General features: G+C 38.1%; 2 protein-coding genes across 2 annotated transcripts; both read left to right on the forward strand.

The window, feature by feature from the left end:
• The first annotated feature begins 22,193 nt into the window (after positions 1–22,193).
• LOC140234830 (LON peptidase N-terminal domain and RING finger protein 1-like) lies at positions 22,194–48,658 on the forward strand. The gene is made up of 13 exons (XM_072314869.1): positions 22,194–22,800; positions 32,962–33,080; positions 33,753–33,875; positions 35,325–35,624; positions 37,010–37,103; positions 38,616–38,744; positions 39,414–39,492; positions 41,927–42,041; positions 42,998–43,119; positions 43,636–43,806; positions 44,599–44,768; positions 46,421–46,563; positions 47,720–48,658. Exons 1-13 carry the CDS (start codon positions 22,194–22,196, stop codon positions 47,873–47,875), a joined length of 2,328 nt encoding a protein of 775 aa, XP_072170970.1. The 3' UTR covers positions 47,876–48,658.
• A 5,552-nt stretch (positions 48,659–54,210) lies between these two features.
• On the forward strand, positions 54,211–54,687 carry LOC140235368 (uncharacterized). Its single transcript, XM_072315397.1, has one exon. It carries the CDS (start codon positions 54,211–54,213, stop codon positions 54,685–54,687), a length of 477 nt encoding a protein of 158 aa, XP_072171498.1.
• The last annotated feature ends 17,402 nt before the right edge of the window (positions 54,688–72,089 follow it).

Here is a 72,089-nt window from a genome sequence, read left to right on the forward strand (position 1 = left end):
CAGTTTTTCAGCATTGCCAACCCATGAAATGACATGTTCAACTCATCAGCTTTCAAAATATGTCAAAAAAATGGGGGGTCACCGTTCATCCTGACGAGTAAAATCGGATTGAAAATTGGCGGTTTTTTGGCATAGTTGCCCTGTATATCGCCATTGACGCGCGCGCGGAATTTCAACTTTGACGGGCCCGTATGACGTCATATTGAGTCGGATTGACTTGAAACTTGGTAGAAATATTCTTTGACATTTCAGACATCCGATACGTGTGAAAAAGCGGGGAATTTCTATTACATATGAGCTGTGCGTGCGTATATGTGCGCGCGCGTACGCGTCCGTCCAATTTTTTCAATTTTTCAAAAAATGCTGCAAATGGTCTGAAACGTGTGCAAAAAAATTTTGAGCTCGATCTGAGCATACAAATATTTCAACGCGCGCGTACGCGCGCGTTTTAAGATAAATATGAATTCTGAGAATATGAGTAAAATGCGCATAAATTGAAATGTATTTGACGTAAATTTCATTGCAAAATTCTATTCCATTAATGAGATATGAATGAAAATGTGTTTTCATATAATGACGTCATAGTGACGTCACGGTCGACTGATCACTATGCTTTTATAAAATTTGTCGTCTTTGGGACATGATACATATATGGTATAAATTTGAAATTGATAGGAAGAGCACTTTCTGAGCTAATCGATACACAACTTTTGAGGAGAAATAAAGAAGAAGAAAAAGAAGAACACCCAAAGAATCCGTACAGATACAGAAGGTGATCCGAGAGGATACTCGGATCACCTAACTAGAACCGGAATTTGTCAACACTGACAAATTAGGTGATCCGATCTCTTCGAAAATCAATGATTTGAGTCCTGATCCAAATATTCATGACCATACAGGTTTCATCTGTGTTGACGGGACATTGGCCGTGTGATGTTTGGATTCTCATTTAGAAAAGGGTGTGAGACCTGCCATCTTTGGTACCGAATTCCGTATACACTAACGGAAATACAGAATGAAGTATATTTGACCTTTGACCTCACTTTGCACACCCAAGATGGTGTCTAAGCAAAAAGTGATTATTTTCTGAAATGATTGTTGTAACATGGTCTTTGCGTGTGCAAAATATGGGAAAGATAGGACATGTATTCACCAAGATACAGGATGAAACATTTATGACCTTTGACCCTAATTTACATACCCAAGATGGTGTCCAATCAAGTAGTTGTTATTTTACGAAATAATGTACGTGACATGTACCAAACATGTGCAAAATATGGGATTGATAGCCATTGTTGTTGTTCATCTATTGCACAGAAAGTAGAAAGAAAGAAAAATAAAGAAAAAATTATGTTATTTTATAGAAATTTGAAGGAGAAGCATAAAAAAATCAGAAAAAGATAAAGTAAGGAAAGGGAGATTAAGATTAACTAAGGAAAAAGAAGAAAAAAGTGTTTAAAAAAATTTAAAAAAATATTGGCAGGGGTGAGCCTCGAACCAGGGACCTTAGGATTACGAGTCGGATGCGCTACGCAATGACCTATTTCATTCTCCATAGGCCCTGTGTATTAAGCAAAATGACGCTGCATCGAAGCCTCGTGCCGTTTTCAACCAAGTTTTTCGACGTGATGCCGACATCGTATGAAAAAATGGAGGGCACACTTACGATAGGCCAACGTCTCAGCTACAACATACTAAAATCTGGGAAAAATTCACCGAAGCATAAGTGAGGTAGTGCTCGAAAAAGAGAGTCATGTCAATTTTCACTGCCAGAAAAACTGCTCTCCCATAGAGATAACACGTAAACTGGTCAAATTTGACAATATTACTTTCAATCCATTTTTACGAGGTGATGCCGTCATCCAATCAAAATGTTGTAATTATATTAATGAAAGATCATATAATAAACTACAACATACTGAAATCTGGGTGTAAATTGGCTAAGGATAAGTGAGATACGCTTGAGTGAACTTGAAATTTGATGACGTCATTTTGAAAATTTACTTTTTTTACTTTATTAAGATATTTGATATCTTTTAATCATTTTGCCAGCATCGCCAACCTCTGAAATAACATGTCCAACTCATCAGCTTTTAGAATACGTAAAGAAAATGGGGGGTTACCGTCCATCCTGACGATTAAAATCGGATTTAAAATTGGCGTTTTTTTGGCATCGTTGCACTGTATATCGCCATTGACGCGCGCGCGGAATTTTAACTTTAACGGGCCCGTATGACGTCATATTGAGTCGGATTGACTTGAAACTTGGTAGAAATATTCCTTGACATTTTAGGCATCCGATAAATGTAAAAAAACGGGAAATTTCCATTGCATATGAGCTGTGCGTGCGAATATGTGCGCGCGCGTACGCGTCCGTCCAATTTTTTCAATTTTTCAAAAAATGCTCCAAATGGTCTGAAACGTGTGCAAAAAAAATTTGAGCTCGATTTGAGTATACAAATATTTCAACGCGCGCGTACGCGCACGTCTTAAGGTATAGATGAATTTTGAGAATATGAGTAGAATGCGCTTGACTTGAAATATATGTGACGTAAATTTCATTGAAAAATTCCATTCCATTAATGAGATATGATTGAGAATGTGTTTTCATATAATGACGTCATAGTGACGTCACGGTCGACTGATCACTTTGATTTTAGTTCGATTGCCGTCTTTGGGAGACGATACATGTATGGTATAAGTTTGAAATTGATAGGAAGAAGACTTTAGGAGCTAATCGATGCACAACTTTTGGGGAGAAATAAAAAGAAGAAGAAAGAATCCGTACAGAAACAGAAGGTGATCCGAGAGGATGCTCGGATCACCTAAATATACTTCATTCTGTATCTTCGTTAGTGTATACGGAATTGTGTACCATAGATGTCAGGTCTGACTCCCTTTTCTAAAAGAGAATCCAAACATCACACGGCCAATGTCCACTAAACACAGATGAAACCGGTGTGGTCATACCTATTGGGATCAGGAGACTCAAATCGTTGATTTACGAACAGATCGGATCACCTAATTTGTCAGTCTTGACAAATTCCGAGTCTAGTTAGGTGATCCGAGTATCCTCTCGGATCACCTTCTGTATCTGTACGGATTCTTTGTTAGGTGATCCGAGTATCCTCTCGGATCACCTTCTGTATCTGTACGGATTCTTTGTTTTTCTTCTTCTTTATTTCTCCTCAAAAGTTGTGTATCGATTAGCTCAGAAAGTGCTCCTCCTATCAATTTCAAAATTATACCATATATATATCGTCTCCCAAAGACGGCAATCGAACTAAAATCAAAGTGATTAGTCGACCGTGACGTCACTATGACGTCATTATATGAAAACACATTCTCAATCATATCTCATTAATGGAATGGAATTTTTAAATGAAATTTACGTCACATATATTTCAAGTTATGCGCATTCTACTCATATTCTCAAAATTCATATTTTCTCTTAAAACGTGCGCGTACGCGCGCGTTGAAATATTTGTATGCTCAAATCGAGCTCAAATTTTTTTTGCACACGTTTCAGACCATTTGGAGCATTTTTTGAAAAATTGATAAAATTGGACGGACGCGTACGCGCGCGCACATATTCGCACACACAGCTCATATGCAATGGAAATTTTCCGTTTTTTTACACTTATCGGATGCCTAAAATGTCAAGGAATATTTCTACCAAGTTTCAAGTCAATCCGACTCAATATGACGTCATATGGGCCCGTCAAAGTTGAAATTCCGCGCGCGCGTCAATGGCGATATACAGTGCAACGATGCCAAAAAAACGCCAATTTTAAATCCGATTTTACTCGTCAGGATGGACGGTAACCCCCCATTTTCTTTACATATTCTGAAAGCTGATGAGTTGGACATGTTATTTCATGGGTTGGCGATGCTGGCAAAATGATTAAAAGATATCAAATTTCTCAATAAAGTAAAAAAAGTAAATTTTCAAAATGACGTCATCAAATTTCAAGTTCACTCGTGCGTATCCCACTTATCCTTTGCCAATTTACATCTAGATTTCAGTATGTTGTAGCTTATTGAATGATCTTTCATTAATATAATTACAACATTTTGATTGGATGACGGCATCACCTCGTAAAAATGGATTGAAAGTAATATTGTCAAATTTGACCAGTTTACGTGTTATCTCTATGGGAGTGCAGTTTTTCTGGCAGTGAAAATTGACATGACTATCTTTTTCGAGCACTAGCTCATTAATGCTTCGGTGAATTTCTCCCAGATTTTAGTATGTTGTAGCTGAGACTTTGGGCTATCGTTTGAGTGCCCTCCATTTTTTCATACAATGTCGGCATCACGTCGAAAAACTTGGTTGAAAATGGCACGAGGCTTCGATGCAGCGTCATTCTGCTTAATACACAGGGCCTATGGAGAATGAAATAGGTCATTGCGTAGCGCATCCGACTCGTAATCCTAAGGTCCCTGGTTCGAGGCTCACCCCTGCCAATATTTTTTTTGAATTTTTTTAAACACGTTTTTTCTTCTTTTTCTTTAGTTAATCTTAATCTCCCTTTCCTTACTTTATCTTTTTCTGATTTTTTTATGCTTCTCCTTCAAATTTCTATAAAATAACATATTTTTTTCTTTATTAGGTGATCCGAGTATCCTCTCGGATCACCTTCTGTATCTGTACGGATTCTTTGTTGGGTCTTCTTCTTCTTCTTCTTCTTTCTTTATTTCTGGACAAAATTTGTGTATCGATTAGCTCAGAAAGTGTTCTTCCTATCAATGTCAAAATTATACCATATATGTATCATGTCCCAAAGACGACGGGTCAAATAAAATCATAGTGATCAGTCGACCGTGACGTCACTATGACGTCATTATATGAAAACACATTTTCATTCATATCTCATTAATGGAATGGAGTTTTTCAATGAAATTTACGTCACATATATTTCAAATTATGCGGATTCTACTCATATTCTCAAAATTCATATTTTCTCTTAAAACGTGCGCGTACGCGCGCGTAGAAATATTTGTATGCTCAAATCGAGCTCAAAATTTTTTTGCACACGTTTCAGACCATTTGGAGCATTTTTTGAAAAATTGAAAAAATTGGACGGACGCGTACGCGCGCGCATATATACGCACGCACAGCTCATATGCAATAGAAATTTCCCGTTTTTTCACACTTATCGGATGCCTGAAATGTCAAGGAATATTTCTACCAAGTTTCAAGTCAATCCGACTCAATATGACGTCATACAGACCCGTCAAAGTTGAAATTCCGCGCGCGCGTCAATGGCGATATACAGTCCAACAATGCCAAAAAACCGCCAATTTCAAATCCGATTTTACTCGTCAGGATGGACGGTGACCCCCCATTTTCTTTACATATTCTGAAAGCTGATGAGTTGTACATGTCATTTCATGGGTTGACGATGCTGAAAAAATGATTAAAAGATATCAAATTTCTTAATAAAGTAAAAAAAGTAAATTTTCAAAATGACGTCATCAAATTTTAAGTTCATTCGAGCGTATCTCACTAATCCTTTGCCAATTTTCACCTAGATTTCAGTATGTTGTAGCTTATTAAATGCTCTTTCGGTAATATAATAACAACATTTTGATTGGATGACGGCATCATCTCGTAAAAATGGATTAAAAGTAACATTGTTAAATTTGACCAGTTTACGTGTTATCTCTATGGGAGTGCAGTTTTTCTGGAAATGAAAACTGACATGACTATCTTTATCGAGCACTAGCTCACTTATGCTTCGGTGAATTTCTCCCATATTTTAGTATGTTGTAGCTGAGACTTTGGGCTATCGTAAGTGTGCCCTTCGTTTTTTCATACGGAGTCGGCATCATGCCCAAAAACTTGGTTGAAATTAAAGCTTATCTTCCATGTATTTTCATATTCCTTTCTTTCTGCAACTTTCTTTGCAATAACTCAAGAAAAACAAGCTCTATCAGCCCAATAGTTTGCACATGTTTAGTTTATGTCACGTACATTATTTCATAAAATAACAACTACTTGATCGGACACCTTCTTGGGTATGTAAATTAGGGTCAAAGGTCAAAAATGTTTCATCCTGTATCTTGGTGAATACATGTCTTATCTTTCCCATATTTTGCATACGTAAAGAACATGTTACAAGAATCATTTCACAAAATAATCACTTTTTGCTCAGACGCCATCTTGTCTGTGCAAAGTAGGGTCAAAGGTCATATGTACTTCTTTCTTTATCTTCATTATCACGTGTTATCTCTATGGGAGGGAATTTTTCTAGATGTGAAAATTGACATGATTGTCTTTATCGACGACTAACTCAATTACCCTTTGGTGAATTTCTTCCAGATTTTAGTATGTTGTAGCCAATGTAATACTCTTTAAGTTTTGTTCAATCAAAGTTTTAATCGGATGATGTCTTCACCTCGTGAAATTAGATATAATGTAACCTTGTCAAATTTAACCAGTTTACGTGTTATCTCTATGGGAGGGAATTTTTCTGGAAATGAAAATTGACATGACGGTCTTTATCGAACACTAGCTCACTTACTCTTCTGTGAATTTCTCCCAGATTTTAATATGTTGTAGCTCAGACTTTGGGCTATCGTGACTATACCCTCCATTTTTTCATACGACGCCGAGATCACGTCAAGAAACTTGGTTGAAATCAAACTTATCTTCGATGTATTGAGATATTTCTTTCTTTCTACAACTTTCTTTGCAATAACTCAAGAAAAACAGCCCCTATCACGCCCATATTTTGCACATGTTTAGTTCATGTCACGTACATTATTTCATAAAATAACAACTACTTGATCAGACACCATCTTGGGTATGTAAATTAGGGTCAAAGGTCATAAATGTTTCAACCTGTATCTTGGTGAATACATGTCCTATCTTTCCCATATTTTGCACACGTAAAGACCATGTTACAAGGATCATTTCACAAAATAACCACTTTTTGCTCAGATGCCATCTTGGCTGTGCAAAGTTGGGTCAATGGTCAAATGTACTTCATTCTGTATCTTCGTTATAGTTTATACCAGGGAGGTACCTCCCTGGTTTATACCGAATTTGGTACCAAAGATGGTAGACCTCACTCTCTTTTCTAAATGAGAATCCAAATATCACACGGCCAATGTCTCTAAACACAGATAAAATCTATATGGTCATGCCTATTGCGATCAGGACTCGAATCATTGATTAAAAAAAAAAAATCGGATCACCTAATTTGTCAGTCTTGACAAATTCCGAGTCTAGTTTTTCTTTCTTTCTACTACTTTCTGTGCAATAGATGAACAACAACAATGGCTATCAATCCCATATTTTGCACATGTTTAGTACATGTCACGTACATTATTTCATAAAATAACAACTACTTGATCGGACACCATCTTGGGTATGTAAATTAGGGTCAAAGGTCATAAATGTTTCATCCTGTATCTTGGTGAATACCTGTCCTATCTTTCCCATATTTTGCACACGCAAAGACCATGTTACAAGAATCATTTCACGAAATAATCACTTTTTACTTTGACGCCATCTTGGGTCTACAAAGTGAGGTCAAAGGTCAAATATACTTCATTCTGTATTTCCGTTAGTGTATACGGAATTCGGTACCAAAGATGGCAGGTCTCACTCCCTTTTCTAAATGAGAATCCAAACATCACACTACCAATGTCCCGTCAACACAGATGAAACCTGTATGGTCATGAATATTTGGATCAGGACTCAAATCATTGATTTTCGAAGAGATCGGATCACCTAATTTGTCAGTGTTGACAAATTCCGGTTCTAGTTAGGTGATCCGAGTATCCTCTCGGATCACCTTCTGTATTTGTACGGATTCTTTGTTGGTTCTTCTTCTTATTTCTGGACAAAAGTTGTGTATCTACTTACTCAAAAAGTTCTCAGAGTATCAATTTCAAACTCATACCATATATGTATCATGTCCCAAAGACGACAAATTTTATGTATCACTGTGATCAGTCGACCGTGACGTCACTATGACGTCATTATATGAAAACACATTTTCATTCATATCTCATTAATGGAATGGAATTTTTCAATGAAATTTACGTCACATACATTTCAAGTTATGCGCATTTTACTCATATTCTCAAAATTCATATTTTCTCTTAAAACGTGCGCGTACGCGCGCGTTAAAATATTTGTATGCTCAAATCGAGCTCAAATTTTTTTTGCACACGTTTCAGACCATTTGGAGCATTTTTTGAAAAATTGAAAAAATTGGACGGACGCGTACGCGCGCGCACATATACGCACGTACAGCTCATACGCAATAGAAATTCCCCGTTTTTTCACACTTATCGGATGCGTAAAATGTCAAGGAATATTTCTACCAAGTTTCAAGTCGATCCGACTCAATATGACGTCATACGGGCCCGTCAAAGTTGAAATTCCGCGCGCGCGTCAATGGCGATATACAGTGCAACAATGCAAAAAAACCGCCAATTTTGAATCCGATTTTACTCGTCAGGATGGACGGTGACCCCCCATTTTCTTTACATATTCTGAAAGCTGATGAGTTGTACATGTCATTTCATGGGTTGGCGATGCTGAAAAAATGATAAAAAGATATCAAATTTCTTAATGAATTTTAAAAAGTAAATTTTCAAAATGACGTCATCAAATTTCAAGTTCATTCAAGCATATTTCACTTATTCTTTAGTTGATTTTCGTCCAAATTTCAATATGTTGTAGCTTATTAAATGGTCTTTCAGATATATAATAACAACAATTTGATTGGATGACGGCATCACCTCGTAAAAAGGGATTAAAAGTAACATTGTTAAATTTGACCAGTTTACGTGTTATCTCTATGGGAGTGCAGGTTTTCTGGAAATGAAAACTGACATGACTATCTTTATCGAGCACTAGCTCACTTATGCTTCGGTGAATTTCTTTCATATTTTAGTATGTTGTAGCTGAGACTTTGGGCTATCGTAAATGTGCCCTTCGTTTTTTCATACGGAGTCGGCATCATGCCCAAAAACTTGGTTGAAATTAAAGCTTATCTTCCATGTATTTTCATATTCCTTTCTTTCTGCAACTTTCTTTGCAATAACTCAAGAAAAACAAGCTCTATCAGCCCAATATTTTGCACATGTTTAGTTTATGTCACGTACATTATTTTATAAAATAACAACTACTTGATCGGGCACCTTCTTGGGTATGTAAATTAGGGTCAAAGGTCAAAAATGTTTCATCCTGTATCTTGGTGAATACATGTCTTATCTTTCCCATATTTTGCATACGTAAAGACCATGTTACAAGAATCATTTCACAAAATAACCACTTTTTGCTCAGACGCCATCTTGTCTGTTCAAAGTAGGGTCAAAGGTCATATGTACTTCTTTCTTTATCTTCATTATGACGTGTTATCTCTATGGGAGGGAATTTTTCTAGATGTGAAAATTGACATGATTGTCTTTATCGACGACTAGCTCAATTACCCTTCGGTGAATTTCTTCCAGATTTTAGTATGTTGTAGCCAATGTGATACTCTTTAAGTTTTCTTCAATCAAAGTTTTAATCGGATGATGTCTTCACCTCGTGAAAATAGATATAATGTAACCTTGTCAAATTTAACCAGTTTACGTGTTATCTCTATGGGAGGGAATTTTTCTGGAAATGAAAATTGACATGACGGTCTTTATCGAACACTAGCTCACTTACTCTTCTGTGAATTTCTCCCAGATTTTAATATGTTGTAGCTGAGACTTTGCGCTATCGTTTCTTTGCCCACTCTTTTTCATGCGACATCGAAATCACGTCGAAAAACTTCGCAAAAATTAAAGCTTAGCTTCGATGTATTTTCATGTTACTTTCTTTCTGCAACTTTCTTTGCAATAACTCAAGAAAAACAGCCCCTATCACGCCCATATTTTGCACATGTTTAGTTCATGTCACGTACATTATTTCATAAAATAACAACTACTTGATCAGACACCATCTTGGGTATGTAAATTAGGGTCAAAGGTCATACATTTTTCAACCTGTATCTTGGTGAATACATGTCCTATCTTTCCCATATTTTGCACACGAAAGACCATGTTACAAGGATCATTTCACAAGATAACCACTTTTTGGTCAGATGCCATCTTGTCTGTGCAAAGTGAGGTCAAAGGTCATGTGTACTTTTTTCTCTATCTTCGTTATGACGTGTTAACTCTATGGGAGGAAATTTGTCTAGATGTGAAAATTGACATGATTGTCTTTATCGAGCACTATCTCACTTACCTTTCGGTGAATTTCTCCCAGATTTTAATATGTTGTAGCTGAGACTTTAGGCTATCGTAGTGTGCCCTTCGTTGTTTCATACGATGTCGGGATCATGTTAAAAAACTTGGTTGAAATTAAAGCTGCGCTATCGTTTCTTTGCCCACTCTTTTTCATACGACATCGAAATCACGTCGAAAAACTTCGCTAAAATTAAAGCTTAGCTTCGATGTATTTTCATGTTTCTTTCTTTCTGCAACTTTCTTTGCAATAACTCAAGAAAGATATTCCCTATTACCCCCATATTTTGCACATGTTTAGTTCATGTCACGTACATTATTATAAGATAACAACTACTTGATCGAACACCATCTTGGGTAGGTAAATTAGGGTCAAAGGTCATAAATGTTTCATTCTGTATCTTCGTTGTAGTGTATACCGAATTTGGTACCAAAGATGGCAGACCTGACTCTCTTTTCTAAATGAGAATTAAAACATCACACGGTCAATGTCATTAAACACAGATGAAGCCTGTATGGTCATGCCTATTGCGATCAGCACTCGAATCATCGATTAAAAAAAAATCGGATCACCTAATTTGTCAGTGTTGACAAATTCCAAGTCTAGTTCTTCTTCTTCTTCTTTCTTTATTTCTGGACAAAAGTTGTGTATCTACGTACTCAGAAAGTACTCAGAGTATCAACTTCAAACTCATACCATATATGTATCATGTCCCAAAGACAAAAAATTTTATAAAATCATAGTGATCAGTCGACCGTGACGTCACTATGACGTCATTATATGAAAACACATTTTCACTCCTATCTCATTAATGGAATGGAATTTTTCAATGAAATTGACGTCACATATAGTTCAAGTCAAGCGCATTCTACTCATATAATCAAAATTCATATTTTCTCTTAAAACGTGCGCGTACGCGCGCGTTGAAATATTTGTATGCTCAAATCGAGCTCAAATTTTTTTTGCACACGTTTCAGACCAATCGGAGCATTTTTTGAAAAATTGAAAAAATTGGACGGACGCGTACGCGCGCGCACATATACGTACGCACAGCTCTTATGCAATAGAAATTTCCCATTTTTTTACACTTATCGGATGCCTGAAATGTCAAGGAATATTTCTACCAAGTTTCAAGTCAATCCGATTCAATATGACGTCACACGGGCCCGTCAAAGTTGAAATTCCGCGCGCGCGTTAATGGCGATATACAGTGCAACAATGCCAAAAAACCGCCAATTTTGAATCCGATTTTACTCGTCAAGATGGACGGTGACCCCCCATTTTTTTTACATAATCTGAAAGCTGATGAGCTGTACATGTCATTTCATGGGTTGGCGATGCTGGAAAAATGATGAAAAGATATCAAATTTCTTAATAAACTAAAAAAAGTAAATTTTCAAAATGACGTCATCGAATTTTAAGTTCACTCAAGCATATCTCACTTATTCTTTTGTTGATTTTCATCCAAATTTCAATATGTTGTAGCTTATTAAATGGTCTTTCAGTCATATAATAACAACATTTTGATTGGATGACGGCATCACCTCTTAAAAAGGGATTAAAAGTAACATTGTCAAATTTGACCAGTTTACGTGTTATCTCTATGGGAGTGCAGTTTTTCTGGAAATGAAAACTGACATGACTTTCTTTATTTTGCACTAGCTCACTTATGCTTCGGTGAATTTCTCCCAGATTTTAGTATGTTGTAGCTGAGACCGTGGGCTATCGTAAGTGTGCCCTTTGTTTTTTCATACGGAGTCGGCATCACGTCCAAAAACTTGGTTGAAATTAAAGCTTATCTTCAATGTATTGAAATATGTCTTTGTTTCTGCAACTTTCTTTGCAATAACTCAAGAAAAACATACCCTATCACCACCATATTTTGCACATATTTAGTTCATGTCACGTACATTATTTCACAAAATAACAACTACTTGATCAGACACCATCTTGGCTATGTAAATTAGGGTCAAAGGTCATAAATGTTTTATCCTGTATCTTACTGAATACATGTCCTATGTTTACCATATTTTGCACACGTAAAGACCATGTTACAAGAATCATTTCACAAAATAACCACTTTTTGCTCAGACGCCATCTTGTCTGTGCAAAGTGGGGTCAAAGGTCATATGTACTTCTTCATGTATCTTCGTTATGACGTGTTATCTCTATGGGAGGGAATTTTTCTAGATGTGAAAATTGACATGATTGTCTTTATCGACGACTAGTTCACTTACCCTTCGGTGAATTTCTTCCAGATTTTAGTATGTTGTAGCCAATTTAATACTCTAAGTTTTGTTCATCAAAGATTTAATCGGATGATGTCTTCACCTCGTGAAAATGGATATAATGTAACCTTGTCAAATTTAACCAGTTTACGTGTTATCTCTAGGGAGGGAATTTTTCTGGAAACAAAAATTGACATGACGGTCTTTATCGAGCACTAGCTCACTTACTCTTCGGTGAATTTCTCCCAGATTTTAATATGTTGTAGCTGAGACTTTGTGCTATCAGTAATATGCCTTTTGTTTTTTCATACGATGTCTGGATCATGCTAAAAAAAACTTGGTTGAAATTAAAGCTTATCTTCGATGTATTGAGATATTTCTTTCTTTCTGCAGCTTTCTTTGCAATAACTCAAGAAAAACAGCCTCTATCATCCACATATTTTGCACATGTTTAGTTCATGTCACGTACATTATTTCATAAAATAACAACTACTTGATCGGACACCATCTTAGGTATGTAAATTAGGGTCAAAGGTCATAAATGTTTCATCATGTATCTTGGTGAATACTTGTCCTATCTTTCCCATATTTTGCACACGCAAAGGCCATGTTACAAGAATCATTTCACAAAATAACTACTTTTTGCTCAGATGCCATCTTTGGTGTGCAAAATGGGGTCAAAGGTCAAATATACTTCATTCTGTATCTTCGTTAGTGCATACGGAGTTCGGTACCAAAGATGGCAGGTCTGACTCCCTTTTCTAAATGAGACTCCAAACATCACATGTCCCCTCAACACAGATGAAACCTGTATGATCATGCCTATTGGGATCAGGACTCAAATCATTGATTTCCCAATAGATCGGATCACCTAATTTGTCAGTGTTGACAAATTCCGAGTCTAGTTAGGTGATCCGAGTATCCTCTCGGATCACCTTCTGTATCTGTACGGATTCTTTGGGTGTTCTTCTTCTTTTTCTTCTTCTTTATTTCTCCTCAAAAGTTGTGTATCGATTAGCTCAGAAAGTGCTCTTCCTATCAATTTCAAATTTATACCATATATGTATCATGTCCCAAAGACGACAAATTTTATAAAATCATAGCGATCAGTCGGCCGTGACGTCACTATGACGTCATTATATGAAAACACATTTTCATTCATATCTCATTAATGGAATAGAATTTTGCAATGAAATTTACGTCAAATACATTTCAAGTTATGCGCATTTTACTCATATTCTCAGAATTCATATTTATCTTAAAACGCGCGCGTACGCGCGCGTTGAAATATTTGTATGCTCAGATCGAGCTCAAAATTTTTTTGCACACGTTTCAGACCATTTGGAGCATTTTTTGAAAAATTGAAAAAATTGGACGGACGCGTACGCGCGCGCACATATACGCACGCACAGCTCATATGTAATAGAAATTTCCCGCTTTTTCACACTTATCGGATGCCTGAAATGTCAAGGAATATTTCTACCAAGTTTCAAGTCAATCCGACTCAATATGACGTCATACGGGCCCGTCAAAGTCGAAATTCCGCGCGCGCGTCAATGGCGATATACAGTGCAACTATGCCAAAAAACCGCCAATTTTCATTCCGATTTTACTCGTCAGGATGAACGGTGACCCCCCATTTTTTTGACATATTTTGAAAGCTGATGAGTTGAACATGTCATTTCATGGGTTGGCAATGCTGAAAAACTGATTACAAGATATCGAATTTCTTAATAAAGTAAAAAAAGTAAATTTTCAAAATGACGTCATCAAATTTCAAGTTCACTCAAGCGTATCTCACTTATTCTTTTGTTGATTTTCATCCAAATTTCAATATGTTGTAGCTTATTAAATGTTCTTTCATTCATATAATGACAACATTTTGATTGGATGACGGCATCACCTCGTAAAAAGGGATTGAAAGTAACATTGTCAAATTTGACCAGTTTACGTGTTATCTCTATGGGAGTGCAGTTTTTCTGGAAATGAAAACTGACATGACTATCTTTATCGAGCACTAGCTCACTTATGCTTCGGTGAATTTCTCCCATATTTTAGTATGTTGTAGCTGAGACTTTGGGCTATCGTGAGTGCGCCCTCTGTTTTTTCATACGGAGTCGGCATCACGTCCAAAAACTTGGTTGAAATTAAAGCTTATCTTCGATGTATTGAAATATTTCTTTCTTTCTGCAACTTTCTTTGCATTAACTCAAGAAAAACATACCCTATCACCACCATATTTTGCACATGTTTAGTTCATGTCACGTACATTATTTCATAAAATAACAACTACTTTATCAGACGCCATCTTGGGTATGTAAATTAGGGTCAAAGGTCATAAATGTTTTATCCTGTATCTTGGTAAATACATGTCCTATCTTTCCCATATTTTGCACACGTAAAGACCATGTTACAAGGATCATTTCACAAAATAACCACGTTTTGCTCAGATGCCATCTTCTCTGTGCAAAGTGGGGTCAAAGGTCATATGTACTTCTTTCTTTATCTTCGTTGTGACGTGCTATGTCTATGGGAGGGGATTTCTCTAGATGTGAAAATTGACATGATTGTCTTTATCGACCACTAACTCACTTACCCTTCGGTGAATTCCTTCCAGATTTTAATATGTTGTAGCTGAAACTTTGCGCTATCGTACGCGTGCCCTTTGTCTTCAAATGGTGTCGGGATCACGTCCAAAAACGTGGTTGAAATTAAAGCTTATCTTCGATGTATTTTCATATTTCTTTCTTTTTCCAGCTTTCTTTGCAATAACTCAAGAAAAACAGCCCCTATGACCCCCATATTTTGCACATATTTAGTTCATGTTACGTACATTATTTTATAAAATAACAACTACTTGATCAGACACCATCTTGTGTATGTAAATTAGGGTCAAAGGTCATAAATGTTTCATCCTGTATCTTGGTGAATACATGTCTTATCTTTCCCATATTTTGCACATGCAAAGACCATGTTACAAGAATCATTTCACAAAATAACTACTTTTTGCTCAGATGCCATCTTGGGGGTGCAAAGTGGGGTCAAAGGTCAAATATACTTCATTCTGTTTCTTCGATAGTGTATACGGAATTCGGTACCCAAGATGGCAGGTCTGACTCCCTTTTCTAAATGAGAATCCAAATATCACACGGCCAATGTCTCTAAACACAGATGAAACCTATATGGTCATGCCTATTGCGATCAGGACTCGAATCATTGATTAAAAAAAATCGGATCACCTAATTTGTCAGTCTTGACAAATTCCGAGTCTAGTTCTTCTTCTTCTTCTTCTTCTTCTTTCTTTATTTCTGGACAAAAGTTGTGTATCTACTTACTCAGAAAGTTTTCAGAGTATCAATTTCAAACTCATACCATATATGTATCATGTCCCAAAGACGACAAATCTAATGTATCATAGTGATCAGTCGACCGTGACGTCACTATGACGTCATTATATGAAAACACATTCTCAATCATATCTCATTAATGGAATAGAATTTTTCAATGAAATTTACGTCACATGTATTTCAAGTTATGCGCATTCTACTCATATTCTCAAATTTCATATTTTCTCTTAATACGTGCGCGTACGCGCGCGTTGAAATATTTGTATGCTCAAATCGAGCTCAATTTTTTTTTGCACACGTTTCAGACCATTTGGAGCATTTTTTGAAAAATTGAAAAAATTGGACGGACGCGTACGCGCGCGCACATATACGCACGCACAGCTCATATGCAATAGAAATTTCCCATTTTTTCACACTTATCGGATGACTGAAATGTCAAGGAATATTTCTACCAAGTTTCAAGTCAATCCGACTCAATATGACGTCATACGGACCCGTCAAAGTTGAAATTCCGCGCGCGCGTCAATGGCGATATACAGTCTAACAATGCCAAAAAAACGCCAATTTTGAATCCGATTTTACTCGTCAGGATGGACGGTGACCCCCCATTTTCTTTACATATTCTGAAAGCTGATGAGTTGTACATGTCATTTCATGGGTTGGCGATGCTGGAAAAATGATTAAAAGATATCAAATTTCTTAATAAAATTAAAAAAGTAAATTTTCAAAATGACGTCATCAAATTTCAAGTTCACTCGAGCGTATCTCACTTATCCTTTGCCAATTTTCACCCAGATTTTAGTATGTTGTAGCTTATTAAATGCTCTTTCATAAATGTAATCACAACATTTTGATTGGATGACGGCATCACCTCGTAAAAATGGATTGAATGTAATCTTGTCAAATTTGACCAGTTTACGTGTTATCTCTATGGGAGTGCAGTTTTTCTGGAAATGAAAATTGACATGACTCTCCTTTTCGAGCACTAGCTCACTTATGCTTCGGTGAATTTCACCCAGATTTTGATATGTTGTAGCTGAGACTTTGCGCTATCGTAAGTGTGCCCTTCGTTTTTTCATACGGTGTCGGGATCACGTCCAAAAACTTGGTTGAAATCAAAGCTTATCTTCGATGTATTGAGATATTCCTTTCTTTGTGCAACTTTCTTTACAATAACTCAAGAAAAACAAGCCCTATCAGCCCAATATTTTGCACATGTTTAGTTTATGTCACGTACATTATTTCATAAAATAACAACTACTTGATCAGACGTCATCTCGGGTATGTAAATTAGGGTCAAAGGTCATTAATGTATCATCTTGTATCTTGGTGAATACATGTCCTATCTTTTCCATATTTTGCACACGTAAAGACCATGTTACAAGGATCATTTCACAAAATAACCACTTTTTGCTCAGATGCCATCTTGGCTGTGCAAAGTGGGGTCAAAGGTCATATGTACTTCTTTCTTTATCTTCATTATGACGTGTTATCTCTATGGGAGGGAATTTATGTAGATGTGAAAATTGACATGATTGTCTTTATCGAGCACTAGCTCACTTATGCTTCGGTGAATTTCTCCCAGATTTTAATATGTTGTAGCTGAGACTTTGGGCTATCGAAAATGTGCCCTCCATTTTTCATACGATGTCGGGATCACGTCAAAAAACGTGGTTGAAATTAAAGCTTATCTTCGATGTATTGAGATATTTCTTTCTTTCTGCAACTTTCTTTACAATAACTCAAGAAAAACAGCCTCTATCACCCCCATATTTCGCACATATTTAGTTCATGTCACGTACATTATTTCATAAAATAACAACTACTTGATCAGACGTCATCTTGGGTATGTAAATTAGGGTCAAAGGTCATAAATGTATCATCCTGTATCTTAGTGAATACATGTCCTATCTTTCCCATATTTTGCACACGTAAAGACCATGTTACAAGGATCATTTCACAAAATAACCACTTTTTGCTCAGATGCCATCTTGTCTGTGCAAATTGGGGTCAAAGGTCAAATATACTTCATTCTGTATCTTCGTTAGTGTATACGGAATTGTGTACCATAGACGGCAGGTCTGACTCTCTTTTCTAAATGAGAATCCAAACATCACACGGCCAATGTCCACTAAACATAGATGAAACCGGTATGGTCATGCCTATTGGAATCAGGAGACTCAAATCGTTGATTTACAAACAGATCGGATCACCTAATTTGTCAGTGTTGACAAATTCCAAGTCTAGTTGTTTTTATCATTATTACTGTCTCCGCCGAACGAGTTCGAGCAGCGGACTATGAAACGGGCTCCGTACGTGTGTGTGTCCGTGTGTCCGTCCGTCCGTCCGTCTGTCTGTGTGTGCGTCCGTGTGTGATCAAAATGTTCAATTTGCTACTTCTCTGTCATTTATGAGCCAATTTTGATTCTGTTTGCTTTATATCATAGCACTACATGGAAGCTTTGAAACTTCTACACAGAATTTCAGTTGTGACCTTTGACCTTGACCTTTGACCTATATTGTACATTTTGCTTCAAAATGCTACTCCTTCGCCATTTCTAACCCGATTTCGATTCCGTTTGCTTTATGTGATGGCACTAGGTGAGGGCTTCAAAACTTCTACACAGAATTTTGACCTTTGACTTCTTTGACCTTTGACCTTGATTTTTGACCTATATTGTACATTGGCTACAAAATGCTACTCCTTCACCATTTGTAAACCGATTTCGATTCCGTTTGCTTTATGTGATGGCACTAGATGAGGGCTTCAAAACTTCTACACAGAATTTTGACCTTTGACTTCTTTGACCTTTGACCTTGATTTTTGACCTATATTGTACATTTTGCTACAAAATGCTACTCCTTCGCCATTTCTAACCCGATTTCGATTCCGTTTGCTTTATGTGATGGCACTAGGTGAGGGCTTCAAAACTTCTACACAGAATTTTGACCTTTGACTTCTTTGACCTTTGACCTTGATTTTTGACCTATATTGTACATTTTGCTACAAAATGCTACTCCTTCGCCATCTCTGACCCGATTTCGATTCCGTTTGCCGTATGTGATGGCACTAGGTGAGGGCTTCAAAACTTCTACACAGAATTTTGACCTTTGACTTCTTTGACCTTTGACCTTGATTTTTGACCTGTATTGTACATTTTGCTACAAAATGCTACTCCTTTGCCATTTCTAATCCGATTTCGATTCCGTTTGCTTTATGTGATGGCACTAGGTGAGGGCTTCAAAACTTCTACGCAGAATTTTGACCCTTGACTTCTTTGACTTTTGACCTTGATTTTTGACCTTATTGTACATTTTGCTACAAAATGCTTTCTTTAGCTTCAACAAACTCATTGATTCCAGTCCAAAGATTTAAACTTCCGGCGGGGACATATATAACCCACCGCGTAATTTCTACTTTTCCTTGTTGTTATTATTATTATTATTATTATTGTCATCTTTAATGTCATCTTTAGAGTTCGAAAGACCTCTCCTGTCTTATCCTGCCGAAAAATCCCGGTCCCCAATCAGGTGGTCTATAACCATGCTTGTTCAAGAGTCTATACACCCTTTTTAGGGATGGAAATTGGTCAGGATTGTGACCCCCTATATACTATCACGGGCTTTTGGAAAGGAAGCCATCAAAAGTGCCCCTTGTCACATGATTTTGGAAAGGAAGATAGCAAACCCGTAAATGAAGGAAGAGAATGTTTGTAGAGACTTTCTCTTGCTGAATACAGGCCTACCGGAGATCGTCCCTGCGAAAAGAAGGCCAGCCCGGCATGCTTTGCAGCAAAGCATGCACATGCAGTCAGGAGAATGGGGCAACATTTGGAATTTTTGATGGGGTTGAAACTAACCATGTTCAGTCAGACCCTATATTTCATTGTTGTTGGAGAAAGATTTGAACACTTTAAGAATACTTCTACGTAATATCCGACCCCCTTTTTCAACGATTTTTCAGGATATTTTTTTTTTCTGATCGAGCCTATAAAATATACCCCTTTCCCGAAAAATAGGAAACGCGTAGAGGTACATGACCACCTGAGTGAGATAGAACAAAGGTTTGAGAAATGTAACAAATTACACTAGTAAAAATCTACAGTTTGCAGCAACGTTTATTAAGTTTCATTGTGCTTTTTGGAATAGGTTTCAGTGTTCACATTTGCGTTTTATTGGCTCCACAGTTAAAGGAAAAGGAATTCTCCAAATTCTCTCCACATATCCATTGTTCACCCAGCTGCTCATATTGGTTTGTCGCGTAAACTTGATATAATATTGTGCGTCATAATGTGACTACAAATATAGGCCTATTATACATGTATAATTATTTACTTCGTAAATCTCATTTGATATAAGTGAATCATCTACTAACAGCTGGTGAATAGACAAATGAAAGAGGTAGTCCTTAATAATAAAAAATGAATAAACAAACAAAAATATAGGAAAACTGATCAATTTATGGGAAAGATCCTTAACGTCTGCAAAATGGACACGTGACATGATACAAAGATTGCATCAGCAAAAACAACATCGAAAGTGTAGCATCCATTTCTATGGATGTCATAAACGCATTTTTTTTTTTAACTTTATCTGAGGAATTCCTCGGCACTCGTTCCCAGAAACCAACTATACTGTACACCTCAACGACTCATTGAGTAATAGTGCACTATAGTACTTTTTATTTTCATGTAAAGATGAAACTAAAGGAAATAACTTGTGTAGAATGTTTTCTTCCGTAATGCATGGTTTACGCAACGCGCTATGAATTCACCCTTTGCCATTAAAATCACAGCCCCCCTCGTCCTTTTTATCAGGGACATGGGATCTTGTTGGAGAGACGCTCGTTTCGGCAGTCGCCTGAGAATCCCAAGCCTGTTTTGTTCAGTACGGATATTGCTGTGTTTGGACCTAAAATAATTAGGCCTATTTTTTATGGTTTATTTTCTGCGTACATGATGTATCTATATAGACATGGGCATTTCCACAGTAAAAAAAGTACTTTTCAGGGATGTCTCTTTACTTTCTGTTTCCAATGTGCATTAACGCCCAATAATCTCATCTTCTAGAACACTCTATTGAGAGATATTAAAAACTTTGCCCCAAAATTGCTTCAAACAAAATGAAAAATTTTTGGTAAACGCGTGTAACGCTGAACAGAAATCTATGTACCAGTAACATAATATGGAGGTCAAATTATAAGTGCTACTGAAACTTTGTTGCTTTTTTAATTGAATGGATTAATTTTGATAAGAGAAGATAACAGCTATAAAAGTCTATTGTAAATTGTGTTTTATACCATTTCTAGACGTAAGTGGTGAACGCGTGAAACATGGACAGACCGACTTGTTACATTAATCTGTCCTTGTACAAGCGTTCACCACTACACCTTGTCTAGAAATGGTCTAGATTGTATGGGGGGGGTACTCACTGCACACTGGAAACAGAAAATAAAGAGGCATCCCTGAAAAGTACCTTTTTGCTATGGAAAATGCACATTGCACTCTGTACTGGTGGACTCATTGGCACGGCTTGACAAACCGATTGATATCGCGATTGCTGTAATCGAAGGAGGCATGCATGTGACGTAAGTGTCATCGACGGTCTTTGCGTAAACCATACATGTAACATGTTATGTGTACCATACCATCGACAGCACAGCAACGAGCGCAGGCGGCTGGCTGAGGCGAGGCCATTCGGTCACTGTGCTACAGCTTGAAATGCTGCAGTTGAACTACTTCATCGGAGGTACCTGTTTTCATGCTTTTCAACCTGTGACTGTTAAAAATCGGACTGAAACCTTTGGAGTACCGTGTCAGTTTTCGTTCTAGTGGTATGTATGTAGTGTCTCCAAGTGGGTCGAAACCAGTACATTTATCAGGAGCTCTATCACTCGGACGGTCTTGGTTGGTCTCCGTTGTTGTGTAATCATCGCTGCATATAGCTACAGGGACTCGGTGTGCGTAGTCCCATTCGTAGAGAACAGCGTGGAGTCGTTTGAATAGCTACTGTCTTGCCGTGATAAGACTACAAAAGACAAGCCTTGCGATAAGTAGTTGTGATTGTTCTTCTCAATTGAATCGAATAAATGAATTATGACTTTGTTCTCCTGTAGCTGCAAGTGGATTGGATACTCGTAAGATTTTTTTTTTTTTTTTGTGTGTGTGTATGTGTTATAAACACTCACTTTTTGGTATTTTTTTTTTTTTTTTTGTGGTCGGTTGGGTTCGTCCGCGCCGGTCGTCGCCGGTCCGGTCGCGTTGCGTTGTATTGCTATTGTGCAGGTTTGTGATAAACCTGATTCTCTGTATAGGATTTCCTCTTTAATTCTTGTCGCGAAATGGAAAGGCATCATGTTGCTGATTGAGGCTTGGAGTCATGGAGCTGGTGGACTTAGCCAAGGAGGCTTTCAAGTGTTCAAACTTTGAGCTTGCCAGTGACCTATTTGACAGGGTGTTAGAGAAACGGGGACAAAACATTGAAATTTTACTGATGAAAGGGGATTCCCTCGCCAACATGGGCAGGCTAAATGAAGCCATCAGTGCCTACTCCCATGCATTTCGCATGGGTGATATCAGCAGTGACAATCTTCACGGATTTGTCAATGCACTAGTGAAAAATCTCCAAAGACCCGGATCAGTGACGGGAGGAAAGAGGACACAAAAGCAAGACCTCGGAAAGTTTTCCTGTTCTATGTGTTGGGGACTTTTATCAAAGCCAACAACACTGTCATGTGGACATACATTTTGTAAAAGCTGTCTGGACCATCAATCAAAACGTTCTTGCAATATCTGCTGTTTTCCATATGGTGCTAATACTGGAAGGTGTAAAAAACTGAATTTAAATGTAGTAGTTAGTGATGTTATACTTAAGTACTTTCCAAATGAAGTTCGAGCTCAGGAAATCAAAGCAGAGGGCAATGAACTCTTCAAGCTAGGGAGACATGCAGAGGCATTGGAGAAATACACATTGGCAATAAGGACAGGTAAAGTATAAACTCACTTTCATTCATTTCATTCACCCTCATTTGCATATTTAATTTAGTCTACTACATGTATTTCATCACTTGTTCATTTAAATTTTGTTGATTTGTGAATGTAAAGGTACTTGTACGTTGTACTGTATACTGTTGTCTTTAGCCATCCATGAAGATGTCGCATTCAATTCATCAATTTAAGGTATACCATTGTGACATTAATAGTCATTCACACATTACGTAGGTACTGTAAGTCTGATAAACTTTTTATTTTGATTTGACCTTAATATTATGATTGATAAATCTGGGAGATAGTCCTCCTCGAGATACCTGTGTACTAGTACACTGTACATTGTATAATGCTGTGGATCATGGAAGAATCTACTGTACTAGCTTGAAAATACACAAGTTTTGTCATTTTGTAGATTTCATTAATTTTCTATGAAAGAGAAGCACAAGTTGGGAAGAAATGTCTGCCTGTTTAGACATGAGGATGATTGATAGTGCAATCTGTAATAGTCATCAAATCACAAATTGGTTGATATCACTGTTTTGTTCCTAAAACAACCCCAAATATATTGCAATGTTGATGGAAAAATGAATTGAATCAATTTGTGTAGATTTGAAAAAGTGACTGAAACTACACAACAAAATCTGTCCAAGAAGCAAATACATGTAAAGGTACAAGTACACGTACATGTAGTGGATGTACTGTATGTTACAAATACATGTACCCGTACATTGTGCTTTCGCATTTTTTTCTTCTTTTTTTTTGGGGGGGGGGGAAGATAGATTTGAAATTACATCTTACACACGTACTGAACATGTGTACATCAATATACAGTACATTTCATGTCTTGTATACACCAAATATTTCGCGAGGTTTTTATATTTGCGAATTTCACGAGTCGGCTCCTATTCGCGAAATTAAAAAGACGCTAAAATATTTACTCTGATACCGATATGAATGTGACGTACGTGTTAACATTTCTCTATTCATTACACGACTCCACGATCGCGAATCTAACCACTCGCGGAATTGTCTGGAAGTCTAGATTCGCGAAAATTTAGACTCGAAGTATATGGCGTATACAGTATGCTTGAGGTCTACTATGTACAATACAATGTACATTGTACATACATAGAGGTTAATATGTGAGGCTTAACAACAAAATTTAGATCTGCCAAATCTCCCTTATTCTGCATTAGACAATTGGTATGTGATAGAGTAATCCCTCTTGCAGCTCCAAGAAGCTGTACTGGGATAAACTACACATTTGTATTGTGGGGAGGTGTGGTATGTTTTCTGAAAATATTCACTATTTCTTCTTTTTTTTTTTTAACTTGCGTAATGTGAAAGTAAGTGGAATATGTTAAAGTTACATTAAAATGAGGCAATACAAATGTGCATTAGTTACTGTTTCTACCAACTTAGCTTAGATAAATGATTTAAGAGGTAATCCAGAGAAATTTTGCTTTCAAGAACAAAGAGATAAATGTACAACACATGTACTGAATTTCAATATACATGTATTACAGTGTAGTGCTTGTTTGTTGTTTTTTTTTATATAGCAGCACTGGAAACAAAGTTTCATCTATAGAGAAACCTTATCATAAAAAGTTATCGAAAAATGATGTGATTTCACTAAATTCACAGATCCTCTAAAACTCGGGCACTTCATGTAGAAGTACAAATCGTCGCTGGGGTGACAAGACCTTGTATCTGAAATTTTGGTGAAAATGATTTTTTTGGATTAATGGCCAGATAATCAGTTAAGTGATGTCCTGTCCAAATCCTAGCTGTCTTATACCCAAAATGAAGCTACCAATGCAATGCATGTCTAAGGGAAAGGCTATCCCACTGGATATAGTACTTTGGCTGCCATGTTTTTTGCACTCCTGAACATTTGACGTGAAGATACGAGGTCTTGTCGCCCCAGCGACGAAATGTATTTTGTCACATTAAACACCCTGCACTTAAGTACTGTTTACATTTCATATTATTAAGTAGTCAGTTGTTATGGTTTACAGGCAAACTACCTTTCCGTTTCCATAACAGTGCAAATGAAATGCTTAACTTTCAGATAGCCATAACACTGCTAATCAAATGCTAAAATCCTCATTTGATGTACCCATGTATATCCACAAAGATCAGATGATGTACGTACTGTAGTTCCCTTTTTCATTGTTTGGTAATTGATGCACGCACATTACAAAAGATCATTGATACTGTATGTTGTAATATACACCTGGAGACATTCTTATAAAATATTGTGACAATTTAATCTGTGCTAGACATTGATGATTTGATGTGAATGATGATTTGATGTGTTAGAGCTTTCTACGCTAAAACTAGAACTTGCAAGGCACAATCCTGATAATTTCATATGAAGTTTGTATTAGAATTTTTTAAATGCAGTATTCTAATGAGTGAAGATGAGGATAAGAAGCAAGTTAGTTCCCCAAAATGGACCATCTGTCAAAAACAGGCCCCAAGACCATGAATAAACAAGAAGAGTTGAAATGGACATTATTATGAAAAAGCTAAAAAAAAGATTTGTTGGTAACTACATGTGCCCCGCATGACAGTTGGACTCAAACAAACATTCAGACTGTCTCTGCCAAAACTGGGTCAAAGAGTGCACATGGTACAGTGCATTGTGTGTGAGTTCCAGGTACAGGGGTTTTGTAACACTTCAGATTTTGGGGTCCCACAAGGTGTGCGCAGTTGCATAAGAGTGTTCATTGGCAGTGCTCAGGTTATTCAGCATATCATAGGTGAATGCACATGTTCTGTCATTTTGTGTGAAGCTTCTAATGATGGCATAGATCCTTTGAAGCACTGCATGGATTTGCTAGTTTTGCAGTCTTAGTGACATTTCTCTTAAAGGTTTAATACTCATTATACTCTGTGTTTTTACAAGATTTCTTGGCATTATTATTATAATAATACCATGATGTGAGTTTTCTCTGTGTAATTTTAGGGCTGCTGTTAAATGACTAGACACAGGAATTTGACTTAAAAAGCTTTAATCAGGAGTGCAGCAATTTTCCTTGATTTCAACTGTTTTCCCAAAGAATGTTCCTTGTCGAAATCATGCCTCTTTCCTCACACCCTTCTTCACCAACACCACTCCACCCCTGCTGCCCTGTCCTTACATTTGCATGTGCTATTCAAATACAGAGATTTTCTTGCTTTTTTACAACACCTTGGCTGTGAAAGTAAGATTTCAGCTAATTTTTCTGACAGATCAAAGTCACTTAATTTTTTGACATAGATATGATTGTATGTGTATGTGTGTGAGCATGTGTATTTTTGATTTGTTTTGTATTTTTAGTGACATGCTAGTGCCTGGAATTTGTACCAGTGTCAACTGGGACTGCGCGTGGTAGTCAGGCTTGAGTGAGCTCTATTGTTTGCATACATTTTGCGTACACTGGTGCTGCACGTGCTGATGCATGCTTCAACCATGGAATCAGGATTTGGTAGTCTTATTTCACAGACCCATTAGACCACTTTATATTTTGTCATTGACCACAATGAAATTGAATCAATCAGCAAGTTTGTTGCAATGCTAAGGTGTCAATCCAGAATACACATGGAAAATCTTGCCTGAGAATGATGATCACAGGGTCTGAAACTATTACTCCTTGTGTTCATGCGAACATTGTTTGTCCTGTAGAAGCATGTTTTATTACCAGTATGTTTTTGAAAGAGAAAGTTAATTTGTTAGTTTAAAAAAAAAGTTTTAAAAAGGTTAAAAATATTCCTGTGTTGTTCATGTTCCTGTGACTACCTTTGTTTTTGACCCACCAAATCAAAATTTGACAAGTGTTCATTGATACTGACAAATTTGACTCTACAAAACTATTTCCCAACAACTTTGTTAAAATGGTGAATGAAAAGTTAAGTCATGATCCTTTGACATGACATTATATAATGTGTGTACAACTGTACATTTAGTGATGTACAGTAAAACCAGAATTTACAAAGAAAATTATAGGATACATTTGAAATTGTTACGTACCAGGAAAATGGGATACTATATAACACTGTATTATGCCTTGGCAAATGTAGGCAGCAACAAAGAAACAAAGAATACAAGAATACTTTGAAGTTTTTAATTGTATTTTCAATCAGGGTTGCCAAGCAAAAAGTACCATACAGTGTAGGTAACTGACATTTGCTGTTCTGTTGTTATTTTTTTTTTCTTTTTTTCAACTTTCTAAATACCTTTTGAACATTATTATTATTATTATTATTATTATTATCATTATCAATATTAATGTTCTTGAATAGTGCATACATGTAGACACATACAGGTCTCAATGCACATTAGAGGAAAACCTACAAGAAAAACAGGAAAAGATTCTAAATTTTCTTGAAGGGATGTTTTGAACTTCTTGATGGTGCTTGCATTAATGTCATGTGAGATTGTGGTTGTGCATGCAGCATGTGAACAAGGGGAGGCAATAATGGTCAGTTTATGGTAGACTGGCCCTCATGGCATATTACTGTGGAACTGAGGTGAATTTAACATGAGTGAAAATATTGAAGAGACATGAAAATGAACCAAGATGTCCAGTTAAATGCTGCAGTCCCTAAACCCCATCTCCCCCCCCCCCCTCCCTTTTGTTTATACCCCCGCCAAACGAAGTTTGAAGGGGGTATATAGGAATCAGCGGACGGTCGGGCGGTCGGGCGGTCAGGCGGTCGGTCCGTTGCAAATCTTGCGTCGCGAACTACTTCCTCAGTTTTCAACCGATTCCCATAAAACTTGGCACAGATGTGTGCCTTGGGTTGTAGATGTGCAAGACGTATTTTTTGACAGTACCCAAAAGTACGTTGCCTTGGTAACGGCATATTATGGGCAAAAATGGGTACAAATCTTGCGTCGCGAATTCCTCCCACAGTTTTTGATCAATTTTTAAGAAATTAGGTACAGATGTTGATCTGTATATGTTAATGTGCAAGACACATATTTCCGCAGTGGCAAAAAGTGCGTTGCCATGGGAACGGCATGTTATTGGTAAAATATAGGGCAAAATGCTTCATGGCAAAACTGCTTCATCAGTGTTCTTCCAATTCTCATGGAATTCATATTGAATGTTTGTCTTAGGATATAGGTCAGCATGACACATTTCTTGACAGTGACAAAAAGTATGTTGCCATGGTAACAGCTCACATATTATGAGCCAAAATGATGGAAAATTTTGTGTTGCAAACTACTTCCTCAGTTTTTGCCCAATTTCCATGAAACTTGGTACAGATGTGTGCCTTTGGTTGTAGATGTGCAAGACCCATTTTTCGACAGTACCCGAAAGTACGTTGCCATGGTAACGGCATATTAATGGCAGAAGATCAAGGAAAGATCTTGCGGATTTAACTACTTCCTCAGTTTTTTGACCAAAGCTTATGAAATGTTGTTTTGACCAAAGCTTATGAAATGTTGTTTGGCGGGGGTATAACCAGTCGCTGTAGCGACATTTCTAGTTTTATTTGGAGAGGGGAGGGGGTGGGGAGGGGAGAAGGGTACCATTTTGTAGTACTTAATAAAGGGAGTACTTGAACAGTAGGTCACAAGTTTAATATCTAAATACATTGTAAATTGTAAATATACGTCTTGTGCAGTATGTTAACATTGTACCATAATTCTTAAACGTGGATACACTGTATGTAAGCATAGCAGTACAGTGCTGGTTTGTTTTGTTTTGTTTTTGTTTTTTCTTCTTCTTCTTCTTCTTGCAATCCACAATGTGCTCAATGCAATCTGTAAAATTTACCTATTGCCTGATGAAGGAGTTTTAAACTTTGACTACTTACAACAAAGGCCATCTTTACAAGTTTGTACATTGCTTGGAAGTGGAGACTTTCAAATATTCATGTGAACGTTTGTATGTTATGATCTGTATTTTGATGTGTATTGTATTCTGTACACTGTAGGCGTAGAAGTTGAATGTGACTAATTTTACCCCTCACTTTTGACATATTGTGTTCTTTGTGAACCAGCTGAGAGACCTGATGTACATATGCATTTTCTGATTTAGATTTTTTTATTCTTTTATGACTGGTTGTGTGGTCTTCCCTGAGCAGCCTCAAAATACCACATATTTTCTTTCTTACACCCACTCTCTCAAGTGTATTGATCCATAGCACACAATGCATTGTAAAGCATACCAGTGATACCATGCAATAGGGACTGTGACCAAGACTACAGCCACCCTCACAGTTCGTGCTTACACAATACTGTCAGGCTGTGTGATGTAAGCAAGGAGTATACGGTGCTTACCTATCAGGTACCCCTACTAATGTAACGTGTACTGGTGTATTGTTGTGCAATGGCATTGATTGACTTGCATAAAGCCTGTATCAAAAGGCACTCCTGATTATTGCTCTTGAGTACCGGTACAATAGGGATTCAGTGCTAAATTTAGGAGGAAAGAGCGATGAACATTTCACAGAAATGAGGATGGAAATTTGGGAGAAATGTGTCGCAGTTAAATATGCATTGTATGTTACGTATGTTCCTCAGGGTTATATCTCTTTACAGCAGTCACAATTGTAGCCTACACCCTCATCCCATGTACGTGTACTATTAACATGTCCTTTTGATTTAATCCACTCCCCCCCCCCCCCCCTTTGTCTTTCACCCACTCTCAGACTTCAATGCTGAAACACAGTCATCTGACCTTCAACACTGTGCTGATACTCCACTATAATGTATGCCCTTTGGAACAATACATAACAACATTGATAGCCACCTGAGCGTGAACCTCTGAACCAGATACTTTAACCCCATGCTTACACAAGGGGGTAAAAACTTGTTACAAAATACATCCTTTTTAGTCTGGGATAATTATGGAAGGCAGCTTTGCCGTTAGTCTAGTTGATTTACATTGTTTGCAAGCTAAAAATATCTGTATCAAGCTAAGCCACGACCCTTCAGGGTTTTAATGAAGTGGAAACTACAGTATAGTACATCGTAGTTGTTCAACATCTTTCAAGCATACTGTTAGTGTATGGTGACATAACTGAACTTGCACTTTCTAGACTACCCCACTACCATATTCAGGGGCACTGTTAGTGTTAGCTGTGTTGCCATCAGTTCTAGCTGCTGCTGCTGCTGCTGATGAAAATGTTTGACCTACAAAGTGTACTTGTTATGTACCGTAGATTGGGGGAAAAGAGTTTAGGGATATCTATTTGTCATCTAGGCATTATGATTTGATGAACAAAAATTTTGACTGAGCAACCAGCAAACATCCTTACAGTTGTAGGCTGCATTGTAGACTAAATTTATGCTACACAATGTCGCAGAGAAACTACAAGTACCAAGCACTGAATATTCATGAGGTGTTTATTACAAAATGTGTAGTGCGTGAATTCTGTGGGTGCATTCGTGCTTGTGACAGATAAAATGAATTCATCAGTGTTCCAGTATTCAAACCCATTCTCTGTATGCCATATTACATACAGTATCATGAATGAGGACTTGTACTCTGGTATGCACAGTTTGTACACCTTTGGTAGTTACTCCAGGGGCGGATCCAGGAATTTTGTGAAGGGGAGGCGGCTATACAAAATTAAAGGGGGCGCACGTGCCCCATTTTTTCTTTTTATTTCTTTTGTTTTAACAAAAAACAAAGAGGGCACACGCGCCTGTTGCCCCCCCCCCCCCCCCCCCCCTGGATCCGCCACTGCAAAGTTAGAAGCTTCCCCTTATTTGAGACAGTAATTGTACCCTGTTCAGGACATTATGTTGTGGAAAACACTGTTATAGCATCTTGTTATTATGATGATTTTTTTTAAAAACAAATTTCAGTTGACCCAGAAAAAATGAAACCATAGTAAATTACTTATATTTGTACATGTACATGTACATATCTACAATGTACTGTTTATCATTCTATGCCATACAGATCATACAGACATTGCGTGGCAGGATGCACTGTATGTAATTTATCCAACTAATAACAGGAGATTCACATGCAGCTTTTTCTAAATGAGGGAAGTGTTCCCCTGTGAGCCATCAAGTATTGATGACAGTTCCTAAGAACAGTGTGCTTAAAAATGCAAGGGTTCAGAGCTGTAGGCATTTGTCTCATAACACTGGTCAGTTAGCAGGAGAAGAAAGGCTCCATCTCTATCTCTTACATCACCACATTTTCTAGCTACAGAATTGTAGTAGACATGAAGCCTGTTTGATTCAAAGACAGTCCAAATGTCTTCACCAATATACAGTCTGTTCTACATGTGCATGTACTGTGCAAGTGCATACAATATATACCCTATGTTGAAGCAAGTAAACATGGAAAGTCACATGTCATTTTTACTTAAATAATGCCATTGTTACATGCCATAAAGACAACTGAATAATGCCTTTTGATCACACTCCACAATGAACACATTGCATACAGATGTACACGTACACCTGTAAGTTGTCATACATGTAGGACTGGCTGACTTCATCAGAGATATCCCAAATTGAAGATGAACAAAGGTATATATACAGTATATGCCTTTGTCAGTGGTTGTTTTCTTCATCAATAAAGACCAGTATACAATTTTGTATTTTAACTCAGTGCAAGAAAATGCAGATACATACATTGTACTGTAGTGGGTCACACATACTGTTGAATTTTGACCAGTGTCATCACCCCATAGTAAAAAAACAGAGGCACTGTCCTTTTCATTGACTGTAACTTACTGAGATTCATTCAGTTCTTGTATACAGGGACCCAGTACAACATACTTGATGTAAAATAAGAATACTCCTGTGTATTCTTACAAAAGTATTATTGTCATAATATACAGTATAATGATCCTGCTTTGCTCAGCATGAAAGCATCAAGTCAAATGTCTCCCATATAATGTTACGTTAAATTTCGTTCTTTTATGCATGTGAATTGCCTCAAATTTCACTGCTTCTCCGGTTTAAAGAAGCATAATTATCTTGACACTGCAGTTGAAAGATATCAAAATTGATTACTATCATATTACAGCTGTAAAATCCATATTTCTTGTCCTAGACTATTGTGCAAATGAGGCAAGTGATGTCTCACTTTTATGATCAGTAACTGTATTATTGTAAGCACACCAAATTGATTCCGAAAGGACACATTTATGATACATATAAAATGTACAGTACAATACATACAAATGTACAATTGTACACATTGTATGTGTGTGGGTACAGGTGTGTGGACAATGCCAGTACAGCTCCGCACTGCACTCACTGTGATGTAACATTGTGAATGGACTTGTGTAACCTCGATCTGAAGGCTGGTAAAACACAAAAGGTGTCCATCTCTAATCGAGAAGTGAATGAGGGTTTTTCTCTGGACAGAGGTCTACTATCGTCCTCAGTGGGAGATAACAATATAATTATAAAGTGAATGAAGTGAACTACAGTGAAAGTGCTGGGCTCAGGCACGTGTGATATTATTGAGCTTTTCCTCAAAGGAAAATGATAAGCAAACCTTCCATTAGCAAACACATTTCATGTTCTCAGAAAAAGAAAATCATTTGATGATTTTTTTTTTTTAAACAAACATTGGCAGGTGTGACATTACAGTGCTAATTCTGTGTTTGGACCATACATAACTAAGTACTGCTTTAATAATAAAGTTGATGTACATTAAAAGCTCAATGTATGGTTGTAGACATGCACAAGAAGTCTGAAGAGTGATTTTTTTATCTTTCTCAACAGTATGAAAAATAAATAAATAATTTCACTGTCATTGTATTGAACAAAGGTTACCCTTTCAGGATCCTCATCAAAAACTTTGATGCTGTGTATGAAGATGTGGACATTGGAACATTGTAAATTACAGAGCGAGTCACAATGCTGTTCACACAGTTTGGTATGCTAATCAGGTGCAATTGTAACTATTGTGTGCACTTCTTCAGAGCTCCGGAGGCACACTCATGGCACATTCATGGCCCTGTATTTTCACAAGATATATTTCGATCAGCAGAGTTGTCCATTTACCAGTGGTAAAGATTAAGTGGGGAAGAGGTTGATATGTAATGATATGTTTCTGTCTCCATCTTCAATGATGAAAAGTGGCTATGGAATGAAATAAGTAGTCACTCCTCGTATCTCATCATGTGATCTAACTTCCTGTCATCCTCCTCCTCCTCCCCCTTCTCCTCTTCCTCTCTGGCAGCTCCCGGAGACCACCTGTGTCTGAGCAACCGATCCCATGCCTATGCCACCCAGGCCAAGTTCACGGAGGCTCTCCAGGACGCCGTCAAGGTTTGCAAGATGAGACCCAATTGGGCCAAGGTGAGAAAGTTTGTGACATGGCAATCTTGCAGCTTAGCATCCTATTCTTCCAGCTGCAAGGGAACGAAGAAATTACCTTAGTAGTACTTGATGCTGTAAAATCAGAAACATTCAGGAATTACGCCGACTTTGCTTTTTCAAATTGTGGCTCCTTGTAAAATTTGTGAAAGTTTCATACATGCAAAAACTTTCGGTTTACAGCAGTGAGGGAAATCTCAATGAGTAAAAGTGCCATGACAAATAATGGCCTGCTTGTATTGCATTGGGAATTTTTTGCGAAATGGCGCCGATGGCCTTTTTTGCGGCATGAAACTTTTGCAAATTGCCACCTGCAAAGTATTGAGTGCATTTTGCTTTTGCATATCATGGCTCCTTGTGAAAATTATGAAGTTACATGCATGTGAAAATTTCTGGTTTTACAGTACTGAGGAAAAGCTCAATGAGTTCAAATACTGTGAAACAAGAAAATTAATAATCTGCCCGTATTGCATTGGGGAAAAAGAAATAAATACAGAAAGTGAAAATTCCTGCCCTCTTTACATCCATACTCGATGTAAACGCATCTCTGCAAGTATGTGGGAGTGGGGGTACCTCACCTTGTGATTTGAGTGACATTTACGAGGTACATGTAGTCATGAATGTCTTGAATGAATGCCTCTTTGTCCTCAACAGGGCTTCTACCGGAAAGGATCCGCCCTAGTTGGTCTGAATCGGAATGAGGAAGCAATGGCTGCCTTCTTACAGTGTCTGACCCTTGATCCATCCATCCATTCGGCCAAAGTCTCCCTGACCAAGGTAAAGTGTGCCATTGAGAGGAAGTTTTAATTTCAGTAGAACTGTTCAGAAGTCCATGATGGTACCAATTAGGCTAAACCGTGCATCACAAAACGAGCAAAAAGTCGCACACACTGATTTTGTGTGAGGACTGAAAATCAGTGAAATGGGTCAACCTGACTGATCTTGACTTTTTCATATTTTCTGAAAGAGCGAGTCTTCTTCTACATAATGGTAACAGTTGGGATCATAAAACGGGCAGGAAAGTGTGTTTCTTTAGCAGTTTTAATTAATATCTCGAACACTTTTTGGTAGAATAGTGTGATTTGGTGTGTCTTTGGAGTCCCCTTTTCATTTCTTAAAAAAACCTTGTACACACTCTTCACTTTCAGGTCTAATCACTTTTGAAAGGATAATGCTACTGCTTTGAAAGTTGACATTAATTATGGACAGAATGTGTTAATAAGGCACGCTCAGTTTCAGTTTAATCTGATAATCCCTTCATTGTTGTTATACTTCTGTGGCTTACATCCTGTTTTTTGTCACATTCATCACACAGCCAGCACGGCTTGGTAAAGATTTACCACTTGAATAGACACTGCACTTCAGATTCTCTTTTCTCAGTTCACACTTTTCCTGAGTGTGTGCATCTTCCCAATATTTATATAGGTTAGGAGAGTCCATTTGATTTGAGTTAAACATCATTTTAAAGGTTAAAGTCTGCTCTTTCAGAATGTTCTCTTAACTAAAATTTCATGTCTGGCGACTTTCTGTTCGTTTTGTGATGTCAGTCACATATAAGTTAAATTATAATGATGCTTTCATTTACAACGTCAAATGTCACAAATGTCATGGAAACCGAAAAAAAAAAGAAACAGTCATAGCATGACTGCACGCCAACCCATTTCTTCTACTGGTCAGACCTATCTATTGAACCAATAAGTACCCAGTTTTTCCATTCTCTACCGGTAAATTCCTGAAAAAGTCACTGGTCCAACAGCGATTTTTACTGGTCAGGGACTGTCGGACCAGTGCAAGCATGCAGCGTTGGTCATAGTACAAGGTGTATATATTTCCTGCATTATTCTCATTCATTGCAACCACTAAATGCACTAATTGATTTAGCAAACACAGGCCGTGCAGTAAAGCTTATTGCTATAGTCTTTGGGGAAAGAGTGACTTTGTATACAGTAGCATATGAACAGGTCTATTCATTAGTTGAAAATTAGAAAGTGTTCAGCAATTTGTTAAAATGTAAAAAAAATGACATGTCAAATTGAATCAATTAACAAAAATATTCTACATGTACAAGCATTCTTCTATAGTTTTGACTTCCTTGAGGACTGTTAGTCATCATCAACTTATTATTTCAATATGGGATATTTAAAAATGTAAGAGTTTTAACCTGTGGTTGTGGTTGGCTCATGGCAGTACCAGTAATTTGAAAATTGGGCAATTTTTTCTCCCCAGGTGCTGCACACATTGCTGCAGCCTGTGGATGCCACTACGGTGAAGATCAACTCCCTGCAGAATAGCCTTCCCACCCACGCCTTCTCTCTTGGCCTTACAGACCTCAGCTCTGTGGTCAAGAGTTTGGGCAGCGGCAAGGCGGGGGAGAAAGTGGTCAGCCGGCCCCACAGAACGTCTCCGGTCGACGGAGGCGAGGTCGATGATGACAAGGAGGACTGCGCGAGTGCGGACGGCACGGAGCAAGAAGCCGAAGAGGAGGATGAGGAGAGTGCCAGAAGTGACGAGGATTCGGGCAAACAGGTATTTTCGCTTACCGGTAGATAAGGACTGTTGTTTGAGAGGTTGTGGTATGGCAGTGTAAGACACTGCTTCGAAAGACGATACACATGCAACTGAGATTTGCTTTCATTGAAAGTTCAGAGAACAAATGTTTTTATCCATGAATTGTTCTGGTATATGTACTGACAGATACATAATGGTTGTGGAGGCAAGGTGTTGTAGTTGGTTTTACTTAGAGGGTGGTCAATTCTGTTTATAGGAGTTCGTTGGGCAAGGTTGAGGTTAAAGAGTAGAGTGCATGCTGGTGTGGAAATAATGAAGACTGAGAGGGAAGACAGGGCATACCTTTAGGTGGAGTTATTGTTGTTCAAGTCATTTCAATAAGGGGTTTGTGAATGCCACAAAAACATGCAAAAAATACATCTGAATGGTTTGATATGATGTAGATGGACTCAAAACTTCCCCAAAGTAGCATTTCAAATGCTAAAAGTTGAGGACTATATTTTTCTAACGAATTAAGTGAAATCATACAGGCTAGTCATAGCTTTGAGAGCAGCTCATACCATCAACTGTCAATTTTTCATGGTAGCCATTTCACTGTTTCATCAACAAGCCCGCAGCCCGCAGCGTCTTTGCAATGTGTGCGTGCAGTGCTGAATGAAGTTGCATGCTAAAATTCTATACAATTCTGTTTTTTATTGACATGAAAACATTCTTGAAGATCTTTACAAATGATCCTCTATCAGACAATCACATTGCAAATGGTCTGCTATCGTGTGATCTCAATACAAGTGGTTGGCTATCATCTGATCATATTACAGATGGTCGGCTATCATGCAATCACAATAAAAAGGGTCTGCTTTTATGACCTCTTGTTTATACAAAAGCTGACTTCTGTTTGACCTGTCCATATAGTATAATTTGATGGTGGTAAAAAGCATTCAAGGCCCACTTCTATTTCCATAACTTTAACGTTTTGAATACAAGGACCCAACAAAAACAAATATTGTCTTCCAAAACCAGAGCTGATTTAACCAAGTAATAATGGAATAAGAAATATACTAATTTCTCTCTTGATGTGTACATTATGCAGACATATCCAACCTGTTAAAACTCAAAAATTTGATAATGAACAAATACACATAAATGTTGCATTTACAAAAAAAAAAGAAAGAAAAGATTAAATTTACACCTACGAGATATTGAAAGAGATTTAAAAAGAAGACCTATTGATGGAAGAATAATAATAAAAACAGCAACCCTGAAGTGAATCGTTTGTATTATGTGATAGGTATGAAGTATTTCTGCTAACAACTTTCTGATTGTTACATATAAGCTAAACCCTCACAATTCTGCTGGTCTTGATCATATACATGACACTTCTTATGTATTTTGAATACTTGCAGGTCCCGCTGACACCATCCAAGATACTAGGTCGGAGGAAATTGAGTGCGGTGGAAGGCCGGAACACAAAAAAGAGGCTGCCCAGCCAGAGCGATGGTAGGTTGCCTAACAGTTTTATGACAGCTGATCGTCAATTTGGCATGGATGACGGTGCATTTTTGACACTCTTGTGGGGGGTTGTTTTTGTATGTCATCTTTGTGCTGCAGGTGGAATATGTGTTTGCGTGTATGTGTCTGTTGTGTATGTGTATGTCTGTGTGTTTATAGCATGCAAGTCAGTGTATGTATCATGGATATTAGAGTGTATTTGTGAGATGTGTTTCAAACAGTGTAGGATGGGTACTGTAAAAGTGGAAATTTTTGCGGTGTTGAAATTTTTGGGCATTTCACTCTACTAGAAACTAGCGCGAAAATAAAAGCATGCAAATATTTTTGCTTTCCATATGTTCCTGTGCTTGATGTCTTGATTCTGCGGAATTATAAACACGCAAAACTCTTCTTACCCGGCCAAGCTCGAAAAATAAGTCGCGCGAAAATATCCACTTTTACAGTAATTGTCATTTAGGAGGTATAAATTTTGATGTACCTCTGTTTGGAACTGGTACTACAGACAAAAAAACAAAAAACAAAACAAATTTTAGATATTTCCCTCTGGAAAAAAGTGCAATAAGATGCCCAGATGTGTCTTTACAATTATCACAGCAAGATTGTCTGTGTTCACTTGGGGCTTTACAAGTACAAGTGTATATGTCAGGTTTTAATTGTATTTCACGTTCGAATCATACATGAAGAAATGCCTGCCTTAGTCCTCATAGACAGTGATAATTCATTGAAAGAAGCCATGAGAAATCAGAAGCCACATAATTTTTTACTGCTGGGACTAAGGATTGTGTACTGGCACTTTGAAATCAATATGTAATGATGGAAGTGCTGTCCTTCCAAGGTAGTCATGCCACTATGATTGGAGGAAAATAGATTCTTCAGTGTTAAAAATAATCAAAAACATGCATCATTTTTTTTTCACCCACCTTTACATAAGCAGACCTAATCTCACATGGCATGCCAGGAGGAATGGTGGGTTGTAGCTATTCTAAGAATCATTCCATGTGAACGTAACTCCTGTGGATGAGTCCTTGTATCACCCTTTGTGAGAGGCTTCTATGGACAGATTTGCAGCAAACAGCTCTGTTTGTCTGTTTTGTCAACTGGATTATGAGCATTATTACTCCCCGCAGTGAGGCTTACAATTGATCTGCTGAAGTTGATATGTGAAAACTTGTTATGATGCTTACCACTTTTAAACAATCTCTCACATACAAAAATAATGTGTATAGGCCATATCCCGTATTTGTATGTCAATTAGCAGTTGTTGCTGCTGGGGGTTGTTGTTGTTTGTTTGTTTGTTGTTGTTTTTTTCGTCTTTTGGGGTCTTTTTTTGGGGGGCCTGTCCAGTGATCTTGCCACAGAAATTAGTAAATGCAGTAATGATTCCTTTTAAGTGTATTTATATCTCATCTTGCCGTTAATGAGGCTCCTACATGTATTATCAACAGTATCTGCTCTAATGTCATTATTGTGCTGTTTTTCCCACCCCTTTCGACCACACAGATTATCTTGGCTCTGATGTCTGTTTCTCCAGCGCTAGGCAGACTTCCCCAGACATTCAGAATAATAGCAAACGCTTCAAGCAGTGTCCCCGAAGCCCTTTGTCTGAGGACCCTGAGAAGGAAGTACCAGGTACCAAAGCAAATTCTGATTATAATTCTTTAGAGTTGTTGTTATCTTCTTTATTTACTTTTACTGTTTTTTTTTCCTTCTTCTTCTTCCTCTTCATCTTCTTCTTCTCCTCCATTGTTGTTGTTGTTATTGTCTTCTTCTTCTTCTCAACATACCTTTGTTTTTCTACATGTGTTACTGTCAACATGTTCTTGGACCTCAACATTTATGTTAAGCAGCAGACATATAACCCTTTGAACACTTAAGTTCACACCCCACTGTGCCTTTGTTCAATTATGCCTTTGTCTGACTTATTTATGTATTTTACGCAATTGCTTTAATCGATTTTGCTTTCCCTGTTTTCTTCACATATCAGATCTTAAGTAGCATGTTGCATGAATGTGTGTGTAAATGTTCGGAACTAGAATCAAGTTCCGAATTGATTGTCTGTAGATCGGACAAAATCAGTGCTTTTAGGTCCTGAAGAGAAGTATGATGAATTATGAACATCTAGCAGGCATTACTCTTAATATGTGGACACAAACTGGCACACTGTGTTACATTTCATTGCATTATTTGATTTTTTTATAAATGATAATGATAAAAATGGTAAAGAGTTTCTCTCCTGTATCTTTTTGGGATTATCATTGTTTATATTGTGTGTTGTTGGTTTTTTTTTTTTGTGTGTAGACATCAAACCTGGCCCAGGATATGAGGTTCCAGTTCATCTAATCGAGAAGACAGATTTTGAATGCAGTCTATGTTTGAGGTAAGTTAATAAAACACTGTCTGTTATCATACCACTCAATAATTCAAGTAAGAGGTAAAATGATGTATGTTTGGGTTTTTTTTTTTTTTTTTTTTTTTTTTTTTGGGGGGGGGGGGGGGATAACATACATATCTGATCCATTTTACCATCTGTTTTTGTCATCCTGGGGTTAGAATAGAAAAATGAACAAGTGAGCAAAAATACAATCCTTAAATTCATGATGTTGTCAGAGCCTAGAGGGAGATGTCATCAGGTTTGGCCGTGAAAACATCAATTTTTTTTTTTTGTCTATTTTTGTCTGATTTGCACTGGAAAAGTGTCTCTCCAGAAATTAATCATATTGTAGCAGGAAGGAAATGAGACCTGTGTCAAAGCATGTGATTTCGAGAGTCGTAAACATGCGAGCGTTTCCTGTTATGATGTATTTCTCTATGAAGAATTTCTTTTCCTGTTGTCACAACCTAAGGACAAATTAGGAAGATAAAAGAAAACAAACAAAAATACCTGGGACAGGGAGAGGTAATGATCTATCCCCCCCCCCCCCCCCTCCCCCCTTCCTAATTTTGATGGTTTGGTCAATGCAGTTCCTGGAAACCTCTCTCAATGATCTCAAGTTTCAAAGCCCTGAACTTTGAAAATGTGGCTTTGGTTTCAGTAGTGACACCCCATCCTTGTTTCGAGTGAACAATTTGCTGGTGGCAGACATCACTGCAGTGTTGTAACCCTGCCACCTCGGACATCTTTTAAAACTGAAATTTAGGGGAGATTTTTTTTTTTTTGGTTTGTCATCATATTGCTCTTTCAGGGCAGTGTCTGATAGTGATCTCCCTCTTCAGAGGGAGTACATGTAGGGATACAAGGTTGATATACTACAGAGCAGTCAAAGTCGTTTCAAGTTCGGGTCACAGAATAACTTGCATAACCACTACAGATGATGCAGGTTGCATACCAGCATGTGTCATTTCCCATTAAAGTATGTATTGTAGACTTCGTCCATTTGAAACCTGTGATAGTTTGTCTGAATACTTAATATTCCATATAAATCAGGCTTGTCACATTTTCTTTGCCATGAAGTTGAAGAGTTGACTGGAATTCTTATAATTTAACAATGCGCCAGCACCTTGCCTCCAGTAAAACAAATGTGAAGCATATTTCCTCCAAGGTAGTAAATTACAAACTTTGCTGCTTGGAAAGAGCACTTATTTTCTCATTCTGCCACTGTGGATTGATAAAGTAAATAAATGGCATATAGAGGTCCTACTGGAGAAACTATTAACTCTACTTCTGCTGTCCTGTGTTCAGCCATTACTTTCAGGAATCTGTTCGGTCTTGCAGAAAGTCTGTAAGGATTATTAGAATCTGGTAGGGAGTGGGTTAATGGTGTTTAGGATGGAAATGTCTAGTCTGACCTATTCAGGAGTAGTAAATCGTATTTTCTCCTGGTTTGAAATTTGAGGAAAGCTTGAAGTAACGGTATGTTGCTGCAGTCTATGCAAATAGTGTACAGAGGATTAAGAAGTTCAAGTGATGAAGGAGATGTGTATTAAACCAATAGTGGAAGCAGTGTTGCAGTATTTTGTACTGTTTTTTAACCTAAACATGCTGCAGGTCTCATGGAAAATACTGTTTTCCATAAAAAGTGTGCCTTTTCAGCCCTCAAAATACTGCAGTGCTGTTAAAGTTTTGTCATCCCTGTGTTTAGGGGATGAAGCAGTTCAAGAGATATGAAAAAGAGAGGCAAAACTTAAAGGGGAGGCCAAAGGAAAGTGTTGTTAAACATAAATATCCAGTGGTGTTCAGAGGGATAGCATGTTGATGATGAAGTAGATGTGATGACCGTGATGCTAAATAAAGGAATGGAGTTCTGTCTGAAGCTGATATCCGGATAGATAATTGCCCCTCCTCTAATGATGCCTGTGGGAATAAGTCTCCTGGCCTTGTGGCTTGTCCGTGGAACAAAAAGAGCTCTGCTGTTTTGCCCGTCTGCAAATCTGAGAGAGAGTTGCAAACAGATTATAGTAGCATGTTGTTCTTTCTCGCCAACCTTGCCTCGACTTCTCCAAAGAAATGTTGATGAGACTAGGAGTGATTTTCTGTTGTATTTCCATGTACATTTGCAATTTATTAGGGAAAGGACGAGGAGGGAGACATTAACTTGAGATAATATCTGAGGCTGATGGATGAAAATTGCCTTAGCTCTGGGCAAAGTTGCTTGCTATGCAAAATACTCTTGTTATCAGAACTTCACATTTTAAGCTTTCAACGTGTCACAGAAATTCTACAAACACAAAAATATTATGGCTGTGTTTCTTCCCATTACATTCTGTTATTGCCCCTTCGGAGTGATCAACTGAATCTCCTTTACGGCATTTTATTTAATACTTTGGTTGTGCTTTTCTTTTCCCACTTTTAAATTGAATGTTCGTTCTACCAGACTTCTGAACCAGCCGACCACCACGCCCTGTGGTCACACCTTCTGCCGTGGATGTTTGGACCGTTGTCTGGACTACAGTCAAGCATGCCCTCTCTGCAAACAGTCCTTGAGCGAGGTGAGTTAGTCAAGTCCATAAAGAGTTTGGTGAGGGAGAGAGAATTTGCTGTTAGTCATATGATGAGTGAAACAAAGGTAAAAACCTTTAGAGAGGGAGAGAAAGAGAGCGAGGATTTGCAGAGAATGAAGTAGCATAAAGAAAGGGGCCACCTATGTATCATTTTGATTTTTAACCCGTTGAGGACAGGCTGATTTTGCTACAACACGCATTTTCCATAGACACTTGCCCGAGTATACTTAGGATTCATCCTCAACGAGTTAAATATCAAAATATATCCCCTATTATGCCCTCCAGGCAGCTGAAAAAAAGCTAGTTTATGGAACTGTGATATCATTTTAATCTATTCGTACATGAAAATATTCTGCTGAAATATGGTACTCTTAGATTTTTGCTGGAGAAGAGCTTTAAGCTGTGCCATGGATGACTGATCTTGATGTTTTGTCCCAGCAGAAATCAGGAGAAGTGTAGTACACAGGTTTACTGCTAGAAAAAGAAGGTAGGCGCTTTACTAGGATATGGCATAAGTGCTCTCATTCGACGATATTTCAGTGTGACATGTCTTTGATCTGAGTGAGAGAATTTACACATCATATTTTCAGTGTATTGCCAAATGTCAGCAAAACTGATGGCAGGTGTCCATATTGGACAGCTTACACATAGGTTTCGGACCAGTTCAAATGTAATGACACTTTTGATTTTGTGAATTCGGACTGGCTGAACATCATGTCCAGACCTGTTGGGGATTTTTCCAAGATTCAAAATTCATATCATTAACCATGCACTCAGGCATAAAAATCATCTTAACAGTCTCCAAATATACAAACGTACAAATATACAAAAGGAAATTGAACAATATAACTAAATGACATCACCAATTTTGGCTATTATTCAGTAAGGATAGATATTTTTATTTTTTAGTCCTCTAAATGATGCCATCTGCATCCTTCTTTCAGTATCAGGCCGAGGGGCGGAAGAATGTGACCATCCTTCTCCAAGAGCTGATGGAGATCTACCTGCCTGGGGATGTCCTAGAGAGGCAGCTTATACACAGGAAAGAGCTAGAGGCAGTGGCCAGGTGAGTGGTAAAGAGCTGGGTGGATACCACAAACAATGGAAGGGGGAGGGGGGATCTCGGGAATTGTGTTCTTCAATTTCAGCAGGTTCAGGGTTCAAGACTCAGTTGTGACGTTTGTGTCATTTAACAAGACAGTTGTGTCACAGTGTCTATCCAGCAGTATGAAATGGAATGTTGATACGATTTGATTTGATGTGTGTGCTCAGAACAGAGGCAGTGTAGCTGGAATGCACCCCAGAGAATATATCAACAGGAAAATATCAACTCCGATCGCTATATAAATGTTAAGTGCAGTGGCACATTCCTCCATTCAGTCAATACTGTGCTCCACAATTGCGAATTTAACTACTTACATAGTGTCAGGAAGTCATGATTCCCGAAAAAATAGACTCGCTTAATGTATTATGGCGTAAACAATATTTTAGAAACAAATGTGACACTTCTTTAACATTTTGTTTTAGAGCTCAGGTGTTAGTGATGCCTTTCATGTCCATCATCCTCATTTCCCCACTGCAGCCACTCCCTGGTTGATGGTGGAGAGATACCTGTGTTTGTGTGCACCATCGCCCTCCCGACGATACCCTGCCCCCTGCACGTCTTCGAGCCCCGCTATCGGTTGATGATTCGGCAGGTGATGGAGTCTGGCGCCCGCCAGTTTGGGATGTGCGCGTCAGATGAAGAGAACGAGTGAGTTTTGAGCAGCTATTTCTGTCGTCAGCTCATCTTGTTGAAACATTTCGCATCGTGTCTGCCTGCAAAATATTCCTAAAACAGCAGTGGCGCTGCATGCAGTCAGATAGAATACAATTTGGATATATTTTCAGGAGGAAATTCCCAGTTGTGCAGAGGGTACAGATATTGGAAACATTTGCTATCATTGTTTTGACATGAAAAAACAAAACAAAACAAAACAGAAGTTCATCACAAAATCTGGGCCTAAATATGCACTTGTCTCTTTCTTTAAAACAGCATACGATATCAGTGAATAGGCCTTCCATGCATTCGTCCATGTGCTCTCTCTTGTCATTGAATAGTGCAGACTTTGGTAATTGTCACCCTGAACATATGACTTGAAGTTATACGCAACAGAATTTTTGTGAAAGCATTCGGAAAGCAAAAGCGTACGAGGTGTTATTAGAAGACAAGCAAGTGTCTTTACATGTGCTGAATTGGAAAGTTTCATAACATCGCATATTATTATGCTAATATTAGCTGGGTGATTATGGCATTGTTGTTGCAGGGTTATCTCTTGGGTATCGCTAGTGGGGATTGACAGCACAGAGAAAATTGATCCAAAATGTCAGAAAAATATCTGATTCACATCCAAATGAAAATTCACAAGGCTGTGTGATAAGCCACCCTATATTCTTCCAACAGCAACTGACTTGTATAGGTTCAAACATTTTCATGTTAATCAAGCTGTATTGTCATTTTCTTCCCCTACCCTCCAAACTACCGTCAATTATCGTCTCCCGACAGGTTTGCTGAATTTGGGTGCATGCTTGAGATCAACCAGCTGGCGTACCTCCCAGACGGCAGATGTGTCCTAGGCACTGTTGGGGGCCGCAGGTTCAAAGTCCTGGAGAGGGGCATGCGGGATGGCTACAATACAGCCAAGGTGGAATTCATCAAGGACACCATAGCAGAAGGTGTGTGTAGTGCTGCATTGTGTCAGGGAATTTTGAAGTGGATTTGAGATACTGTGTGATCATGCTGTCAAGTTTCACTCACTCCAGAAGTGCTCTGTCACATGTTCACAATCTTGGTGATAGTCTTGCAACTCAGGGCAAAATCAAGCTCAAGTATGCGTGCAAAACACCCTAGTCTATGGAATGATGCCCATTAATTTCCTCTTATGTATGAAGTGATCTCTTACAGCTTATCATTGCTTCTGTCAATTTTTTTTTTTTTCATTTTCATTGAACTATTGTGTACATCAAAAAATTTTTTGCGTCTGATGATCTCTTTTAAAGTGGGCACTTATCAGCCAAATATCACATAAGAGAGCTTATCTCTAAAAGCCACATTCCACTCTCATCCCATTCCACATTGCCCATGTCTGTATGCTTTCCCAGTCATCCACATAATTGCAATCTTACCCCGAAGCCTCGGTGTGATCATAAATAGTTACATTGTCAGTTTTTTCATGTCTCCGATTACAAAAGAGTACAAACAGTGTGCTGGGAAAAGTTTGCTCTCGCTTTCTAAGGCTTGTATTGACATAAGCGTGACATAACACGTGCTACATACATAACTGTCCTTGTTAAGACATGGCTTCTGTGTCTGTATGAAGCTCTAGGAGTGCCATGCTGTTACATTGATCCAGTGCCGGAGGTGTAGTGTTGCGTAATAATGCAAGATTCATGAACTGACAATATGAAAGAACAGTTCGCCCTCAACTCCTCAGTTTGTATCGATCTTGCACAGTGTGACCATGCTACTTGCACTCACTGATCTTATCTTCATCCATCTTCCCTGCCTCCTACCCCTCCGTGCTTGTGTGTGTGTGTGTGTGTGTGTGTGTGTGTGCGCATATATGTGTATATATGTTTGTATGTATATGTTTTCATTGAAAAAACAGACAAACATATATACATATATGTGAATATGTATGAGTGAATGCATCTGTGTGTGTGTACAAAGGAGCAGAGGTTTTTTGCAATGTCATGGTCACAATGCAAAGATGATCTGTTCCAGTTATGCGATGCGACTTTTGAAGGCGTAACTGGTGTTAGGCCTTGGAATAGTCGAGCATTATGAGTACCTGCATGACTGCACTCATAACTTTCATTGTTGAGATCCTCAAATGTCATTTATGTCTGCATCATATTCTCCTTGAAATGAATTGTCTCATAAACATTCTAATTTTTGTTTTGTGTTGTAGTTTTTTTATCTGTTTTTTCTTGGAAAAAAACCTTGACATGGTATTCAGAGCTCTCAAGTGTTGATGGCCAAGGAATGATATTTGACAGTATGTTACATGATTGGGAGTACCAGTCAAAAAGTGTCCATTAACACATATTCTGTGGCAGCCAAACTTGGAGTGGCTTAAAAGCAATGTTCAAGGTAGAACTTGGTCCTCTCTTCTCAATGCTTACAGCACACCTACACACACACACACACACATACACACACACACACACCCACCCACACACACACCCACACACACTTCCTCTTTCTCAAGGATGACATACTCCCGAGATGTCTGCCTAATTAGCTAGAGAGTTAGCCCTTTCCGCCCTTTCCACCCATCCACGCTGGTACTGACTCTTAGGTAATATTTTGCTTGAATTTCTTGCAGGTACAGCAGCTACAGAGCTTCGTGCCCTAGACAACGCAGTTTACCAGCAGGCGCGGACCTGGTTTGTCAACTTGCCTATTTACCACCAGACCCGCATCGTTGACCACTTTGGCCCCATGCCGCAACAGGCCAGTGATCCTCAGGTTGGTCTTTTTCTTTTGCATATATTATGTATGTCTGTTGTAGGTATATTGAGATGCTGGTAGGTAAATGGATGGATGAATAGATGGAAGAATGATGGGATGAATGGCTAAATGGATGGAAAGATGAGTGGATGAATGATGGATGGATTGCTGGCTGAATGAATGGATGGATCTGTGGCTGTGATTGGATAGATGGAATAATGAATGGATGATTAAATGGATGGATCAGTGGGTAGATAGATGAATGGATGAATGAATGGATGAATGGATGGATGGATGGATGGATGGATGATTGGATAGATGATTGGATAGATGGATAATTGGATAGATGGATGGTTGGATAGATGGATGATTGGATAGATGGATGATTGGATGGGTGGATGGATGATAGATGAATGGATGAATGATGGATGAATGAATGGATGAATGGATGGATGATTGGATAGATGGATGATTGGATAGATGGATGATTGGATAGAAGGATGATTGGATGAATGGATAGATGGATGGATGGATGGAGGGAAGGAAAGATGGATGGATGGATGGATGGATGGATGGAGGGAAGTAAAGATGGAGGGATAGATTGATGGATGGATGGATAAATAAATTTATAGAGGGAGAGGAGGTAGCTGGAGAGATGAATGCTCCTTCCAGTGGGCAATCTTTCACTTTGTATAGCAAGCAGAGACTCAAGATTGTGTTGTGTCTGTTGACATTCTAATCAGTTTCTAATCTTTTGCCAGAGCCTCTGCATCTCACATAATTGCCTTGTTCATGTCCAACTCAAAAGGTTAACATGAAGAAAAAGAAATTAAAGTAGACTTAAAGCACTGCTGCTTGCACTCCATTCTTTCTTGGGTCAAACAATCTGAAATGTCACATGACCTTCAACATTTGTGCTGGCGAATTGTAATTTAGATAGTACGAGAAATGAGTAAGTAGGCCACCAATCTGTCAGTAGTGGCCCAATACCTCTAGAGACCACCTGATATTTCTTTTCTTTGAGAGCTGTATCATGGCAAGATTCCCCCAAAGGGAATGTTTTGCATATAAGTTGTCAACACTTCATGTATAATCATGTTTTGTAATCTCTGTAAGCATGTCAGTGATACTTTTGGTGTATTCTTATCTCTTGTGGCCATTTTTTGACCAACAGGCCAGCTTCAACGGTCCCCAGTGGCACTGGTGGCTGTTGGCCATCCTGCCGCTGCATCAGCGCGTCCAGCTCTCAGTCATGTCCAAGGGAAATCTGACGGAGAGACTGCAGGCTCTCCAGCGCAGCTTGACCCGGATGACCAACCTCCCGTCCTGACTACCTTTCTCCTCTGTCTACCCCTTCACCACCACCACCACTACCATCTTCAGCAGCCAGCACCGCCTCACTCCAGTCCTCTTCTTCCTGATGGTCTCCATGGTGATTGGTTTCCTTGGCTACCTTGTAGACGTCTTAGCCTGACGTTTGAGTTGCTTCATGCTGGAGAACCTATCGCTGCTACACGACGCCTTCAGTGGATTGTTCATGATTGTAGTGATCTAGTCTCATTTTTTCCTTCTTTTTTAAAATCTCATAAACTCTGTTTCTGTTTGTATGTTTGGAATTGAGAGTGAAATGTTTGTTTATGAGTGTGTACGTAGGGATGAGTTGTATGTATGGTTGTAGGTCTGTCATTTATTTTGCTTCTGACAGCTTGAGCTAAGAAGACTGTCTACCTCAGAACTATCTCCCAAGTTCTTGATGGGCATCAGGCAGAGTGTTTCTAGAGATGAAAGTCATGGTCAGAGAGCCTCAGGGATAAGTATCCTAGCTTTTTGGAGCATTGAGTATTAAACTCCTCCTGCATCAACCAAGCCTGCTAGATGCTAGTGTACAATGTTGTGGTGTAGGTGTTGCCTGTTATATAGAAGGTAGTGTTATTGTACAGCTGCTTACTGAGCCCATTGTAAGTTTGTCACTTTGTTGAATATTAATGTTGCTTCTTCTGTTATTACTTAGGTGTTGCCTTTGTTGCCTGTTAGTAGAAACGGCCTGCTCATGTTGTAATTTTCATGCTTGGTAATGGAAGAGATCACTATAAAGTAATCACAGAAGTAAAGCAGATGCGCTTTAAAGTCCAAAGTGATAACTTCTTAGAATATGAAAACCATGTTTTCAGAAAGGGCTTAGAGATTGTGGAGAGTCATATATAGACTTCATGCTTGTTCTAGGAAGCTGTCCAGTTATCTTTCAAATCAGCAAATAGGCATGTCTTAAAAATACCCCAGGAGATGTGTCATCTTAGCATGGAAAATGATGAAACCAGCATCAGGCATCCTCGTATGCTGTAGCGAGTACCTCATGTCATGGCAGAGAAGGCAAGGGGGATCGACTTGCCTCTCTACAATCAGCATCATATTCAGATGTGCTAATATACTGTGAAGGTATTGAAATAAAACATTTCTTAGTCCCACCAAAGCAATGGATGCTTCTAGTAGGGCGACACGTGCAACATTCAGTCTTCAGCCTTGTCGCTCTTATAGAGCTTGTTGCTATGTGTGTTTCGCAGCTGTGGTGTCTGTTGCATACCACCTTTGCTGCTGAAGTTTAACAGCCTTGGACAGAACCAAGCAAAGGTTGTCATGGGATTAAGTTTATTATTTTTTTTAATGTCTATGAACTTAGCTTGGATTATATTGAGATAGTCCCAAGATTGGATTGACAATGTAATAACTAGGTAACAGAGGCATTTTCTTATTACATCATCCCTTTGTAACAGTTGGAATGACTGATGAATAGCCCCCTTGGTCTGACTTATTAGAGCAAATGTCTGACAGAATGTAACTGTTGATGGAAAAGCGGTGAATAGTTTTGCCAATATTGCAATATTGCATCTTCTCCTTGGCAGCCCATAAGTGTCTCATTGTTCAGCTGTTATCATCTGCTTGTAAAACTGTTGTATCATCTATTCAGGTGTGGCATGAAGCCAAGTGGGAGACAGGCATCTCAGGTAGGGGAAAAGGTAGAGATAGAGGAGAAAAAAATGCAGGTCTAGAAAACAATAAGGTAGTCTGGCAGTGTGTAGTGTATAAGAGGATTACAAAATAGAAGCAATTCAAAGCCAACACTGTATTATAGTCACCTGAACGATTTAGTATAGATATTGTTTGAAGGAGACGTTGTATGTGGTAATCACTCATTTCATTCAGTAAGTGTCTAGATTCATTTGTGACTATTTTTTTCCTTTTCTCCTGACAGTGAGTTTTTGCGTGTGAATATGTGACAACCTTTACTATTCTTTTGCTACAATCTGAATGAGCCTAGGTTTCGCCTGTTACTTGTCCCTTTTAGGGTGAGACTGGCCCAACTTACAGAGGTACTGCTGTGCAAATTCTTGTAGCCAAGTAGCAAACAGAAAACTTAGATTTCAAGAAACAGATCCACGCAAGACGGTTCTTCCTAGCTGACATGTCCTGAAAATCATATGTTTGAAAAAAGGCAAATTACACAAAGACTGTGTACTTCTTATGTAGTTAGTCCTTATCTTCTCCGATAGAAAATGTCACAGATGCATTACCTTTCAGATTATCAGATTTTTAGATTTTCAAAATGAAACTGGCAAGGACATTTGTTGGGATTTCTGTGCCGTACCCACGGAACGCCCTTAAATTGTCTCTGACTGCCCTGGGTGTCTTCCAAAAGAATTAGCTACAAAAGAAAAACCAAACATACTGCATTTATAAAGCTCTGTTCATATTATCAGGTACCATCTGTGAGTGTTGGTGATGTGATATTTTGGAACAGTGAACATCATATTTAGGGCTTGCTCACAGGAGAAAGAGAGGTACAAGCTATGCAAGTCATGAATAAGTCTTGACCTATTGATATCGGCCAGTTCTCTTCGGTCTTCGCACAAGTGGGATATTATCTGTTTAAATTTGTGGAACTCATTGAACCTATATTCATAATACATAACTTGTATTTTTGTTCATCCTTGTGCCTGTTTGTTGTCATGCGTACAAGTCAATGTTTGGCAAAATTTTAGAAACAATAGTACTCTAACTTTGTGTAAGTGCATTCTATGAATTATTCACATGTCCAGGTTAGTTGCCTTTGCTAGAGTTTGTGAAGCCCTTTTCAATGAAATTGTGTCAAGAAGCATACGTGTATAATCAACATGCTCTTTCGATGATACACTCAAAGACAAGAATGGCCTATGTATGTAAAAATGAACAAAATAAGAAGATCATGGTCAAATGTGTGAAGTATGGAATGTGATTACAACCACATCGCAATATTATGATTTTGTTATCTGTTTCTTTTCCCGTTTAATCAAACTGTAAGACCAAGCCCAGAAAATAATACATGTTGGATGCACTAACATGAGTATAAAGCTGCAGACATTGTAAGAGGAAGTTTGAGTAAATGTGTGGTGGACAAAAATGGATCTTTTAAAGTGAAATATTTTGTGTGAAAGATAAGCAGACCCTTGCAGTGCATGCAGTTTGCCCAAACCTGCTTTGGTACAGCTTTGTAACTATATATATATATTTTTTTTTTTGATCTTGTTTTCATTATTTGTTCCTTCATCTCCTTGAGGGGATGGTAGATCAGAGGGTTGCAGGGAGAGATTTTTGCTCTGCTTTATTCTTTCTACAGTTTAGGTGCAGGGTTTGAAATCGAAGGTGAGGCCCACAAATGAAGAGTAAGTAGCACAGAACAGCAGGAAAATGATATGAACTATTGTATACTTCTGGTCATATCATGTTCATATATCTGATCGAAAGTATATTGAACGGAGAGAAAGCAGTAGGTTATCTCTATGTGATGCAAGAAGTTATCATGAAGGTTTGACTCCGAAGCTAGACGTCTGCTTGTGAGGGTTGACAGTGATCTTAAAGAGATGTTATCAATCAAGAGTTTGTTCAGAACGCCTTTTTGCTGGTGAGTTAAAATCGTTTTCAGTCGTAAATTGCAATAGTTTGCATCCATGAGATCAAATCTCAACTGATTGCAGTGAAATGTGGAGGTAGAATGGTGAGAACTTCAAAAGTTGTGATTATGCAAAGTGCTTGTGAAATGTTTGTTCATTCGCAGTGTTTTTGTGTGCGTGTGTGTGTGTGTGAGAACATTTTTCCTTACAATGTGGTAATTGTGCTGTTTGCTATTGTAGATAATTAGTGAGGAAGTACAATTCATTTGATAAATTGTACAGTTAGTTTATGTAATAGAAAATTTGTTACTCACAGTGTAGATAAGATTTTTCACAGGCATTTTGGTATGTGTAACTTGATGGAAACTATGTACTTGATTTCATGTCGTGAATATTTTTTCTTTTTTATACGAGTAGTTATTCACGGGTGTAATGTTCACTAAAAGAATGGATTATGTATGTGCTCTTTAGTATCATTTAAAGCAAAAATCTGAATATCATGATGTAAATCAAATTAAAGTTCTGTTTGTTAGATTTAAGCCATTGCCAGTGGGACAGGCGGGGATTTCACAGAGAGTCTCTTGGAATTTTAGCGGCTCATGACTTGAGAGTTAAGTGCATGGAAGAAGGCTGAGGTTGATGAACGCATACTGACATCGTATGTAGAGATGATGACAGACATCAGATTTTATTCTGGTTTTGGGTCAATCAGCTGAGCAAGTGGATAGAAAGAAACAGCTCTTTTGTCAGCAAGTTATTCCCTGAAAGTGTGTCCTGTCTATCTAAAGTCATGCATGATCCAGAGACTCAAACCCCAAACATCTATTCTCACGCCTGGACCTCTGCAAACTAGAGACTCTGATAGTGGGAATAGGTACACAATGTCACAAGCACAACAAAGCGCGATGGCCGTTGCTGCCGTGGTCAAATACAATTGTATCTGCAGTTATAAATGCTCTCTGGCTTTGTACCTAGAAATTTTTTTTTTAATACATTTGTACTTGTCCAGCGAGACTCGAGTTGGGGGGAGAAAATACTTCTTAGTGCTGCAGACACACAGGTAGAATGGGACAAATTTAAACAAGGGCAGGAGATTTTGAGAAACTGATCTAGAGCGTAAAGTTGAAGTCTTTGTCTCACTGCAACATGCTGCTCATTCGAGGCATTCCAAAGCACGAATGCATTGCAAATCACCGTCTGTGAGTGAATGGTCTTTGTGACTGTGAAGCCGCCTGGTGCTGCAACAGCCATGACGGCTCAGTCTTGTACCGCAAGGCCCCCTGCAGACTTGGCCCGCATCTAGTGCAAGAATTGATCTCTAGATCAATGAAACTTCTACTCTGCAGATTGCATGCATGTCTCCTGTGAAAAGGCAGGAACCTTGTAGGTAGCATCAGTGCATAGACAAATGACATTATCATATTAGATATTAGAAATTTTGCAGAAGCCGATACTGCAATTTATTTAGCATAAGGTAATGCTGTAAGGTGATTATCTGATCATTACTTCCCTTTGACATACTCAAGTTAGACCCACCAATTTTCTTTTCTGTTGTGTTTTTATTTTGACGCCCTATGGTATTACCAATTATACCATCAGTGTATCTCAAGGAAAAGACATACTCATGTCTTTGGTATTGTCACGGTGGAATTGTATTTGCCTACAAGTATATCTCTTGGTCATATTTTGTAATTTTGCAGAACTCCATGGTCATAGATCATGGGAGTGAGTATGTACTGTTAATGATTGTTTGATAACATGTCCTCTTTTTTTCTCGTAATATATATCTATTTAAATCAATTTCTTCCAATAAAATCGGCGTAAAGCAAATTTCTCACTCTGCTCAGTGTGCATTAATTTGAGTTGTCTTTTCCATAGCATATTCTTGTAGTTTGTATTCACTTGAGAGCATCTGGTCTATCTTTTATTTATTTTTGTACATTTATTTGCCCATTTACTCTATTTCCAAATCCTATGGGGAGTGCCAGAGACTTGTGTGTGTGTGTGTGTGTGTGTGTGTGCGCGCGCGCGTGCGTGTGTGTGCTTGTTTTTTTAATGATTCTTAGAGGGTTCGCTGAAAAGATTCATCTGATTAGAATATCAACTGGATAAAAGTTCATTTTTTCACAATTAGCTGCAAATTAACCTGTTTGATTTTTTTTTTTTTTTTGGCCTACTTAATCTGTAGGCTTCTTAAAGGACGAGTCCCCCTTCATATACTTTGTACATGTGGCATGAGTGAATGCAGCAATATTATTAGAACACATCAGGGAAAGTTTGGGGAAAATTGGCAAATCCATTCACAAGTTATGAATTTTCAAAGTGTCTGCGCAGTTACTGCTGGATGAGAAGACTACTACAGTGTATCATATGTACTACAGGACATCATATGTGACATGCGCACAACCGTATAAGGAAAATATAAAGAGAATTTCAAAAAAAAAATTGTGAAAAGAGTGCATATTACCTCGACTTGGCACTAACCTATGTTAAGATTAGTGTTATTCCCCTTCCTTCTGAAAGAGGCAAGTCAAGCGTTTTTTATTATGCAAGAAAAGTGAAAATATGTTGAATTTTCCTTATGTTTTCTTTATATCGTTGTACACATATGACATCACAAGCTGTAGTAGTCTTCTCATCCAGCAGTGTCTGAGCAGAAACTTCAAAAATTCATAAATTTTGAATGAGTTGTCCAATTTTCCTCCAAGTTGTCCAATATTGCTGCATTCACTCAATCCGCATGTCTATGAAGGTGGACGATCACTGTGCGAAAGTTGTTTTCACATCATTAGCCGACGTAGCTGGCGCACGCCGATCTAAGAGAATGGGATCCCCCATTGTCGCATACATCACAATCATGTGGAACATGGAACAAGATGCCATCGCCTCCGCTCATGATGACATCAAACGTAGAGTTTGGAAGCGTTATGTTGATGACATCCTCGCCATAGTCAAGAGGGACACATTCGAAAGACTCACTTTGGCACACTTGGACCAGGTTGATGACACAAGCAGCATGAAATTTACTCGTGAGCTGAAGGCGGATAACTCTACCCCCTTCCTGGACACCAGGATTACCGAAAGACCGGATGGCAAAACCAAGATTGTCGTCTACAGGAAAAAGACACACACGGGACAGTACCTGAACTTCCAGTCACACCATCCACTCCACCAAAAGTTAGGGGTTATCCGCACACTCATGGACAGAGCACACTGAGTATCGTCATTGAGGAGGAAGACTTGAAGGCAGAGGAAGAATACATCCAGTCCTCTCTCAGGAAATGAGGATACCCCAGCTGGTCTTTCAAGAAAACCCAATGGAAAAAGGTGGGAAATCAGACCAAGAAAAATCCACAGGCCAAATTAAACAAACCAGTCAGAGGAGGAACCGGTAACCATCCCATATGTGAAGGGCATTTCTGAAGCCTTGCAAAGGGTCTATCAGGTATACCACATTTCCACAGTGTTCAAACCACACGCAAAACTGGGGAACATCTTGGTATACATCCTAAAGATAAAAGATCCATCGATGAGCAAGCGGGGGGTAGTCTACCAGATTCCATGTGGTAACTGCGAGAAAACACACATTGGAGAAACCACCAGCTAGGAAATTTGGTGAAAAAAAACCCACAACAACAACAAACAAACAAACAAGAGGTGCACGCAGTTAAAGGACAAGTCCACCTTCATAGACATGTGGATTGAGTGAATGCAACAGTATTAGTAGAACACATCAGTGAAAGTTTGGGGAAAATCGGACAATCCGTTCAAAAGTTATGAATTTTTGAAGTATCTGCGCAGTCACTGCTGGATGAGAAGACTACTACAGTGCTTGATGTCACATGCGTACAACGACATAAGGAAAATAAAAAGAGAATTTCACAAATCTTCACTTTTTGAAGAAAGTGCACATTTCTTTGACTTGTTACTGACATATGTTAAGGGTAATATTATTCCCCCTGCCTTCTGAAAGAGAGAAGTCAAGTGTTCTTTTGTTATGCGAGAAAAGTGAAAGTATGTTGAATTTTCTTTATTCTTTCTTTATATCGTTGTACACATGTGACATCACAAGCTATAGTAGTCTTCTCATCCAGCCTTGAGTGAGCAGAAACTTCAAAAATTCATAACTTTTGAACGGATTGTCCGATTTTCCTCAAACTCTCACTTTATTGTGTTCCACTAATTTTGCTGCATTCACTCAACCCACATTGTCTATGAAGGTGAACTTGTCCTTTAAAAAGCGCATCTCACTTCACAAGAGGGAAAAGGAAGGAATCCACCTCCCATATGTGATATGCACAAGTCGGCAATCAGTGACCACGTGGCCAGTGAAAATCACCACATCAACTGGAGAAAGTGTTCCTTCCTAGCCAGAGACCCTTTAAAACCTCACGATAGATAAGGAAAGCCATCCACATTCGCAAACAACAAGGAAAAACTTTCAACCGAGACCTGAGCATTACTAGTACTCGCTTTCCTCAATATACGAGCCCACTCTCCCAGATCGGCGTGAGCCAACTACGTCGGCTAGTGGGAAAACAACTTTTTCACAGCGTTTGATCTGAAGAAGCCTACAGATCCAGTAGGCAAAAGTCTAGTCAAACAGGCTAATTTGCATGTGATAGTGACTAAAACAAACTTTTATCCAGATTTTTAGAGGGTTTTTTTTTTCTAATGTTTTGGGTAGCTTAGAGGTACATGTATATTGCAAGGAAGGATAGCTAGGGAGAATTATTTTTTGGGATGGGTTTTATTTTAGACATGATGTACTTCCATTTTTATTTTTTTTTGGTAATTTGCTGTTGGACCCTACTATTGTCATTTTATTTTGTTATTAAAAAAAATTGTCTCAATTGCTACCTTTTTTATATGAATTACTCTGTTACTTTCTACAATGAACCTGCATTATTAGTTCAATGGAAGTGAACAATAAAAAAAAAATGTGTGTCTGTGTGTGTGTGTGTGTGCCAATTCCCTCGCAATCAAACACGGAATTGCAAAAAGAGAAGAAGTAGGGCCACTTCCATACTTGTACTGAAGAAGGACACAAGCCTTGATAGCATTAATGAACTGAGGACAGCCATGTTAGATAGACAAGTTTGGAGGTGCAACTTAGCTTATGGAACCTAATATGACATACGTGTATTATACACGGCTTGCTAAAGCTAATACATGCCCTCGAATCGGTAGTAGTAGTACAAGTAACATGCAAGTGTGAGTGTGTTTAGGGGACGGGTATTTATGTAAAGCTCATATAAACGGGGACTAATTAAACAACGGAAATAGGTACAAACGACAAACTGCGCTTACATGAAATCACCAGAGAGATACTTCGCAGGTACTTGGAGTTAATGACGAACGTAATATTACGTAATATGCAATGGTAGGAGAAATTTAATATTATGGTCCTCCCTGCATAATTATTCTCCTTTTGAAACTGAATCATTTTATGATGTTGATCCGGGACTCAATTTCTCTCACGAGGGATGTTCTTCATTCGTGGGTAAATCCGTGCTTTAATACAAAGAAACAAAGCAAAGAAAAAAAAAACCCGAAAATGCCAACTATAGAGGGCGTCTTTTATTCATGCGTCCCACTCTACCCTTCACGTCACTGACGCATTGAAATGATAATAATGGGGAAAAATGAAATGAGCAAGGCAAAGTTAGTTTTTTGAGATCAATATCGGAATAAAAACGTTTTTCACGGGCACTCTTTTACCGTTGGCTTATGCTATTGGGGAATTTTTATTTCACACACACTCTATAAATATTTTATCTTGGGCAAAGGAAATATAGGAATCTTTCATATCTTTCAGATGTAAACTGAATTAGGAATGCAACGTTCACTGTTTTAATCAGTCGTAATTTATGCAGCACAAGTGGTCATGTAAAACTGGTTGCAAGCTCCCTGCTTTTGTTTTTGTTTCCGTTTTCGTCATTGTTGGTTCAATGACCAAGTTGCCAAACATTACACATCTATAATCCCAATGACATCAAAGGGAATATACCCTCGATCAGTAAAAGAATATATAGGTAAAAATGGCATGATGAATTCAAACATTCCGGATTAGGCATAGATAAGCCATTTCTCCGCCTCTGAGATAACATTCAGAGTCACATGGCGCGCGTCTCCGATGTGCGCCTCTTGATAAACGTGAATAATGTAGTGTGAAACGAAGTACCAGGGACCAAAGAGGTTTGAGAAATGGAGTTTCTGGCTGTTAACATTCAAACAGCTGTCAGTCTTCTTTTTACGAACAAAAGAATTCCACAGGTGCGTTTGTGACTTTGATGGTCGGGGTTCGATGCCGCCGTCTTTCCGAGCAAAGAGATGATACATTTATTTGGAACGCTAACATAATGACGGCTATATTTCGTTTGTTTTTGTATTAAAGGAAATTAAATTTCAGGTAATGATAAGGCGTATGAAAAAGAAAGTAACTCCTGTCGAGGATTATGTCAAAAAGAGTAAATCTGAGCCGTACGTTGTAAAAATATTTGAACTGCACCCTTTAATACTGGAAAGTCGATTTAATCATCTTTCCGATCACTTCCGACAAAAGAAACTGATATGGTATAATCTTCAAGTGTAGTTCTTTTATTCATTTATATGTTAGATTAGTGTAAAAACATGTAAAGTCGGGTAATTCTAATTTTTATTCCACCAATTTTGCTGAATTTTTATCCACACATCCCTGTGTCTGTATACCTTTATGTACCGCTCATGTTTCATAAGAAGGGACAGCGAAAAGTAATTAGCATCATAAAGACATATCTTCCATTGAGAGTGACGAGTCATGATGCAGTGCCACATGAATCATTGTCTTCCTATCTGTGAGGCAGCTCCATGCAGTTTAGCACATACTTCAAATCATTTCTTAGTGGCGGCATCAAACATGGGATCAAAGGGAATAACACTGTTGTTACTCCATCTCTTTAACCTCCTTGCAGGGACCCGGGACATCTGTCTCGCCACTCCAACACACTAAGTTTTATAAAGTTCACTGGACGAGAGTTTCCCACAAGAAGTCATTGCTGGAGGAAAGTGCAAATCATAATTAGAAGAAAAATATTGAGGAGAATGTCATCTTTCGTTGGCAAACAGGTGACGTAGCCCCATCCCTTTCATGCATCTTCCGAAACTTGAGTCGCCGAATCGAGGCCATTTTGGGAAGGATCGATGGGGGAATGTGCAAATCAAGGAACGTGAACCTTCTTTTTTTCTGTCGAGATTCTGCTTCGTCTGAGACCGTCCTTGGTGTTCCTCCTTTTCCAGAAATTTTTTGTGGTATATTTTTGTCGATATAAATTGATAGAAAGTGAGAAAGAAGAGGGGGAGGGAGCCCTCTCACTTAGAATACTGAGACTGCTATGAATATTCAATTACCACAATGCTGTTGCACTTGATGCTCTTGCACCTGAAGACAGAACATTTCTGTTGACGTGCGTGAGATATCAAATTGAGATTCACACACATTATACATAGCCATACAAGCATACACACACATACACACATACACTTACACATTGTCAGCCAAGCATAACATGATTATAACAAGGAAAAGGTGGAAGGGGCGCCAATATAGAAATAGTACCTTAAATTCAAGATTGTTTTCACCATTTTAATTTAGAAAAAGCCATCTAGTCGCATCTGTAACACACACACACACACACACCCACACACACACACGCACGCACGCAAGCACTATTATGTTGTACACGTATCTCCCATATGAACAGAGTTGAAGGGTTAACGAGGTGAGTTGTTATGGTACTGATCTAGTTTTTGTCAAAATAACGTGTTAGTGGAACGCAAAGACGCCAGGTGCAAAAACAATGCGTGTGGAACGTGAGGAATTTGATATATGCACAAGATGTACTGGTTCACAAGCTATTGCAAGTTGTCGCTATTGCTGCATTGTCTGTTTGTTCTACACGGCTCATCACCTGTTTCTTGCACCTGCCAATTTGAATACGATTATAACCCTTATTTACATGCAGGTAGGCCTCGGGAAATCTGCGGGCTAGATTCGGGGATTTCATGCAAATGGATTGGGCCTAAAGTCGACTTTCGCAATCCTCCGAATCCAGCCCTAAGCTTGCGATGAACAGCACGGAAGGCTGTACTCTATGTTGCCATGGACATTGTCAGAGTGATGATTAGATGAGAAACATTTACTCTTCCTCTCCACGCTTTAAGATCACGTATTTCTATGTTGTTTAGTCTCTTTTCATCTGTCTTCTTTCTTCACAACCTTTCTTTAAACCGAGTTTACTAAATAGAATATGTTGCTTGCCAATATCTAGAAATTAAGATGGTAACAAAATATAAAACCAGTTACTACGCGAAAATGTAAAACGTCAAAGGTGAATTTTGGAAAACAACCACTCTGTTTTTGAACTATCTTTGCAATGAGTTCCTTTCTTCTCATTATGTCATTGTTATTTTGATGTTTGCTTTTCGTGCTGAAGTTTGCTATAAATTGTATAATATGTGTAGCGTTATGAGGTAGAAAATCCTTTATTGCAGAGTTTGATGTCTTTTACTATGGACCCTTTGACGTTATTTCGTACTTTCCACTTACATATTTTATTAGTTGGTAACAATACTCTCTGCTATACCATCAACAATCCGCTAATTGCTTACTCTGACTTTTGTAATGAATAGGTCATTACATTTCCAGCTTACTCCTTAGCTCTTACAAAACAATGCTACATCTTCATAAACAACACCCTATAATTACTGTAGTCAGTTAAACTTATGCAAGTGGTCATAAAGGCAATGGTGGAGTGATGGTACATGTATTTGAAAGAAGATGGATTGCTGTGGCACTGTTAAACCCAAGAAATATGAACCTATCTATAATCATGGTATATTTGTGGTTTCTATGAAAACCAAGGGGGGATACACTTTTGAAGAATCAGCTGGAGAATATCTTGGTACCCACAGAAGTCTTATCTGTATACAGAAAATATATCAGCCATGTTTTCAATGAAGGTATTTCAGGCCAGAAACTGTCGAACAAGCGGGTACAACCAACTCAGCTTTGCAATATGCTCAAACTTGTGTAAGGCAGATCGTGAAGAATTATCTCCTCTCTATATGGGATGTCTTGTTGTTTTTGCTTCCAATGGGATTTTCTGTGATATAATGTTGTTTTTTTTTTCATGCATGTATGTATCAATTAATTTATTTTCACAAAGATGTAGAGAAGTTACAAAAATGTGAGAGCAATTATAAGGGAAAAACATTTGTGTCGATGTAGAGCAATTTCTCAATCAGCCGCAAGGAAAACAAAGCAGAGCAAAAACTTTCACTAGATTTCTCACTTCTCCGACAACAACTTTTCATAAATCTATTTAGGAGTACTCTGTTCTGCGCCTATCATAACATCACATAGGCACGTACACTGTAGTTTATGTTTCCCCTATAATATTTCGGGGTTGCCGAGAAGTAATGAAGTTTGCCCAACGATGCTCTCTTAGAATCCAATGGTAAAGTCTTAGTTGATTTGTGGCATTTTAAGTGAAACAGATTGCCAAAACATCCCGCGATCTTTGAAACATGGACGTCTTTGTCATGCGTGTGGAAGATAAGACATTATTTTATTTTTCTCCCCCTTCGGGAAATACATACATGCGTTATTCTTCAGCGGCAGTCTAAAGTCATATAATAAACGTACGGCAAATCTTGCGTAATCATGCTTGGCCAATGAGGGCGCTGTCTAAGACGACTGCAGATTCCTCAACTCGATGAGTTTGGGTGTGCTATGCAAGTGTTTTCATTCTAACAAGCAATTCTGCAGTGATCACAATTACTATGTCTGTGGATTATCCTTTCAACAAGCAGCTAATTTTAGCTTATGGAACGACAGTTTGTCGGTACATCGGCAAAGAAAAAAAAAAGCCAGTTGTCAGTTTATTAACGAGTATCAATTTCTTCTTAGCGTGTTGAATTAAATGATTACATTCATTATAATAACGATGAAATCACGACATTGATTACAGTCCTAACGAATGCGAGAATTTGACTCTGGATCGAATACATTATGCTGTGTATCAGGGCTAAGTACTCCTGTAAATGCCATGAAAACGGTAAATATCACATGGAACATGCTAACATGGGCAACATTGCTACTGGAACGGGTTCGGATGAAATAGACATGTTGTGTTATAACCGGAGTCAAAACACAGATCACAGATTTGTTTTACCAAAAAAACAAAAAACAACAAAAAACAAAAACAAAAACAAAAACAAACAAACAAACAAACACTAAACTAAAAAGGAAATGAAGATATTCATAGTATGTACACAATATACGCAAATGCATATTTTCCTATGCCCCAAGATGATACATCCTCCTTTATTCATCATACTTCAGACATGAAATAGAGATTAGGCAAGCTCACAAGTATCAAGAAGACATGGATTTGAGGACAAAGAGAAAGGGTCAAATTTTGTTACTTTTGATACCACCTGCCTGATAACGCTGTGAGAAGAGAAGCTTTAAGCAAAAAAACAGCTGCAAAAGATCAACATTTAAGCTAGAAACCACCACACTCTCATCAGATTAATGATATTTTTTGAATCATTTACGTCACTAACAACTTTACTGCTGATGGTATCGCTATGGCAGCGTATACGCCTTACTAATTATCGTCTAATGAGGGCTCACCGAGTGCATATATATGACGTCACTATAATGATTATCTATCGAGCATCAAATCTGCCCAATAATCACTGCTAAAACATTATTATGGAAGCTGAGAAGGTATTCCGCAGGGACAATGAGCTACTCTATACAGAGTGGTGAGTGATACGTGCGTACACGTAACACATTTCTTGCCGATGGAGTCTTCTTTCTCGTGAGTCTGCGAGCTAATTTCCACGCTCCTCCAAAACACGTTTCTCAAAGAACGATTAATCGGGGTCGCCATGAGGTGGTGATTTTGCCTTCTTCTTCGAGCAGCTTGCAGCTCGACCAGCCGGAAGAGCTTAGCGCGACCTCGTTTTCACTTCCGCCATGGTGTGTTGCATTAAGGGTGCACACTCTTAATTTGCTTAAAGTTACATGTTTGACTTCCACGCCATGGACTTTGTGACATAACAGCTGCTAAGTGGAAAGTTGTTTGCAGTTCGTAGCGGTTGGCGCGAAGACTGATTTCCGTGTCTCAAAAGTCATTGTTGAGCATTTTATCATCACAAGTTATGTGAAAAAAAAATCACCAAATCAAAAACAAATAGAAAACTGTCGAAATAGGGAAATGCCAGATATTATTTGAACATCAACTATTGAGTATCCCCCAATTATGTCTCCCTTTTCAACTTGTACTGCTCCAGGAGTGCGTCCATTTCACTAAATCAATACTGTAATTCCGTTCTTCCTTTATATTCATTGTATGCATTTTAATATTCTTCAAACTTATATCAATTTCACAAAGATCACCTATAGTCTCTGACAGTACTTAGCTTTCACATTTTCTCAAAACAGCTTTCAAAAATTGGTCGGCCAATTTTCTTATGTTGATTATTAGTTATCAATACCGCATCTGACAAAACCAACATCTTTGCAGACCTTCGTTACTTCAAAATTCGAATTTACTGATTGATTTCAATTGCGTTATTTGACCTATAACACCATAGACTATCAGAGAGGCAAAAAAAAAAAATGGTATCCATTGTTCATGGCTGTCAACCAAAGGGATGAATCAATCAATATTTGTGATAAATTCCGCGGCAGGAATTTTTGTTAACAAAGAAACAAACAAATCGATAATGACATTTGAACGTTATGAAGTCCAATGCCGAAGGCACACCGAATTATTGTGAGTTAAATCGTTTATACATGGAACGTGTTGTGAGTGCGGCATCAACAGTGGGATAGGATGATAGGAGGTTGATGAGAACGAGATGAGTATTTTCATTACGTGTAATAGGTGTCCAATTTACAAAGTTTTCTGTCCTCCATATTGTTGACCGCATGACATACACAAATACACACACACAAACACACACAAACACACACACACACGCACACACACACACAGTACACTACACACACACCACACAGACACACCACACGTATCTGGGCAAGCGTTGATCATACGCATTGCAGATTACACACACTTTGCAAATTGCCCCTTACTTAAAAACACCGTTTCCGTAGTCATTGAGAGATAAAAAAATAAGTAAGGCACATTATCAACCTTCTCTATCTCTCTCCCGTACACACACACACACACACACACACACACACACACACACACACAAACGCAAAAGAAACATCAATAATGTCATGAAATAATTTTAGAGAAGGGGAGCAGTAGTTTATACGAGCAGTAGGTTATACAAGCGCGCTGGAGGAATGGCAGTATACCTTATTTCATTTTACAGATTCTTTGTCTTTGAAGGAAAATAAAACGTTTTGATGAAATGAAAATAGTTGTCTTTGTGTCATTTTATATATTATTATAAATCTCTTATGTTGTAACGTCAATCAAGAAATCGCCCATAGACAATCGCCATGCTCTTGACTCAAGAAAACACGTCACATATAATACATTGTACAATTAAAATCATTCCATGGGAGACAACGTGTAGTCCTTGTCCCTTGAGCAGCGTAGTTTTGTAAGCAGATCCTCGTACTTCCCTCCATTATTTCATATTCCATAGCTACAAAACTGCTCTTGATTTTGCTTTCCGTTTCACCACTGCTTCCGAGTCCTTCCCTAGTCCCTCTCTATCTATCTATCTATCTATCTATCTATCTATCTATCTATCTATCTATCTATCTATCAATCTATTTATCTATCTACTAGTATCTATCTACTAGTATCTATCTATCTATCTATCTATCTATCTATCTATCTATCTATCTATCTATCTATCTATCTATCTATGTTTCCTTTCCGTTGGATGTGATTATGTTTGAGTAACCAGTGTGTTTATTTCCGTCAATAATCAATTATATTCAGTGGGTTTACAAGACAACGATATGTAGAATTATGACATAAGACGCTGACTTCAATACATTTAATGAAACCGGAAATCAAACGACCCAAAGATACACATCACTCTCGAATTGAACTGCAATAAACATTTTAAAGCACTTTCGCTTTTGATTAAATCCGTCTGAACATTTATAATGTTCTTTGTTTATTTCTTCTGATATAATTCAAATTTTAATAATGAAAGTTTAATCTATAATAAACATTTATCAATTCCATAGTTCCGTTTATTTGTATAGTGTGTGTGTGGTTTTTTTTTACAACGTATGTGTTAATTTTATATAAACCGGTGTCTGTCATATTTGGAAAAGGACTACACTATTAAAACCAGAACACTACTCCTTCTAATGGTATCTTTAGGATTTTTGATACTATTTCTTTTTAGTGCTATATTCGACTATGACTGTCTGCTGCTATACTGCTACTAATAGCTTTAACTGCTATTATACAACTCTTATTACGACGACGACGGAAGCGGCGGCGGCGTCGCTGCTAATATTATATCTTATCAATCAACTTCTACCTTCTACTACAGTAACCTGCATCTCTTATATTCTCAAGACTTTGAGTACTATCGTTAGTGCTGCCGGGCATACTTCTACGAATACATCGGTAGACCAATATGCTTATACTCGCATGACATAAGTTATGCTGATATAATTAACGATTCTATAGTGCACAACCATTAATCAGATAGTTTTAGCTTTGATCAGTTAACAGAGCAAACGCTTGGCCTAAATTAGGAGGGTAACAAAAATTGCAGAGCAAACTCGAGTACTTTAGTCTGTATGATAACCCTATCCCGATAACACACACACACATACACACACAAAGACGATGTTCAATACTTGAAGCCTGGTGACCCCAAAACCTCGTCCCCTTTAACTCGACACCAAACACTGTGTGTTATGCAATTGCACACTTCTAAGATGAAGGTTTCCAAAGTACCCAAAGGCTATAACGCATGAATTTCCATTGCGTGCGGTTACGAGAAATAAAATCGTGTAGCTTTATCAAGTGAAACAATGGAAATCGCTTGGTTATTTCGAAACTTTAATGTGTCATTTCCGAAGAGCCTATTATAGATGCATGTCAATTCAACTCCATTCCCACATCATGAGCGTGTGTGTGTGTATGTATGTGTGTCACGTCATGCCTTGATGGTTAAGACACTTACAATGCATTATTTTTCTGGTGGTGGTTTATAATTTTTTATCTCATTCATGAGGCTAGGAAATGTTTGATGCAAAATGTTGCATTTCAGACATCGCTAAAGAAAAAAGAGCAAAAAATGCCTCCCCTTTATTTCGATATTATACCGCAAAGTCCATCACTTTATACAAAGTGGAGGTGAGTAGGAGCTTTTATTGACACCGGATGCTGACTGTATGAACATTAATTTGTTGGGTATTTTAGGACAGGAGTAGGTATGTCGATTAATCATTGACATGAAAGCCATTACTAGATCGGAGTGGCACAATTGCTGGCTGCCACTGGAACACGGAGTGGTGAGTCATTAGAGTAGGAAGAAAAACAACCTGTGCCATCAGTTGTTTTAATATATTCTTCCCTCACTGATTTAACGCTTCAAAGTGACAATTTTAATGATGCGTTGGATATTTTCTGACTAGGATGCATGTATTACGTGTCGAGCCCTGTTTCAATGTGATATGCTGGTCTATATACAAAATACACCCCTGAAAAGATACTTAAAGGAAACCAAAACCCAAAGAGAAATGTGAATTGAGTGAAAGCAGCAACATTAGTAGAACACATTAGTGAAAGTTTTAGGAAAATCAGACAATCGATGCAAAAGTTGTGGTTTTTTAAGTTTTGTTGTTGGAACCGCTGGATGAGGAGACTACTAGAGGTTATGACGTTATGTGTGGACAACAATATAATAAAGAAGATATAAAGTGAATTCCACACAAAAAAAAAATCACTTTTTCTAGCATAATGATAGAGCACTTGACTAACCACTTTTCAGCAACCCTTAACATATATGTCAGTATCAAGTCAATGGAATGTGTGATTTTCATGAAAAATGACTTTTTGTGAAATTCCCTTTATACTTTCTTTATAATTATTGTTGTCCACATATGACGCCATAACCTCTAGTAGTCTCCTCATCCAGCGGTTCCAACATCAAAACTTTAAAAATTCATAATTTTTTGCATCGATTGCCCGATTTTCCTCAAACTTTCACTGATGTGTTCCACTTATGTTGCTGCTTTCACTCAATCCACATTTCTTTTTGGGTTTTGGTTTTCTTTAAATAAAGCAACAAGATAGTTGTCGATCAAAGTGTCTTCTCCATTTTCCGTAAAGGACTTAAGTGTTACCAGCAAATCATCGGTCATTACTTAACGTTACAACTTATTATGAATTTACTCAGGAAACACGTCTTACATTTTTGCTAATAAAGCTCATTGTAAACAGTAAACGTGAAAGCGCAGCCATTAAAGTGGCATGTCGTAAAATTTTACATGAGCACACGCAAGAGATTTGCTGGTAAACGTTTCCATCATATACAAGTTGCAGTATGAACAAAAGTCGTAGCCTGCAAAAAAATCAGATATCTCCCTGAAAGCCATGGATGTGAGAGCACACTGGAAAATTAGAACAAATTGACACGAAAATGAATAAAAGATTGACAAGTCATTGCATCAGACATAAAATACTCATACTTGCCTGCATCTGCCTTCAGGTGACGAGCAAACAACGCTATGCAGAACGAGACAGTTCAGATTAGGACTATGAAATATAAGAAAGGGAAATTCAACAAACTGCAGAGCTATTTTTATTTGTTCATTTATCTGGATTCTGTACAGGGGTGGGGCTGTAATAACGTATTGGTGGATCTGGTTGTGTCTATATGTAACACTGACCTTTTTAAGATTGGATAAATTTCACTTAATATGCGCAAATAAATGAAGGTCCAGTATTGATCCCAGTTGTAACAAGCCATTCGTTGATCGCCTATAATCGTTACGTCACTCTGTGCATATGAAAATGCGTGCACCGTCTTTATCAAATCAAACACAGAAGCGCTAAAAGAAAGGTACACGCTATGTAATCTTCATCATTTAAGGCTAAAACAAGGCACAGATACACTTAACATAATATTGTATATAAGTTCTAATTTGTAGATTGTATATCCATATTGTCTGAAAAGAGCATTCGCTAATATTAGTATAGGCCCCCTCCCCCTGTCTGTTGGTTTCTACAATAATTCTTCTCAGCGTAATTCATGTCAATGCGATATTCTGCAAAATCGCAGAGGTAAATAGATGGCATATATACTATAACAAAAGATAGAAATAGATAAGAAAAATACGACGATTCGATGATTTGTGGAAAAACGTACTAGTAAACGTTATTTATTGTAATATGTCTTTTTTTTGTTCTGACTAAATTTTATGTTTTTTTTTTTTTACTCATTGTTGCTAGTGATACATACGATACAGTAAAACATTCGCTTGATCATCGGCAGTTACCTGAAAGCCAAGGCGTGAACATACATTACATTTCTCCCTCGAACTTAACTCCGGAATGACTGGCAAAAATTCCTATAATACAGCATATACTTTCATGTTAAATATCTTTACATTATTTGTAAAATCGCGAAACAACATGATATCACGCTAGGGAAAGCAGTAGAAATGTGACAAATGATTTACATTGTGCAGTGAAATGAAGTAGGTCAATACATTCACGACTTTCATTACAACGTCCTTCCGTGAAGGTTGCTTCGTTTGTGTAAGAGCGCTGCATCAGGGTAAACGTGCGTGTGTGCCAACGCCCTCACCGACCTGCATTATTCGTTCAATGAGATGGTCGCACGCATTTGTATGCTATCTACATCAGATATGAACCAACCGCAACCGCAACCGCAACCGAAAAGAGGCCATTCCTACGGACAGGTTCATTTGGGTTTTTTTTTTTATTCTGATTTTTCTCTCAATCTGTGTATGGCAAATATGTGTACTAAGACCACAGAAATATCGATCAGAGAGCTCATACACTGATCAAACCACAACCGTTTGATTGATATCGCGGGATGATAATGATTATTAAAAACACACCTACCGTGGCATTTACACCAAAAGTCACTACATCATTTCAGAATACTGTCTCATCCACCATATCATCCACCAATCCTTGTGTATTTCAATGTTTCGTCTTTATATTTGGCAAATGCTTGTCAAGAAAGAACGCACACACGCAAACACAAACACACAGGCAAACAAGCACAGAAACAAACAAACAAACAAACAAACAGAATCACCAATTTAGACCAATAGACCAATATAGTGGAAATGCTACACTGTCTACACTGGTATTGATATACTGGTACAGTTCATCTAGACCTGTCAAGGGACTCGTGTCTTTGTGCAACGAAGCTCAACCGAATCGCTCAAAATCTCGCACCAAAATGTGTGATGATATAATTATATAAATCATGTGTATCTATAAGTGTTTGCAGGTGCAGCTGTACATGTTTTATACTTTAGTAATTTTTACATTAGTAATATATTGTTTGCATTTGCATGTGCTTAATGACATTTCACCTTCTTGTACAAAATAATCTATAATACGATACTTTGCGATTATTTTGTATTATTTGGATATGGAAATAGATAAATGAAATAAGTGAAATGAAATAAGCATTGATGTCTTCTTTAGTTAGATCTAGCCTAGGTGAACCATCATGGCATCCTAGCTTTCATGCTCCCAGTGAAATGAGAGTACTGCAAGTTGATATGGATTTTATTCAGGTTGAACGTTGGTAATGACGAACAGTATAGTTAACCCATTCTATCGGATAATATTTATGAATAAAGTCATATAAAAGATATAATGACATTGCGTTCTACCGGGTTCCTAAGTTATCAAACATTTTGTCAGGCTTCTCTACCAGTGGTCCGAGAACCTCTAGCAGTTGGGCCGCGATGACGTCCACAAAAATAATAATAATAATAATAAAGTGAAAAAGATTGATATCTGATCTAACTGGGCCTCAAGAAAAAAAAAAGTACTAGTAGTTGCCAAAGTGGGCCTCGGGTTGAAAAGGTTGAGAAACACAGGTTTAATCTGTTTCATCATGCTTGTGAGCAGAAACCATTTTTTTCTAACAGAGCAATGACATTCTGATGATGACTGACTTCAAGATAACAAGAATTTCTTCTCTAGCCCAATCACTCACATAATAATGTTAACGCGTTTGCTTCTTGTATTTCTTCCCATCGTAGCTGACCTGTCACTTGATATCCCACACAATATGCCGGACTGTGAAGGTGTCATGCATGGGTTTGACAAGATTGACATAACTCAGCTGTAGGTTTAGAGAAATTGCAATGTAAAATTATTCGGGTAGATATTGAGCAGTAAATCCTGAAACATTAGTGTTCGTTAAAAGTATAGCGTACCTGCGCACGGCGCTACTTGTGTAAAGCCTGCGTTTCCCTCCGGGAATGCTGACTTGTCGAATGCAATTACACATACCAGTGCACTGCTGTTACTGTGGTACTGTTGAGTTGGATTGCCATTAGAGATCGCTGGGTTTCGGCAAGTGCTAACCGTAATTCACGTCGATAATTGATGCATGTCAAATTCTCGTATATTGACTCATGTTGAAATAAAACATGGTGATTTTTCCGTCGGCATGCTGAACAGCTCAGGATTCAGTGACGTCATAAAAAAAAAAGAATAGTTCGGTGACGTCAGAACGCTACATAACGAGCCATCCAACAGGCTTGACACAAGAAAAAACAAAACATAATAGTTTTTTAGTGTCAGCATGGCTACCGCAACAAGAACCCAAGGTGACAATGACACGGGGCAACATTGAAGGGACGCGCTAACGTTGGCATAATATGAAGGGATTAATTATGACGTCATCATGAAGTGGCAGTTGATTTGTCCACACATGGCGTGAATCTCCTATATAGTGTCCTTAGTTTGCCATTTAACATCTATCGTGGGGTGTTTTTTTTTTTTTTTTGCATTATCATTTGTTTTATAACGACCTTATTGCCTTGATCATTCATTTGCACCGTTATCGATGGCATCAATTGCATTCACCATTATAAGCAGAAACGACATGTCCCAATGTTTTAATTTACAAAAGAAATATACAAGCTAGCTTCTCGTGCGTTTCCTGTTTTTCTCCTGAGGGTATGCTGTTTAGCCACCATACGACAATATCAGCTTTTATTCTGGTCGTTCTTTGTTATAACGTTAAACTAAATGTGACAACAAGTTAACCTTGATTTTGTATTACAATTCATTACATTCATTTAGGTGCGGTAGGAGCCCACTGTGATGATAATAACACTGTATGATTTTTAGAATTTTTATTTTACTCAAGACACGGAAAATACTGAGTAGCAATCACTCTGTCTGTCTATGAGGTCAAATATAGTAACAGAAAACCAGCAAAAAAAGGAAATATCAAAATTCTTGTCATTTAGATGTCTCCATCGCCAAACAAAACATTGCTGCCAAGTCAAGCCATCTCGAAAATCTCCGAGGCTTATGGGATTCCTTCGGCATATCTCCTGGAAAGCCGTTTAAAACTCGGCGCAAGATTTCTATCAATCGCAGACGACCGTCATCATACAAAAGGCGACATTTAACGTTTGAGTGGGCGCCATCTTGATAGCTTGGAACAAGACGCAGCTTAACCTGCTCGAGGGGAAAGGGAAGTTTTAACTCAGTGATATTACAGAGACAATGACAAGATTATGAAAACACAAATGTCAAGTTTGAGTTTCCTACAAAATTTCATTTGTGATTTAGATAGCTGTCTTTATCATCCTTTCTTCTCAGTCTGGTCTGTCTTGCTGTTGCTTTTCATCTTATTTCTGCGTGGGCAAGGAATATTGTAATTAACTCTGCCTGCCTGCCTGCCACAATATCTCGCCCATTTATGCTCAGGAGATCAAATTAAAACTGGTATCCCACTGGTTAAAATGACTTGCTGAAAGTTTGATCTATTTTGGCAAAAACAGTTCTAGTTTACCTTAATTTCAGGCTTGATTGGTAATAGGTATGAAAAGAATTTAATAAACTATTTGTTGCCCGATAAACTTTGCCAATGTCATGACCCTTTTCTGCATCAAGATGATTAACATTAAAATCATTATTCATACCATTATGCACATAATTCAAAGTGCAACCAAGTATAATTATTTATGAACAAACATTAGGCAAAAGTGAGTTCACCTGTTTGTTTTTTTTGTTTGTTTTGTTGGGGTTTTTTTTCATGCGATCATTAATTTCTACATTGCCATTTTGTTACTTGTCGTTTTCATACTCAACCAAATGACTTGTAGAGAGTCTTGTCTACAGGGAACGAATTGATACTTTGATTTAATGCATGTGATAAAAATGAATAATTATCAGCAGAAAACGGGTTGCCATATCATAGAACCATGATAATCTTTGAAATAATGAATATGTCATGTCCGTAACCAGCGCAGCTTGAATAACCTGAACAAGGAATCATAGACTTTCAACAGCAATTCCCAAATAAATAGATGTATCTAGGGCCACTTTACCACATCAAAACGATATCTGTCTTGTGGTGTGGTAGTAAGATACACAC

This window comes from Diadema setosum, chromosome 11 (genome assembly GCF_964275005.1).
Source record: "Diadema setosum chromosome 11, eeDiaSeto1, whole genome shotgun sequence".
NCBI classification, from domain to species: domain Eukaryota; kingdom Metazoa; phylum Echinodermata; class Echinoidea; order Diadematoida; family Diadematidae; genus Diadema; species Diadema setosum.

Excerpts from the sequence above, each read along its gene's own strand:
- LOC140234830 (XM_072314869.1), top strand. The coding sequence starts at position 22,194 with ATGGAGCTGGTGGACTTAGCCAAGGAGGCTTTCAAGTGTTCAAACTTT. Across the intron at positions 43,807-44,598 it reads GCGTCAGATGAAGAGAACGA|GTTTGCTGAATTTGGGTGCA; the intron begins GTGAGTTTTGAG and ends GTCTCCCGACAG. Across the intron at positions 46,564-47,719 it reads AACAGGCCAGTGATCCTCAG|GCCAGCTTCAACGGTCCCCA; the intron begins GTTGGTCTTTTT and ends TTTGACCAACAG.
- LOC140235368 (XM_072315397.1), top strand. The coding sequence starts at position 54,211 with ATGTCTATGAAGGTGGACGATCACTGTGCGAAAGTTGTTTTCACATCA.